The 72,089-nt window shown below is 45.0% G+C and overlaps 1 protein-coding gene across 1 annotated transcript; it reads left to right on the top strand.

Annotated features, from left to right (window-relative positions):
- The first annotated feature begins 27,797 nt into the window (after positions 1-27,797).
- Positions 27,798-38,173, top strand: LOC140207561 (uncharacterized). The gene is made up of 2 exons (XM_072276109.1): positions 27,798-29,819; positions 36,341-38,173. The coding sequence occupies exon 1, from the start codon at positions 27,868-27,870 to the stop codon at positions 29,071-29,073; it is 1,206 nt and encodes a 401-aa protein (XP_072132210.1). The 5' UTR covers positions 27,798-27,867; the 3' UTR covers positions 29,074-29,819; positions 36,341-38,173.
- The last annotated feature ends 33,916 nt before the right edge of the window (positions 38,174-72,089 follow it).

Raw genomic sequence — 72,089 nt, 5'->3', positions numbered from 1 at the left:
ACTCTTATCAGATTCATTCTTTCGACTACTTTCTTAACGTGGAGAAAATCCCGGAATCTGAGATGCAGAGGGACCTAGGAGCCCTTGTTCAGTACATCCTGAAGGTTAACTTGCAGGTTGAGTCAGTGGTGAGGAAGGCAAATGCGATGTTAGCATTCATTTCAAGAAAACTTTAATTTTAGTGCAAGGATGTGATTGTGAGGGATTATAAGGCACTGGTGAGGCCTCACCCTCAGCGTTGTTAATAGTTTGGGTGGCCATCTTAGAAAATATTTTCTGGCATAAAAGAGAGTCCAGAACAGTTTCGCAAGGATGATTGCAGGAATTAAATGCTTATCATACGTGGAACGTTTGACAGCTCTCGGTCTGGACTCGCTAAAGTTCTGAAGGATGAAGTGGGGAATCTCGTTGAAACCTTTCGAAGGCTGAAAGGCCTAGACAGAGTAGATGTGGAAACGTCGTTTCCCATGGCGGGAGAGTCTAGGACAAGAGAGTATAGCGACAGGACAGAGGGTCGCCCTTTTTAACAGAGATGCGGAGACAATTCTTTAGCTAAAGGGTGATGAATTTGTGGAGTTTGTTGCCACATGCAGCTGTGGAGACCAGGTCGCTGGGCGTATTTAAGGCATGGATTAATAGCTTCTTGATTGGACATGATATCAATGGATATGACCAGGAACTGTGGTTGAGAAGAAGATCAAGAAAAAGGATCAACAGTGATTGAATGATGGAACAGATTTATAGACAATAGACAATAGACGATAGGTGCAGAAGTAGACCATTCGGTCTTTCGAGCTTGAACCGCCATTCTGAGATCATGGCTGATCATCTACTATCAATACCCGGTTCCTGCCTTGTCCCCATAACCCTTGATTCCCCTATCCATAAGATACCTATCTAGCTCCCTCTTGAAAGCATCCAGAGAATTGGCCTCCACTGCCTTCTGAGGCAGTGCATTCCACACCTCCGCAACTCTCTGGGAGAAGAAGTTTCTCCTCAACTCTGTCCTAAATGACCCACCCCTTATTCTTAATCCATGCCCTCTGGTACTGGACTCCCCCAGCATCTGGAACATATTTTCTGTCTCTATCTTGTCCAATCCCTTTATAATCTTATATGTCTCAATCAGATCCCCCCTCAATCTCCTTAATTCCAGCGTGTACAAGCCCAGTCTCTCTAACCTCTCTGCGTAAGACAGTCCGGACATCCCAGGAATTAACCTAGTGAACCCACGCTGCACCTCCTCCACAGCCAGGATGTCCTTCCTTAACCCCGGAGACCAAAACTGCACACAATACTCCAGGTATGGTCTCACCAGGGCCCTGTACAAACGCAAAAGGATTCCCTTGCTCTTGTACTCAATTCCCTTTGTAATAAAGGCTAACATTCCATTAGCCTTCTTCACTGCCTGCTGCACTTGCTCATTCACCTTCAGAGACTGATGAACAAGTACTCCTAGATCTCTTTGTATTTCTCCCTTACCTAACTCCACACCGTTCAGATAATAATCTGCCTTCCTGTTCTTGCTCCCAAAGTGAATAACCTCACATTTATTCACATTAAACGCCATCTGCCAAGTTTCTGCCCACTCACCCAGCCTATCCAAGTCACCTTGAAATCTCCTAACATACTCATCACATGTCACACTGCCACCCAGCTTAGTATCATCAGCAAACTTGCTGATGTTATTCACAATGCCTTCCTCCAAATTACTGACGTAAATCGTAAACAGCTGTGGTCCCAATACTGAGCCCTGTGGCACCCCACTAGTCACCACCTGCCATTCCGAGAAACACCCATTCACTGCTACCCTTTGCTTTCTATCTGCCAACCAGATTTCTATCTATATCAATATCCTCCCCCCAATGCCATGAGCTCTGATTTTACCCACCAATCTCCTATGTGGTACCTTATCAAATGCCTTCAAAAAGTGAAGGTACACCACATGCACTGTATCTCCCGCGTCTATCTTCCTAGTTGCATCCTCGAAAAACTCCAATAGATTAGTCAAGCATGATTTGCCCTTGGTAAATCCATGCTGGCTCGGCCCAATCCTATCACTGCTATCAAGATATGCCGCTATTTCATCTTTAATAATGGACTCTAGCATCTTCCCCACTACTGATGTTAGGCTAACAGGGTGATAGTTCTCTGTTTTTTCCCTCCCTTCTTTCTTAAAAAGTAGGATAACATTAGCCATTCGCCAATCCTCAGGAACTGATCCTGAATCTAAGGAACATTGGAAAATGGTCACCAATGCATCCGCAATTTCCAGAGCCACGTCCTTTAGTACCCTAGGATGCAGACCATCTGGAGCTGGAGATTTGTTAGCCTTCAGTCCCATCAGTCTACGCATCACAGTTTCCGTCCTAATGCCAATCTGTTTCAGTTTCTCTGTTACCTTATGTCTTTGGCCCATCCATACATCTGGGAGATTGCTTGTGTCTTCCCTAGTGAAGACAGATCCAAAGTACTTATTAAATTCGCCTGCCATTTCTCTGTTTCCCATAACAATTTCTCCCAATTCATTCTTCAAGGGCCTAACATTGTTTCTAACTATTTTCCTTCTCTTCACATACCTAAAAAAAAAACTTTTGCTATCCTCCTTTATATTCTTAGCTAGCTTGCGGTCATACCTCATTTTTTTTCTCCTCGTATTGCCTTTTTAGTTAAGTTCTGTTGCTCCTTAAAAATTTCCCAATCATCCGTCTTCCCACTCAGCTTAGCTCTGTTATACTTCTTATTTTTTAATACTACGCTACCTCTTACTTCCTTTGTCAACCACTGTGGTCTCTCCCCCCCCCCCCCTTTGAATCCTTCCTTTTCCGGGGGATGAACTGATTTTGCACCTTGTGCATTATTCCTAAGAATACCTGCCATTGCTGTTCCACTGTCTTTTCTGCTAGGATATCCGACCAGTCAACTTTGGCCAGCTCCTCTCTCATGGCTCCATAGTCTCCTTTGTTCAACTGCAATACTGACACTTCTGATCTGCCCTTATCCCTCTCAACTTGCAGATAAAAACTTATCATATTATGGTCACTACCTCTTAATGGCTCCTTTACTTCAAGATCACTTATCAAATCCTGTTCATTGCACAACACTAAATCCAGAATAGCCTTATCCCTGGTCAGCTCTCGTACAAGTTGCTCCAAAAATGCATCCCGTAGGCACTCTACAAACTCCCTATCCTGGGGTCCAGAACCAACCTGATTTTACCAGTTCACCTGCATGTTGAAATCCCCCAGAACTACTGCAACATTTCCTTTGCCACATGGCATTGTTAACTCCCTGATCAATTTGCACCCAATATCCATGCTACTGTTTGAGGCCTGTAGATAACACCTATTAGGGTCCTTTTTTTCCCCTTACTGTTCCTCAGTTCTATCCGCACTGACTCTACTTCTCCTGATTCTATGCCCCCCTTGCAAGGGACTGAATCTCATTCCTCACCAACAGGGCCACCCCATTCCCTCTGCCCACCTTTCTGTCCCTTCGATAGCACGTATACCCTTGTACATTCAATTCCCATGTCTGATCCCCCTGCAGCCATGTCTCCGTTATCCCAACAACATCATAGTTACCCATTTGCACCTGAGCTTCAAGCTCATCCGCCTTATTTCTGACACTTCGCGCATTCAGATATAGAATGCTTAACCCTTTGTTCCTCTCTCTGTTTAAATCGCTACCTATTGTGCATAACCCAGCTCCCCAAACTTTCAACGGGCTATACGCCCCTTGAATTTTGCTGTCCTTCTTAAATTTACTTACTCTCTCTGCACATTTAACTCCATGCTCCGTCAGACCATTCCTCTGCACATGTATCCTCCTTATCACTCGTTCCGCCTCACCTTTCTCTACTTCACACTTAATATTCCGGAACCGTGTAGTCCTCACCTGTCCTTTATACTTCATCTCGCTATCCTCTCTCACATTCTGGATCCCTGCCCCCTGCAAATTTAGTTTAAAACCCCCCAAGCAGCACTAGCAAACTTTCCTGCAAGAATGTTAGTACGCCTCCAGTTCAGGTGTAACCGGTCCCGTCGGAACAGATCCCACCTTCCCTGGAACAAAGCCCAAATATCTAAAACCCTGAAGCCCTCCCTCCTGCACCATCCTCTCAGTCACGTATTGATCTGTATAATCATTCTGTTCCACGCCTCACTCGCACGTGGCACAGGTAGCAATCCTGAGATTGTTACCCTGGAGGTCCTGCCCTTCAGCCTCGCACCTACCTCCTTGAACTCACTACGCAGGACCTCCTCACTCTTCCTACCCACGTCGTTGGTCCCTACATGGACCACAACATCTGGATTCTTGCCCTCCCTCTCGAGAATAACCTGCACCCGATGTGAAATGTCCAGGACCCCGGCACCAGGGAGGTAACATACCATCCGAGACTCCCGATCTCCCCCACATAATCTCCTATCTGCCCCGCTGACTATAGAATCCCCTATCACTACCGCTGTCCTCTCTTCCCTCCTCCCCTTCTGAGTCGAGGGTCCAACCTCAGTGCCAGAGACAGTACCACTGCAACTTGTTCCTGGTAGGTCATCCCCACCAACAGTATCCAAAACGGTATATTCCTCCAGTCACAGGTCTCCAATCAGAGAGGCAACCATCTGCTACCACTATCTGCCTTCCCCCACAACGTCAATGTCTACTCCCATTTACTACCTCGTCTTGAATGCTAAGAGAATGACCAACATATTATGCGGGACCTTGTCAAATACCTTGCTAAAGTCCATGTAGACGATATACAGTGTTTTGCTTTCATCAACTTTCTTCGTAACATTTCTTGTAACTTCTTCGAAAAACTCTACACAGTTGTCCAAAATACACAAAGTCATGTTGAATATCCCTATTCAGTCCTGTTGATTCAAATACTCATTATTCCGGTCCTTCCAATGCATTTCCACTTCTGATGTCGGACGCACCGGCCTACAATTTTCTGGTTTAATATTGGAGATTTTTTTTTTTTTAAACAGCGGAACAAAATTAGCTATCCTTCAATGCTCTGGTACCTCTCCTATCGCTGAACATTTTCAACATATCGGTTACACTCCTACAATTTCCACACTCGCCTCCTTCAGGGTCCGAAGGGTGAACTTGTCAGTCGCTGGGATTTATCAACTCGAATTTGTCCAAATTACTGAACACTTACTCATCCGTAATATAACATTTATGGCCTCACTTCTAGAGATTCTGTGTCTTTTTCCCGAGTGAACACAGCTGCAAACATCCACTGAAGAACTCCTCTAGCTTTTTTGCTCTATGCATGCATTACCATTCTGATAATCCAGACGATCACTTTTGTCCACTGCAATCCTTTTGCTTTTAAAATACCTCTATAATCCCTCACCCTGTCTGCCAGGAGAACCTTATGCCACCCGATAGCCTTCCTGGTTTCTCTTTCCTGTGTCATTTTGCATTTCCTCGACTCCATTAGCACCTCACTTTTTTCCTACCTGCTTACACCAGCTATGCACCTCCTATTTTCTTTTCTTTTCCAGGTCCTCAATATCTGTTGAAAACCAAGGTTCCCAAGAACTGGTATTTATGAATCTGATAGACTCATAAATACTTTGAACTCTAAAAATTCTATCTTTCAAGGTCTTCCACTTACCAAGTTCGCATTTGCCAGAATATAGCCCGACCCAATCCACACGAGTCAGATCCTTTCTGATACCATCAAAATTGATATTTCTCAAATTTGGAATTTCAACCCATGGAGCAGAGGTATCGTTGTCCGTACTTCCTTTGAATCTGATGGCACTGTGATTACCAAATGCAAAGGGTTCTCCCACACAGACTTCTGTAACTTGTGTCCTGTCTCATTCCCTACTAGGACAACAAGTATCACACACTCTCTCTTTGGGAATTCAATGTACTGATTAAGGAAGCTTTCCTGAACATATGAATCAAAGTCATCAGTATATCTGCTCGATATGCAGTATGAGAGTTCCAGTCCATATGTGGAAGGATAAAATCTAATGATAACATATAATGTTTCTTGCAATATTCAGTGACTTCTACTAACTTTTTCCTCTAAATCCCGCGGACTCTTGGGTGGTTTATCCCTCATGCTATGTCACGTCGAAACAACGAAACTTCAGAATATTGATCTGCTACTGCTCTGCAAGTCAATAATGGCATCGATATTATAATTCCATCTGTTGATCCACGACCTGAGCTCATCTCCCTTTCCTTCAATACTTCTTGCACTGAAATATACGCAGCTCAGAACATTAGTCACAAATTGGTTACCTTTCGATTCCTGACTTTGCCTGAGATCTTAACAACATCTGTTTGAGAAAGTTGGATAGGTACATGGATGGGAGGGGATGGAGGTCAGGTCAATGGGACTCGACGGATTAACAGTTCGATACGGAGACCGGAAACCGTTCACAGTAAAACTCCGGGCGTGGGAAAGGGAGAATGACAATCATGCACCGTAAAAAAGCCGGCGTGATAGGATCCAGAGACCGTGCATCGTTTGCGGAAAAATACCCATGTGAGATTGGCGACCGGGAAACGTGCATGGTAAAATCCCCGACTGTGGGATACCAAGACTGGGAACGGCAGTCTCACGCAGGATTAGTTCAGTGACTAGTGATAAGCCTTGACGAACATCTTGCCACTGTGAAAGAATAAATATTTAGTCCATAATTCTGGCATCTTTCACTTGTCCATACCTCCTGACCGCCGCTCTTCAGCCTGCTCTCTTCACCAACCTTCTCCCTCACCCCTCCGAAATCACTCCACTCTACTCGCCACCCGTCAACCTCACCCTCCTTTCTCATCATCGGATTAGCGCTCACCCTCCTACCCGTCCGCAAACCACACCTTCACTTCTTCTGCCCCAATCCCGGCTCCCACACTGTTCCGTCATTGATGTTATTCTCAGTCTCCCGTCTTTTCTCGTCGCCCAACTCGGTCACACATCCTCCTCACTGTACAGGCCACCACCCCTCCCTCCTCACCTTCCTCCTCGTTCATCCTTCTCTCCTTACCATTCTAGATGCACTCCTTCCTTGCTGCTCCCCTCGCTCACCTAGTCCTCCTCGACGCCTCATGCACTCCCCTTCTTCCACATCCCATTCACTCATCCTGTCCGCCACACCATTTATACCACATTCCCCTCCACTCTCCCTAATTCCCTCTGTCATTCCCTCACTACTCAAGTCATTCACTCTCCCTAACATTTACTCCTTCAACGCTCTCGCTCCTCTCTCTCCGCTTTCCTTCGTCTTCTGCCCTATCCCACGCCCCTCACTCTACGCCTCCCATTACGTTCTCACTTCTTGTCTCTCAGTCACTCCATCACTCTACCAGCTTTTTCCCCCGTCTTTGTCCCTCCCTCTCTCTTCCCCTTCTTTCCGTCTCCGTATCTCTCCCATTCTCTCCGTCCTTCTCTCACTCCTCTTTCTAGATCTCTCTCACTCTGCTACCCCTCTCTCCACAAACCTTCTCCTCTCTGTCCCTCCTCCTTTCCCTTCCCACGTCTCACTCTTTCTTCCCTTCTCTCCGTCCATCGCTCTTCCTCCTCTCTCTATCGCCCTCTGCCCTCACTCTCCCCATCCTTCACTCCTGCAGTCTCCCCCCACACTCTCTACCTGCCCCCACACAATTTCAGCTTCACCGTCTCCACCTTCTACACACTCACCCTGCCGTTCCCCCTAACCTGCTCTCCCCATCATTCTCCTCCTTACTCTCACAGTCACCTCCCCCCCCCCCCCCCCAACATTCGCCCTTACATCAACAGTATTGAAAGGTTTAGTGGGAACAGTAACTGGGAATCATGCAGGATCATACCCTATATCCTATATCTTATCGTCGCATTATACTGCTGCCGCCAAGACAAACATGTTTACGATATATGCCTGCAATATGACATCTAGTTCTGATAGCTTTTCCGGGATTGAATCCGATTTATCCATCGGGTTGAGGGCCACTTCCTGTGGTCTTCCTTGTTCCCCAATGACAAACTGACGGACAGAGAGGGACAGACGAACCCAATAACAGACGGAGGCCGTCGTGGGCCAGTCATGCCGCTGTCCCGCTCGTTAATGGTGGAAACCCACCTTTTTCGTTTCACTTTCCGGAAAGCCGGACTCTGGTCGCTGCCGATTTGGAGCTGTGCTCACAGGGACATCCGAGGCTTTTTGAAGCAGACGCGCTCCCACCAACCTGAGATGGCACTTGTAGTGCGGACGGTGCTGTCGCAGCCCCGGGAATATCAGCTCATGGACTCAGACACTGGAAACTGGGCGACAGCACGACTACACAATTTCTTCCCCCATGTCATAACTTCCCTGCTTAGTTTCTCCCCAGAGCAGTGAAAGTAAAATCGCTGTTGGTGGTCTGTTGTTTTATTTTTAATGTATTTGCATTTAACTTAAGCTGTTAACAAACTACTCGCAGATTAATGTTGTGACAGAAGGCAAAGCTCAGGACTTGACCATCAGTGCAACTTCTGAGAGCAAATGGGAAGTGAACCAAGATGAACTCGTCGAACCACATCCGCACATCACGCCTTCCCCCGGCCCGGGAATTCCTCGACCACCGGCCGCTGGCCACTGCCCCAGTGACACAATCCCCTCTCTGGGAAGAATGGCGGTGGATCTCAGGTGTGGAGCTTGATAACGGTCTCTTTCCCTTTTGTGTCCACAGGCTGGAAGTATCTAACTAAGCTGAGGATCCTCCCGTCCTTCCTGATGCCCCAGGAAACCCGGCGCCAATGGGAAGGTGAGATAAACCCCGCTCGGTGGCCTCCCCCTGGATACGGAGCATGCGCCTGGCGTACAGGGGGATTTGTACCCAGGCATGGACTGAGTCATTCCGCTCCTACCCGAGAGTGCAAAGCATAGAGAGAGGAACTGAACGGTCCCAGTCCTGCTTCCTGACACGGGCAGCTGTTTGGAAAGGTAACGTGACAGGAGGAGCGGGGATAAGTCGTTACTGAGGAAGAGATAGATACAGACAAACTTACAGACGGCGAAAAAGCTCATTGAGCCAAGTCGCACATTACCCGTTCTACAGGTGCCCGTCCTTCCCAGTAACGCAGTGTCTAATCCCGCATTACTCTGGTATTAAAGCCCATGTCAGGACACTCCGAAATCTGCGCACAGCATCCCCGCCAGTCCTGTTTCACAACCATACTGTCGCTGCAGATCCAGCTAATGCCGTGACGGGGCTGCAGATCGCTGGAGGCCCGTTGACTCAGCCACACTGGGAGGAGCCTGATCCCTCACCCAGCAGCATAGAGACATTCACAATATTTCTTATTTGTTTCACAGGGCGAAGCAAACGCAAACAACCTTTTTCCTGGTAGGTTAGCAACATACACACTGAGAAGCGATAAACCAGACTCTATAAGCAGTGAAACCTTTGGCAATTGCTCGTTTGTCAATATAAAATGTATACCCTCAAATTCAATTTACGTTCGTCCAATCGAGAGATCTGAGTTTGGGTTCTCTGATACTGTTCCCATAACAACCACAAAATGCCGGAGGAAATTAGCAGGGCAGGCAGCATCTACGGAGAAGTATAAACAGTCGATGTTTCGGGTCGAGAAATTCCTTCCCATAGATGGTGTCTGAACTTCTGGATTTTTCCGGCAAATAGCATGTGTTACTCTAAATTTCCAGAACCTGCAGACTCTCTTGTGTTTACTATTTCGATAGTCTGATTTTAAAATCACGCCCATTCTGAATTACCGCTACATCTATATCAAGACTGAAGAATATTCGGATTCCTTCCTTAACATCTGCGCTGCCCTTTGAGCTTCTGTTCTTTCACAGCATCCTGCAATTTGTAATAATGAGCACCCAGACCCAGTCATCTGTAAGCGCTATTTGGCCGGACTCAGACATGACGCTTTCTGAATAGTAAAGAAAACTATTGAGGCTTCTAGAAGGATACCCTCGAGTCTTGGTCCGACCTCATTAAATTGGTTTGCAATCACTCTGTAGTCAGAGCTTTTCTTGTAAAATAACAGGATTAAATTTGCCACCAGTCCACTGAGCCTTCTGCCCCAAGCTTTCGTTCCGCAACACACATCAAAGTTGCTGGTGAACGCAGCAGGCCAGGCAGCATCGGTAGGAAGAGGTACAGTCGACGTTTCAGGCCGAGACCCTTCGAATGCCGCCCGCCGCTTTCTGTAACTGGTCACCCCCCACTGTTTGCTATGTATCGAGGCCTTGAACAGACAAAGTCTTTGCTTCGACAGGACTTTCAGGACATCAGCTCAGAAACACCCACAATAAACACAGTCTCAAACAAAAACCAACATCATTCATCTGAAACGGCAAGTTTTGCTAAAAGGGAACTCATGTTGTCTGAACAGCTCTTCGCACGCTTGCTTTGCAATTGTAACACCTGGTTAGAGAACTGTTCCTAATCTCATCCACCTCTTGCAGACTCTCTGGTGTTCACTATTTTCGTAGCACAATTTCCCTGCTAACATTGATTTACAATCGCACCCTCTTTGCATTACTTGTAACTTATATCAAAATTGAAAAAAAAACATTCGGAATCCTCACTTAACGTCGACGTCGCCTCTTTGCTTTTGAGCTGCTGTTCACACACATCATTCTTGTGATCTGTAACAATGAGCACCCACCCGGTCATCTTACAGCCGTAATAAATTGAAACAAAGATCGGAAATAAATATCAGAAACTGAATTATTCTCAACTTAATTCACCAAGATAATTGCCAGGTTTACTCTTAATTCACTAAGAGAAAACATAGCAATTATCGGCCCGTGAGGTTGACGTCAGTGGTGGGTAAATTGGTGAAAAGTATTCTTAGAGATGGTATATATAATTATCCGGATAGTCAGGTTCTGATCAGGAACTGTCAACATGGATTAGGTGCGTGGAAGGTCATGTTTGACAAATCTTATTGAATTTCTTGAAGCGGTTACTAGGAACGTTGACGAGGGTAAAGCGATGGATGTTGTCTACATGGACTTCAGTAAGGCCTTTGACAAGGTCCCACACGGAAGGTTGCTTAGGAAGGTTCAATCGTTAGGTATTAATATCGAAGTAGTAAAATAGATTCAGTAGTGGCTAGATAGGAGACGCCAGAGAGTAGTGGTGGATAACTGTGTGTCAGATTGGAGGACGGTGACTAGAGGTGTGCCTCAGGGATCTGTTCTGGGTCCAATATTATTTGTCATATACTTTAATGATCTGGATGATAGGGTTGTAAATTGGATGAGTAAGCATGCAGATGATACTAAGATAGGTGGAGTTGTGGATAATGAAGTAGGTTTTCAAAGCTTGCAGAGAGATTTAGGCCATTTAGAAGAGTTGGTTGAAAGATGGCAGATGGAGTTTAATGCTGATAAATGTGAGGTGCTACATTCTCGTAGCAGTAATCAAAATAGGACATATTTGGCAAATGGTAGGGCATTGAAGAATGCAGTAGAACAGAGGGATCTAGGAATAATGGTGCATAGTTACCCGAAGGTGGAATCTCATGTGGATAGGGTGGTGAAGAAAGCTTTTGGCACGTTGGCCTTTATAAATCAGAGCATTGAGTATAGGAGTTGGCATGTAATGTTGAAATTGTACAAGGCATTGGTGAGGTCAAATTTGGAGGATTGTGTACAGTTCTGGTCACCGAATTGTAGGAAAGATGTTAACAAAATAGAGAGAGTACAGAGAAGATTTACTAGAATGTTACCTGGGTTTCATCACCTAAGTTACAGAGAAAGGTTGAACCAGTTAGGTCTTTATTCTTTGGAACGTAGAAGGTTGAGGGTGGACTTAAGGGCGGTATGTAAAATTATGAGGGGGATAGATAGAGTTGACGTGGATAGTTTTTTTTTCCCCATTGAGAGTGGGGGAGATTCAAACAAGAGGACATGAGTTGAGAGTTAAAGCAGAAAAGTTTAGGGGTAGCTTGAGGGGGAACTTCTTTACTCCGGGAGTGGTGGCTGTGTGGAAAGAGCTTCCAGCAGAAGTGGTTGAGGCAGGTTCGATGTCTTTGTTTAAAGTTAAATTGGACAGCTATATGGACAGAAAAGGAATGAAGGGTTATTGGCTGAGTGCAGGTCGGTGGGATAGGTGAGAGTAAGAGTTCGGCACGGACTAGAAGGGCCGACATGGCCTGTTTCCGAGCTGTAATTATTATATGGTTATATGGAATGTTCAGTTTCCTTGTGGATATATTTACAAGTCGTTTTCTTCCAAATTCATAGCAGACAATCAGGTGAAGTTCAGCTAGTAGCTGTGGGGAGGGGCCGGTGTTGCTGTTCTGTGAGACTCACAGCGCGATTTTCTGTGTGCAAGCGGCTGCCTGTCAACCGGGCGGACTCCGACACGCAGACATTCCTCAGAGCAGGGAGCGGCCTGACGGCTGAAGACAAGCAAGCCAGTTCGACATTCCGCCCTTACATACAACTGTGAACAAAGCTAATTTAAAGCTGTATTTAAATATTTCTGTTACACAAGAAAAAACTATTGGTGCAGGATAATATATAAAAAAGTTCCCTAGTGTCTGCAGTCTGCAGGTTTCCTTGTTACAATTGCTATCAGACTTTGTGAGTTTCCAGTATTTTAATTTACCTCAACATCCGATCATCTGTGGCTTTAGTATTATTATTTTTAATGTAATTTCATAAAGCGATCTGCGGCATTCTGAAATGAGACAATTCGCACAGTAAAATTTCACGGATCTCTGTTATTTTGAGAAGTTAGTTTTACTGTGTGTGTGTGTGTGTGTGAGAGAGAGAGAGAGAGAGAGAGAGAGAGAGAGAGAGAGAGAGAGAGAGAGACAGAGAGAGAGAGACAGAGAGAGAGAGAGACAGAGAGATCGGAGATCGGAGACGGCACCCTGCCCTATGGTACATTTCGGATATCACTATCGGTGTGAAAGTTTCTTCTACACTGACTCAGTAGAAACCGACTGGACTATGTTTGTGATTGAAAGTAACGACATCGTTTCCCCTAACCCATTTGGTAAATAATTCATTCGTTAACTTAAGCATTTCAGAGCTTCTTTCTCTCACTGAATTCCTTCCCGGTCCGGAAAACAGCCGAGCCCCTCTGTAAACGCCCCTTAACTCTGAAGAGTCGGAGACAACACTTACTGTGATGTTGAAACCGGACGGAGTTCAGTGCCGTCCCGGGTGAGCGGTGTGCTTACCATGCACAGAGATTTCAGTCCAAGCTGCTACCCCCGAGCTTATTCGGTTATATAGTCTCCGTCGTTCATTACAGATACACTGATCTGATTGAGCCGGTATACGCGCACACGGCCGCAGTTCTGGTCTGCACACCCTCGGCGGCCAGGGACATGTCCGACCGCGAGAGGAGAGAGGACTGCGGCAAGTGGAGCAAACACAGACAGGAATATCAAAGGCTGCCGTATGGTACTGTCTGGATTTCCGTGTAAATCTCACGATTTCCCTCCTTGCTCTTCAATCACAACCAAAGGGACGGAGATTCTTTATTTAATTCAGCGAATCACAGGCTGTGGATTTGATCCATCCTGGGTTCTGGAAGGTTCTGAGCTCCACCCTGTGTGAGAACAGAGCTTCCCAGTGCAGGACGAGTTTCAGCTGGAACATCCCTCACCTACCCCGGTACAGGGAGTCGCCTTTCTGCTGAAATCAAAACCAAACACGTTCGACAATTTGCCCCCAGAGGAAATCAGAACAACTTCTGTCATAGATTTTCAGTGAGCTTCTCGATTTAGGACAATTTATTAATATTATTTTGTTAACACTAACATTCAGAGATTTTTGCTTTTCCACCCGGGTAGCTGTTGCCACCTGAATCCCCTCGCCCACGCTGAAAAACGAGTTTCATTTCACGAGCAATGGTTGCTGATCCACATCCCGCCAGAAACATTTGTGGTGTCTGTCGCTGCTAAAAGCCGCCTATTCCAACTGGACCGAAGTTTTACTGAGGGAGGAAGTGATAACTGACGGGATGGGGAGGTTGTGTGCGACTCACGCCATGGTGTACTCAAATTGTGGAACGCGCGTGGAAGAAGTTTGCTATGAGGAGGAGCTGCCCCCTCCCTATCTCGTCTCCAAACCCCGTCCCGAGATTTCCCGCCCTCTCAGAGGATAGGCCCGGACAGTTCCAGGCTGTGGAGCGGGAAGGGTGTTGTCAAATTGGCCAGCAAAGGCGGCAGTGGGATTCAGAATTTGCTGGACTAATAGAGACGAGGTGTCGATTGCGAGATGAACAGCATGGAGCCCCATTATCTTTTGTAGGGACACAGGTGTGGGGAGAGAGTGGTAGTGTTCAGAGATAAGTGAGGGATTTTGCCAACAAAAGGGAGGAGAGAGGTAAAGAAGATAATAAACCGTCCTTCAAGCTCTGTGTCTTCCCTCTCTCCCTCGCCGTACCGCTCAATGCCACTCTCTCTATCTCTCTCTCAGCACCCTCGGTCTATGCCTTCGCGATAATCCTTGCTCTCTCATCTGTAGATCGTCTCTCCCCTTCCTTTTTTCTCGCCTCTCTCCTTCCTTTTTCTTTCCTTTCATATTCTCTCTGTTAAACCGCTCGCCCTTTCTCCTCCCTCCACCTCCCCACCTCTCTATCTGTCTCATACCACTCCTCCAACCTTCTCATTCTCCCTCCCCCCTCTCCTCCACCCACTCTTTCTCCGTCCCTTTCTCCCCATACTCTTTTATGCAATACTTCTTGGAATGGAATGCACGCAGCTCAGAATATTAGTCGTACCAAACTTACCCTTTTCATTCCCGACAGGTCAGAGATATTAACATCTGTTTGAGAAATTTGGATATGTAGTGGGATGGGAGGAGTAGGGAGACCAAGTAATCAGAAAATAGTCATAATAGCTTTCACACACAAAACAGACTGAAGTTGTCCTATCTCTACGCATGCTTGCCCAAGGAGTTAAGCATCCTGAAAACCTAGCTAGCGGCCCGCAAGAAGAAATATGGCTCAGCATGGCTTAGCACATCTAGAAACATAGAAAATAGGTGCAGAAGTGGGCCATTTGGCCCTTCAAGCCTGCACCGCCATTCAGTACGATCATGGCTGCTCATCCAACTCAGAACCCTGTACCTGCCTTCCCTCCATAACCCCTGATCCCTCTAGCCACAAGGGCCATATCTAAATCCCTCTTAAGTATAGCCAATGAACTGGCCTCAACTGTTTCCTGTGGCAGAGAATTCCACAGATTCACCACTCTCTGTGTGAAGAAGTTTTTCCTCATCTCGGTCCAAAAAGGCTTCCCCTTCATCCTTAAACTCTGACCTCTCATTCTGGACTTCCCCAACATCGGGAGCAATCTTCCTGCATCTAGCCTGTCCAATCCCTTTATAATTTTATATGTTTCAATAAGGTCCCCCTCAATCTTCTAAATTCCAACGAGTATAAGCCTAGTCAATCCAGTCTTTCATCATATGAAAGTCCTGCTATGCCAGGAATCAATCTGGTGAACCTTCCTTGTACTCCCTCTATGGCAAGAATGTCTTTCCTCAGATTAGGGGACCAAAACTGCACACAATACTCCACGTGTGGTCTCACCAAGGCCTTGTACAACTGCAGTAGTACCTCCCTGCTCCTGTACTCGAATCCTCTTGCTATGAATGCCAGCACACCATTTGCCTTTTTCACCGCCTGCTGTACCTGCATGCCCACTTTCAATTACTGGTGTATAATGACACCCAGGTCTCGTTGCACCTCCCCTTTTCCTAATCAGCCACCAGTCAGACAATAATCTGTTTTCCTGTTCTTGCCACCAAACTGGATATCCTCACATTTATCCATATTAAATTGCATCTGCCATGAATTTGCCCACTCACCTAACCTATCCAAGTCACCCTGCATCCTCTTAGCATCTTCCTCACATCTAACACTGCCGCCCAGCTTCGTGTCATCTGCAAACTTGGAGATGCTGCATTTAATTCCCTCGTCCAAGTCATTAATATATATTGTAAACAACTGGGGTCCCAGCACTGAGCCTTGCGGTACCCCACTAGTCACTGCCTGCCATTCTGAAAAGGTCCCGTTTATTCCCACTCTCTGCTTCCTGTCTGCCAACCAATTCTCTATTCACATCAAAACCATACCCCCAATACCGTGTGCTTTAAGTTTGCACACTAATCTCTTGTGTGGGACCTAGTCAAAAGCCTTTTGAAAATCCAAATATACCACATCCACTGGTTCTCCCCTGTCCACTCTACTAGTTACATCCTCAAAAGATTCTATGAGATTCGTCAGACATGATTTTCCTTTCACAAATCTATGCTGACTTTGTCCGATCATTTCACCACTTTCCAAATGTGCTGCTATCACATCTTTGATAACTGTCTCTAGCATTTTCCCCACCACCGATGTCAGGCTAACCGGTCTATAATTCCCCGGTTTCTCTCTCCCTCCTTTTTTTAAAAGCAGGGTTACATTAGACACCCTCCAATCCTCAGGAACTAGTCCAGAAACTAAAGAGTTTTGAAAAATTATCACTATTTCACCCACTATTTCTTGGGCTACTTCCTTTAGCATTCTGGGATGCAGACCATCTGGCCCTGGGGATTTATCTGTCTTTAATCCCTTCAATTTACCAAACACCTCTTCCCTACTAACATGTATTTCCCTCAGATCCTCCATCTCCCTAGACCCTCTGTCCCCTGCTATTTCCGGAAGATTATTTATGTCCTCCTTAGTGAAGACAGAACCAAAGTAGTTATTCAGTTGGTCTGTCGTGTTCATCATCTGTTCACCACCAGCAGTTTCTTTCATGAAGACAGGCTGCTATTGTTAACCCTTTTACATACTTTATCATTCCCTCCTTTTCATCATTAAATGATCAAAAAAGCAGTCATTTTTACAGAGAAAGCAACCGAGTACAGCACTGACTCATCAGTGGGTAAAAACAGCAGACATCAGTAATTATAACAATAATATGTGCAACTATTAGGCCATAATGCAATATCTCGCCCCACATATTACCGAACAGGCCTTCGAAGACCACCATTTCGACCCTTCGGTGAACCCGTGTAAATCCTGCTCTACTCTCTTGATACTGTCAGTCTCCTTGGCAGTGTGCTCGGAGAGGGATGTAATGTTAGTAGACTCATCAGGGATATAGGTGCAGCATTCTGTGTCAATAATAGCACAGGTTTCCCCTTTCTCAGCCAGGATAAAACCTAAAGCCTTACGATTCTGTCAGACTGTCTGCCGGATTGCAATCATTTCAGTGGATATTTCTGTTACTTGGGCCTGTGTTTCTGTCAGGGCCCCTGCAGTATTGTGGCCAGCTCCTCAAGTGCTGTAGCCAAACTGATTATCTGAATTCCTGGCTACTCCATAGGAGAGAAAAGCAATCATCCAAAATCGCTCAGTCTCAACTTCTCCGCTGCTGGGCACCTGCAAGTATGGCCAGGATGCATGTTTCCCAGTATAGGAAGTTCTGTTTGGTGGGGGCCTGAGATACCATCCCTCAAAACACTGACATCCACAGTCATCTCTGACTGGACCACAGTTCCTCACCTCACTTCCCTGGGTATTATTTGAGAAAGCCCAGGCTGAGAGTTCCTCACTGTAGTTCAGCGGGATTACTGACATTGGAATCATAGTTTTACCATGCTGGGGAATTTTGGTACAAACTCAGCAGGCCCCCAGTTTAATCCCTTACTCACTCTTCCTTCAGATAGTCCTGACGAAGGGTCTCGGCCTGAAACGTCGACTGCACCTCTTCCTAGAGATGCTGCCTGGCCTGCTGCGTTCACCAGCAACTTTGATGTGTGTTGCTTGAATTTCCAGCATCTGCAGAATTCCTGTTGTAGGACCCCAGTTCTATCTGTTTGGCGTAGGTGTGACAGAGAGACAAAAAGGTGTTAACATGGGATCCCCCGGATGCTGGGGTGCGCCCTCTCAAAGTCATAAACACAAACACCACTATCAACCAATACATTTTTCTTTAGTCCGAGAGAGTCATTCTACTCAGTTCCTTCAGTAACACATTTGTTGTCTGTTTGATGTATCCACCGAGATTGCCCCTTCAGTTTCACAGCCGTGGGAGTGGTCAGTAACACCTGATGTGGTCCTCTCCACCGAGGTCTGAGTTTCCCTCAATCCCAGTTCGTGATCAGGACAAAATTCCCAGGTTCTATGGTGGGATAGTCACTCCTCTCTGTGGGGTAGTTCTCCTCCTTGTAAGCCTGTTGTACCTGTGAATGTGATGCTTGGAGAATTTTGGTTAGTTGGCATATGTATTTCCCCATCTCTTCTCCAGGGGTATGCATATCCAACTTTGCTGGTAGACTTTCTGGGAGCAATGGTACACAAGGTCTTGGTCCCCAGGGTGTCCTCATGGGCCATCCATAAATGATTTCAGCTGGTGACAACCCTGTTTTCCCCTGTGGGGTAACCCTCATGTGGAATAGGGGTGACGGTGGGACCTTCAACCAAGTGAGTCCAGTCTCCGCCGTTAGTTCGGCCAATTTACTTGCCTTTGGTTCTCTCCACTATGCCAGCAGCCTGTGGGTGGTGTACACGCTGGAACTGGTGTTTGGTAACTAGTTTGTTACATACCTCTTTGTTTACTTTCGCCACAAAGTGTGGGCCATTGTCAGAGCTCAGCATCTCTGGCAGGCCGTACCTGGGATTTATTTCCTGTAATAATACCTTCACAACAGTCATAGCAGCATTACTGGTAGTTGGAATAGCTTCAATCCATCTACTAAACACGTCTATAATAACTAAGCAATATCTATAGCAATGTACTCTGGGCAATTCAATAAAATCAACTTATAGACATGAAAAATGTTCACTTGGCAAGGGAGTAGTACCCAGTGTCCAGGGTGAAATCCTGGCCACTGGGAGATCCTGCTTTCTCTGGCAGACAGAGCGTAGGTGTTCAGCAAAACGATCACACATTCAGCCACACATTTTAATTCCACATCCCATTCCCATTCTGATATGTCTATCCACGGCCTCCTCTACTGTAAAGATGAAGCCACACTCAGATGAGAGGAACAACACCTTGTATTCCGTCTGGGTAGCCTCCAACCTGATGGCATGAACATTGACTTGTTTAACTTCCGCTAATGCCCCACCTCCCCCTCGTACCCCATCCGTTATTTATTTATATACACACGTTCTTTCTCTCACTCTCCTTTTTCTCCCTCTGTCCCTCTGACTATACCCCTTGCCCATCCTCTGGGTTCCCCCCCACAGCGTTGTCTTTCTCCCCGGACCTCCTGTCCCATGATCCTCTCATATCCCTTTTGCCAATCACCTGTCCAGCTCTTGGCTCCATCCCTCCCCCTCCTGTCTTCTCCTATCATTTTGGATCTCCTTCTCCCCCTCCCACTTTCAAATCTCTTACTAGCTCTTCCTTCAGTTAGTCCTGACGAAGGGTCTCGGTCCGAAACGTTGACTGTACCTCTTCCTAGAGATGCTGCCTGGCCTGCTGCATTCACCAGCAACTTTGATGTGTGTTGCTTGAATTCCTCGTGTTTACAATATATAATGTTATCATCTAACAAGGGTCCAATGAAAAATGCTTTCAGCTCTCAGTGTGTCTGTCTACAAGCCGCAGAGAAATGCTAATGAGCCTGCCTTAGCTAACCGCTGAAGACAGAGATTACTTCAGTTCAAAAAATCCTATTCAGTCCCAATTATTCGTTTAGCCAGTGGTTACGTAGGTTCAAAATGAATTTTTTATATATCCTCAATTCCTCTGGAGGATTCAGGGGAAATATTTATGTCCAGTACAGAAACTGGTGTTACCTGTGTGTATTGTGGCAATGCAAAAGTTGCTGGAGAATTTACAAGTGGGAAGAAGTGGAGTGATATTTGGAAATCTGACTTTTTAAAGCATAATTTAGCAAGCAAACCACATATGGACAATGTGCAAAAGCTCTGGTGAGAAAATCCTTCACTACCTGTTACAGGCCTGCTGCATAGTTTGTGTGAGAGAGCAGGTGAACTTGATCGAACGCAGAGGAGATCAAAGTTCTTATCGACAGTGATTTGCCAGCTGTTAAAATGAATACCTCTCTATATAAAATTCACTGTGCACATGTTGTCACTGGGTATAAAAATGCACAGTACAAGATTTATGTGCACACTGGTCATTACAAATTATAGGGGACATTGGTGGGAAGGTGGGGAGACTCCAGTGTCCCTGATGCCCTCACCCACAAGATGTGCATCCAGCTGCAGCTTGTAACCCTGCACGTTAGGGAGTTGGAACTGGAAATGGATGAATTCCAGATCATTTGGGAATCGGAGGGGGTGATAGATATGACATGAAGAGAGGTGAGTTGCAGCCAAGGTGCAGGACACAGGAAACTGGGTGAGAGTCCGGAAGGGGAATGAGGTTAAATAGCCATCGCAGAGTACTCGTGTGGCCATTACACACAACAGCAGGTAGACCACTTTAGAAACTGTTAGGGGGGATTACCAAGCAGAGGAATGTCAAAGGGCTGATAGGGGATGTGTTAGTTCGGGAATTAAAACTAGCAGAGATCAAATATCCTAGTGGTAAGGCTAGTGTGTGGTGGTGGGGGGAGGATAAATTAAGGTTTCAGAAGGGATTGGAGTCAGAATGCCAGAACAGATAGTGGAGAGGGTGAATTGAAATGACTTGTATCCTTAATATACATGAGGAGTAGAAATCTTTACATTACTTCTCCATCTAAATGTGCAATGTGTAATTTATAATAAATCGTTTGTACATGGGACAGTCATTATAACACAGAAATACAATTGCATCAGTATGAATTAATCAGTCTGATGGCCTGGTGGAAGAAACTGTCCCAGAGCCTGTTGGGCCTGGCTTTTATGCTGTGGTACCGTTTCCTGGATGATAGCAGCCGGAACAGTTTGTGGTTGGGGTGCCTCGGGTCCCCAATGATCCTTCGGGCCTTTTTACGCACCTGTCTTTGTAATTGTCCTGAATAGTGGGAAGTTCACATCTACAGATGCGCTGGGCTGTCCGCACCACTCTCTGCAGGCTCCGGCGATTGAGGGAAGTTCAGTTCCCATACCAGGCAGTGATGCAATCGGTCAGGATGCTCTTAGTTCTTAGGATTTGGGACCGATACTAGACTTGCCCAAACATCTGAGGTGAATGGGGTGCACAGCCACATACGACACAGCCGGTATGTACAGACCACATGAGATCATCGGTGGTGTTTATGCCGAGGAATTTAAAGCTGTTCACCCTCTCAACCCCAGATCCATTGATGTCAATAGTGATCAGCCTGTCTACATTCCTTCTGCTGTACAGCCGTCCCCAACCACCGGGCCACAAAGCATGTGCTACCGGGCCGCGAGGAAACGATATGAGTCAGCTGCACCTTTCCTCATTCCCTGTCACGCACTGTTGAACTTGAACATAGGGTTGTTAACTGTCCCTTATTTTCTGGGACATCCCGTATATTGGGCTGAATTGGTTTGTCCCATATGGATTGTCCCGTATTTCCCCCGCTAAGGTAGAGTGTTCCTATGAAACCATTCATGCCGGAATGGCGTGAAGCGAAGAAGCAATTACCATTAATGGGAAAAATTTTTGAGCATTCCCAGACCCAAAAAATAACCTACCAAATCATACCAAGTAACATATAAAACCTAAAATAACACTAACATATACAAACGTAGTAAAAGCAGGAATGATATGATAAATACACAGCCTATATAAGGTAGAAATAATGTATGTACAGTGCAGTCAGGAAGATTAAGCCAAAGCCGTTTTGTGGTAAAAAAAAATCGGCACGTACGCACATGCACACACAGTGTCCGTGCAAGGCTTCATGGTCATTGTAGTCTTTCTCGGGGTAAACACAAGTGACCCATATTTGACTGCTACTTTTGTCCCTTATTTGGGAGTGAGAGAGTCAGCAACCCTAACTGTAAAAGACATGTTGAGGTGAGTTTAACCCTACTTGAACACTGCCCACCGCCCTCAGGTCGGCCGGTCCGCAAGAATATTGTCAATTTTTCACCGGTCCGCGGTGCAAAAAAGGTTGGGGAACCCTGCTGTAGTGCACAACCAGTTCCTTTGTTTTTGTGACATTGAGGGAGAGGTTGCTTTCTTGACACCCAGACAGATGTTGCTCAGACAAAGTCATCAATCAAAAGGTTGAGCATGGTGTGATGAATGTGCTGAGCTGTGTATATCACAATGCAGGAAGCATCATAGGAAAGCCAGATGAGCTCAGGGCATGGAAACATGATATTATAGCCATTTCTGGGACTTGGTTGCACCCAACAGTCTGAGGGATTTTGAGGAACGAATTTGTAGAGAGATCGCAGACCATGCCAAGAAACAAAGGTTGATTCAGTCAGTGATTATAACTTTCCATATATTGACTGGGACTCCCATACTTAAAAAGGACTAGATGGGGTAGAGTTTGTCAAATGTGCCCTTAATCAGTACATAGAACTCCTGAGATCGAAGTATGCAATAGGCTGTTAGGGAATGATCCAGGGCTGGTGACAGAAATTAGTGATCATAATACTATGAGATTCAAAGTATATATGGAAAAAGAGAGGTTTGGACCATGAGTTGTGATTCTAAATTGGAGAAAGATTAATTTTGATGGTATCGGAAAGGATCTAGAGGAACAGATTTGTAGAGAGATTGCAGACTATGCTAAGAAACAAATGTTGATGTAGTAAGTGATTATAACTTTCCAAGTATTGACTGTGTCTCCCATACTGTAAAAGGTCTAGCTGGGGTAGAGTTTTTCAAATGTGTCCTTAATCAACATGTAGAATTCCCAATGTAGAAGTGTGCAATAAGATATTGGGAAATGATCCAGGGCTAGTGATGGAAATTACTGTATGGGAACACCTTGTATCTACTGATCATAATGCCATGAGATTCCAAGTAAATATGGAAAAGAGAGATCTGGACCACGGGTTGAGATTCTAAATTGGAGAAAGGTCAATTTTGATGGTATCAGAAAGGATCTGACAAGTGTGGATTGGGACAGGCTGTTTTCTGGCAAAGGAGTACTTGGTAAGTGGGCATCCTTCAGAAGTGGAATTTTGATGTGTAGAGTTTGTATGAGCCTGCCAAATTAAAAGTTGAAAGGTAACTGGTTCAGGGAACCTTGGCTTTCCAGAGATATTGAGGCCCCAGATATCTTGTTCCTCTGAATGCCTCAGACTGTTGGATGCTACCAAGTCTCATTAATGACTGCAAATCATAATTCAATGCCCTGAGCATATCTGATTTTTTTTGTAGTTGTCTTCTGTTAGTTTTAAAAACTTTCCAATAGTTTTTGTTCTATTATTTGCCATCTCTTTGGCTTTTATGTTGGCTTTGGCTTCTCATTTCAGCCACGGTTGTATCCTCCTGCCTTTCCAATGCTTCCACTTCTTTGGAATGTATCTATCACTCACCTCCTGAAATTCTCCCAGAATCTCCAGAAATTGCTGCTCCATCATTAATCCTACCAGTCTCCCCTTCCAATCAAGTTCAGCCGGCTCCTCTGTCATAGGGAGATGGAGAAGTTCTGTTAGACAGGCCATTCAGCCCATCGAGACAATGCCTAAAATATTTAAACTCTCTGATGCAACGTCCCACACTGGGACCACAGCCCTCCATACCCCTACCATCCAGGTACCCATCCAAACTTCTCTTAAATAGTCAAATTCCACTGGCACGAGCCACTTGTGCTGGCATCTCATTCCACACTGTCACAACCATTTCAGTGAAGAGTTTTTCTACATGTTCCTCTTAAATTTTCACCTTCCCCATTTGCCCATGACCTCTGGTTGTCATCGCACCCAACCTCAGTGGAAAAATCCTGCTTGCATTTACCCTATCTAAACCCTCATAATTGCGTATACTTCCTACAGTTTCTATCTTTAACTTTTATTCTGACAAGCACATATCCAAGATTTTTCAAAATTTTTCTTTGAAGGCCTCCCATTTACCATAAAGCAGCCTGTCCCAGTCCACAGTTGTCAGATCTGAGTGTCATAATTCCAGCTGTTGATCCATGCCCTGAACACATCTGCCTTTCCTACGATGCTCCTGGTATTGAAATATACAGGGTTCAGCATATTCACTGCACCATGCTCAACTTTTTCATTCCTGACTTTGTCTGAGATCTGAACAACATCAGTCTCCACAACCCTTCCACTCTCTGCTCTGTTGTTCAGGCTCCCATTCCACCTTCAAAATTAGTTTAACACCCCCGCCACATCCCACCTCCCACCATGCAGCTCTATCACCCCTTTGGCTTTCATCTCCCAGATCAATAAAAAGCAGGTGCATACCAGGTACAGACAGATAGGAACAAATGGGGTACTTATGAAGTACAAGAAATTCAAGTGAACACTTATGAAAGAAATAAAAGAAGGCATGAGGTTGCCCCAGCAGACAAGGTGAAGGAGAATCTTCATGGATTCTGCAGATATGTTAAGAGCAAAAAGATTGCAAGGGAAAAAATTAATCTTCAGCAAGATCAAAATGATAATCCATATGAGGAGACAAAATAGATGTGAGAGATATTTTTTGCATCCGTATTTACTCAGGAGATGGACACAGAGTCTATGGAAGTGAGGCAAAGCAGCATCAACTTCATGGACCTGTACAGATTACAGAGGTGGAGGTGTTTGCTGTCTTATGGCAAATTAGCGTTGATAAATCCCCAGGGCTTGACAAGTTGTTCCCTGGGACCCTGCAGAAGACAGGTGCAGAAATTGTCGAGGCCCAAGCACAGATATATAATTCACCCTTCGTGACAGGTGACAGACTGGAGGATTGGAGGACAGCCAATGTTGTTCTGCTGTTCAAGAAAGTCTCTAAAAATAAATGAGGAAATCTTATGTTGGTGAGCTTGACATCAGTAGGGGGAAAGTTATTGCAACACATGTGCAGGAACCAGATGTATAAGTATTTGGATAGATGTGGACTGATTAAGGATAGGCAGCATGGCTTTGTGCATGGCAGGTCACGTCTAGCCAATCTTACAGATTTTCTCGAGGAAGTTATAAGGAAAGTGGATGAAGGCAAAGCAGTGGATGTAGTCTACATGGACTTTTGCAAAGCACTTGACTAGGTCTCATATGGGTGATTGGTCAAGAAGGTTCAGTCACTCAGCACTTAAGATTAGACATTAAATTGGATGACGCACTGAAGCCAGAGTGTGTTGCAGATGTTTGTCTCTCTGACTGCAACCTGTGACTGGTGGTGTGCCATAGAGATCAGTGCTGGGTCTGTTATTGTTTGTCATCTATATCAGTAATCTGCAGTGAGGAAGGTTTTCAAAGCTTGCAGAGGGATTTGGACCAGCTGGAAAAATGGGCTGAAAAATGGCAGATGGAGTTTAATACAGACAAGTGTGAGGTATTGCATTTTGGAAGGACAAACCAAGGTAGAACATACAAGGTAAATGATAAGGCACTAAAGAGTGCAGTAGAACAGAGTGATCTGTGAATGCAGATACAAAATTCCCTAAAAGTGTCATCACAGGTAGATAGGGTCATAAAGAGAGCTTTTGGTACATTGGCTTTTATAAATCAAAGTATTGAGTATAAGAGTTGGAATGTTATGGTGAGGTTGTATAAGGCATTGACAAGGCTGAATTTGGAGTATCATGTACAGTTTTGGTCACCTAATTACAGAAAGGATATTAATAAGGTTGAAAGAGTGCAGAGAAGGTTTACAAGGATGTTGCCAGGACTTGAGAAACTGAGTTACAGAGAAAGGTTGAATAGGTTAGGACTTTATTCCCTGAAGCGTAGAAGGATGAGGGGAGACATGATAGAGGTATGTACAATTATGATTGATATAGATAGAGTGAATGCAATCAGGCATTTTCCACTGAGGGTAGGGGAGAAAAAAAAGAGGACATGGGTTAAAAGTGAAGGGGAAAAAGTTTAAAGGGAACATTAGGGGGGCTTCTTCACACAGAGAGTGGTGGGAGTATGGAATGAGCTGCCAGACGAGGTGGTAAAAGCGGGTTATTTTTTTAACATTTAAGAATAAATTGGACAGATACATGGATGAGAGGTGTATGGAGGGATATGGTCCAGGTGCAGGTCAGTGGGACTAGGCAGAAAATGGTTCGGCACAGCCAAGAAGGGCCAAAAGGCCTGTTTCTGTGCTCTAATGTTCTATGATAACATGGTTAGCTGGAGCAGCAAATTTGTGGATGAAACCGAGACTGGGGGTTTAGCAGACTGTGCGAGGACTATCATGGCTTGCAGTGCAAACTGGAGCAGCTGGAAAAATGGCCTGAGAGTTGGAAAATAGAATTTAATGCAGACAAATGTGAGGTGTTGAACTTTGGTAGGACCTACAAATGTAGGTCTTTCTCAGTGGCTGGTAGGGCATGGAGGAGTGTTGTTGAAGAAAGGGATCTGGGAATACAGGTGTATATTTTAGTGGAAGTGGTGTCACAGTTCGATAGGGATGGAGAGAAAGATTTTGGCATATTGGTCTTCATAAATCAAAGTACTGAGTACAGGAGGTGGATGTTATGTTGACTTTGTACAAGACATTGGTGAGGCCTAATTTGGAGTATTGTGTGCAGTTTTGGTGACCTACTTACAGGAAAGATGTTAAAGAGGTTGAAAGAGTTCAGAGAAAATTTGCAAGGATGTTGCCAGGTCTGGAGGACTTAGGTTATGAGGAGAGATTGAACAGGCCAGGGCTTTATTCCTTGGAATGTAGAAGATTAAGGGGAGATTTGATGGAGGTGTACCAAAATTATGAGGGTTATAGATAGGATAAATGCAAGCTGGGATTGGGTGGGACTACAACCAGAGGCCATGGGTTAAGGGTGAAAGGTGAAATGTTAAGGGGAACATGAGGGGAAACTTCCTCACACAGAGGGTCATCTAGGTGTGGAATGAGCATCCAGCACAACTGGTGTATGTGAGCTCAATTTCAACATTTATGAAGTTTGTATAGGTACCGGGATTGTAGGGGTATGGGAGTGGAAAGTTTAAATAGTTCAACACCAAATACTACAACACCAACTGTTTCTGTGTTGTACTTTTCTATGACTGTGACAAGAACCTTCAGTAATACTAATATTCACTCGAATTCCTTTTAACAGCTGTGCAGACCAACCATACATCTGAGTAGGAGATATTTACATGGCATTAAAACTGTGGCACTTTCAGTTAACAGTACATAAAGAAAATCCGAGCTGCACATTAACAAAGGCTATATGTGTGAGAGTGCTTCAGTTACTGTGAGGACAGGCAATGCCGCTCAGGCAGAACAGGGAATAACACCAATGGACAGAGTCAAACCGAGCCAGGTCACAGATTGGAGTTGGCAGAAATGCCCCATTCTTATAGAGACAGGAAGAGCATCAGAGAATTTGATGGTCATTCCAGTCACCAGCACTGTGACCAGCTAGAAGATGATTTCTCTCTCCAACTTGGGATGAACTTCACATTAATAGTGCGATGTCACACCTTGGCAACTAAAGTGATCTTATCTGAAATGTTATCCTTCACCCATTGATGGATTTTGTAAATCTTTTTTCAGGTTTAAAAAGGACAGGGAATTTGTCTTTGGGAATCTCGAACATGGCACGCCAATTTTGCTGTCTCTGTCTCGATATTTAAGAAGTGGAGCAAGGGATTCACTCGATCATCTTTCCTGCTCAGTCTGTGGGGAGGGATTCACTCGATCATCTGACTGACTGGCATGCCCGTCATTTTACACAGGGAGGAACCCATTCGTCTGCTCAGACAGTGGGAATGGATTCAGTCATCTGAACTGAAGGTACATTAGCAAGTTTACACTGGGCAAGGCCATTCATCTGTTCTGTGTGTGAGAAGGGATTCAGTTGGTCTTCCCACCTGTGGACCCACCGGTCAGTTCACACTGGGCAGAGGCTGGTCATCTGCTGAATTTGTGGGGAAGGATTCACTCGGTCATCTGACCTGATGGCTCACCAGTCAGTTCACACCGGGGAGTGGACGTTCTCTTGCTCGGATTGTGGGAAGAGATTCACTTGCTCATCTAAACTGAAGGTACATCAGAGAGTTCACGCTGGAGAGAGGCCGTTCACCTGCTTGGTCTGTGGGGAGGGATTCACTCAGTCATCCAACCTACAGAGTCACCAACGAGTTCACACTGGGGAGAAGTCATTCACCTGCAAAGACTGTGGAAAGGGATTCGCTAAGTCATCCACCCTATTGGCACACCAGTCAGTTCACACTGGGGAGTGGCCATTCACCTGCTCAGAATGTGGGAAAGGATGCACTCAGTCATCTGATCTGCTGGTACACCAGCGAGTTCATACTGGGGAGAGGCCATTCACCTGCTCAGACTGTGGGAAAAGATTCAGTCATTCATCCAACCTAATGGCGCACCAGCGAGTTCACACTGGGGAGAGGCTGTTTACCTGCTCAGTCTGTGGGAAGAGATTCACTCGGTCATCCAACCTAATGGTGCACCAGCGAGTTCACACTGGAGACAGGCCGTTCACCTGCTCAGACTGTGGAAAGGGATTCACTCGGGCATCTCACTTACTGACACACCAGTCAGTTCACACTGGGGAGAGGCCATTCACCTGCTCGGTCTGTGGGAAGAGATTCCGTCGGTCATCCAACCTCAAGACACACCAGTCAGTTCACACTGGGGAGAGGCCAATCACCCGCTCAGACTGTGGGAAGAGATTCACTCGGGCATCTCACCTACTGACACACCAGTCAATTCACACTGGAGAGAGGCCGTTCACCTGCTCAGAATGTGGGAGAGGATTCATTCAGTCATCCGAACTATTGGCACACAAGTCAGCTCACAGTGGGGAGTGGCCATTCACTTGCTCAGAATGTGGCAAGGGATTCACTCGGTCATCTAATCTGCTGGCACACCAGCGAGTTCACACTGGAGAGAGGCCATTCACTTGCTCAGACTGTGGGAAGGCATTCACACATTCATCCAACCTACAGAGACACCAGCGAGTTCACACTGGAGAGAGGCCATTCACCTGCTCAGACTGTGGGAAGGGATTCACTCGGGCATCTCACCTACTGAGACACCAGTCAGTTCACACTGGGGAGAGGCCATTCACCCGCTCAGAATGTGGGAGAGGATTCATTCAGTCATCCGAACTATTGGCACACCAGTCAGTTCACACTGGGTAGAGGCTGTTCACCTGCTCAGACTTTGGGAAGAGATTCTCTCAGTCACCTCAACTGTATGTGCATCATTCAGTTCACACTGGGGAGAAGCCGGTCAAGTGCTGTGAATGTGGGAAGAGATTCACTTAGTAATCTAACCTTGTGACATACTACCGGGTTCACACTTGGGAGAAAGTTTCAATAAGCTGTATGCTGGATATTTGTCTATCACTGTTGCTGATGCAATTTCGAGAGTGACTGTCAGTGCCGAACTCTGCAATTATTGCTGCTGCTCACCACACCCAGTTCTGCACCCTGGTCACTGGGCATGGGAGGAGTTTCTTCTGCTGCATATTCACCTTTAATGGGACTGGAGTTTAATATTCTGTGTAGTGTTCTTAGTAATATTAGTTGGACTGTTAACTGTTAATTGCTAATTACAAAATGGCTTCTCTGAAGTGTTATACTAAAACGGCTTCCCGTACTGTTTGCTGCTGAGTAAGGGGTTCTCTGTAACAGCATGTTTGGGTTATAATTAGTGATAATGGAAATTGTATTCATTTGCCAGCCAATGGAAGTCATGTTATGCTATCTTGCATGTGTGTGCTGAGCTGAGGATCGGGGGCTTTTTCAGGAGGCAAGCGGAGAGGACGGATGTGTGGGGAACGGACAGCGGTTCCAGGGCGGCAGATACCAGACCTCGGGGGTTCGGATGGTGGCCGGAGTCTTGAAAGGACATTGTGGATGGAATTGGAGGCGTGAGCTCCAACGTATGAAAATATTATGTGCACAAGACTGATAAGTTACTTATGTGGCGCCTTTTCTTTTAGTTGTTTCTACTAACCCATCATTACGAATTGCTATAAAGTATGTTCCGGTGGGATGAAAGATGTTACATTGTGGGGGCTCGTCCAGGATTTGAATTCTGTCAGATACAGAGTAAGTCACCGGGTTTAAATTAGGGGAGATGGACTCGGATAAGATTGAACTTTGGTGTGAGATCGATGATGTCCCAGTTAATCATGCCTGCGTACTAAGGGGGTGGACATACGTACTCCGGACGATGTGTTAATTCGATGTTTGACTATGGTCAGAGCTATCGGTAAGGTTGAGGTTGTAAGCAGAAATATTGGTAAAATGTGGGACTCAGCCTTTGTGCTGTTACAGACGGGCGCTGACGTCAAGGAATTGGGACTGCAGCCGTGTATCAGTGACGTAGGTGAGGCGGGTCTATGGGGTGTGCACACTGTCATGGAGGAAGGGTTTGAAGGGACACCAGTAGCGTTGCCCGCAGCTTGGGGCGCAGATTTTAGAGAGTGGGTCTGTCGTTTTTGAAGGATGAAGGAAGGGAGTGGTCAGATTTTGAGAATGTAATTGATTCTCATTCCCCACGGAAGGGGGAAGGCTCTGAGTTGGCTTCAGCCATTATCTCCCTGGTGACCAGGGCGGGGGATCCACGTCAGAAGTTAAGGATTTTCTCAGGGAGGACTCCCATTCCCGAAGGGAAAGATGATGATGAAACCTGGGCAGAACATACTTCTCAGCTGCTCGGTGAGTAGCAGTGTTCTGAGGAGGAGAAGCGGCAAAGATTGGGAGAAAGTTTGAGAAGGGTGGCAGCTGAGGTGGTAAAAGGCGTGGAAGTTAACCAGCCCTTGGCTTCCTGGAAGGAGTATCTGGAAGCATTCGTTGTCTGAACCCTCAGTGCCTAGGTGGCACATGGGGCCTCCACAAGGGTCTAGAAGCATTAGAGGAGGCTTTTGGGCTAACTGGGGGCAGGGCGGAGCTTTTACGGGGAATTCAGAATTTGTGTCAGGATAAAGGGGAAAAGCTTTCTGAGTATCTTTTCCGGCTGGAGCGAAGGCTAAATTGCTTGAGACTCCGGGGATCATTTCAGGGAATGAGGTGGATTAGATAAGGATCGACCAGTAAGCCAGGGGCATGCAGAGACATGATGCAGTCGCTATGAGCCTCCAGCAGCCCCGTAGAACGCGTCTTTTGTTCGGTTGCTCAGAGAGGTAGGGGAGGAGGAGAACACATTGGAAGTGGAAGAGGGCCTCGTTAGTACGGTGCCGTCCTCGGTAGCAGCTCCTTGTGGTGAAATGGCCGGGGCCAGATCCATGCGGGAGATAGCAAAAGAGATTGTGGCAGGCGGAGTCTCTCCGCATGGGGGGACTAGTGGGAAAAGCCCCTCCCTGAAGGGACAGACAGCACTGGGGCCAGGCAGAGGCTGGGGTCTCGCGAGACGAGGCGTGTTCCATAACTGTGGGGAAGAGGGGAACTTCAGGTGGGAATGTGAATGGCAGAGAGCCCCTTGGTGGGAGAGCCCGTGGGTGTCCCAGCCGGAGAGGAGGGGGGTGTTGGGAAACTTAGAAGAGACTCAGTGAGAGTACGGACTGGAGTCTTCGGGAAAAATATGTTCCCAACAATGTGCCACGGGGCCCTCGAGAGGAAAAGACCCTATCCCAGAAGTATTGGTGGGACCCCGAGAGAGGGGACAGATGCAAAAGCCATACTCGACACGGGGTCGCAGGTCACATTACTGTACCGGTCATTGTACAATCAGTATCTGGCGCATTTACCCCTGACACCTTTCAGTGCACTGGAAATGTGGGGTATCAGTGATGGTGATTACCCGTACGATGGCTATTTGTCTGTGAAACTGGAGTTCCTGGAAGCTGAGGTGAGGGTGTCTGAGGCTCATGAGACCCTGGTACTGGTTTACCCCGACACCGGTGAGACTGGGGGTGTGTCCATTCTGGTGGGGACCAACACCCCTATTGTGCAGAGACTCTTCGGAACCTGTAAGGAGAAGTTGAGAAAGACTTTGGAGACCCTGTCAGTGCACCCAGTGTTCTGAGCTGCTTTTGAGGAAGCGTGGGGTCACCCGGGGCTGGATGCGGCGTGTGAATGAGTCACTGTGTTGTGTGCCCAGTCGAAGCCCAGGGTGGTACGGCCCGGTGAAGTAGCAAGTGTGATAGGGATCCCTAGATCCCCGGGAGTGCCTGAGGGTGAAGCCCTTTTAGTGGACACCTCGGAAGACCTTGAGGGGGCGTCGAGATTCCCTGCTGGGGTGCTGGTGAGACCCGAGTTGCAGAAGCCCTCGGTGGTGCAGGCACGCAGGCTGGTGGTGACCGTCAGGAACACGACTGCGCGAGAGGTCACCTTTAGGCGGGGAATGCCTCTGACGCATTTGTTTCTGCTGATGGTGATGCATAGCGCCCCCGTGAGGCCAGCTGGGGAGAGCTGTCGGGAAAACGGCCTAAGGTGACAGCTGAAGCTTTTAACTTTGAGGCATCCCCTGTGCCGGAGGGTTGGAAGCGGAGGCTGGTGGAGAAGATGTTGACGATGACAGATATTTTTTCCATTGACGAATTTAATGTGGGTTGTTCCAGGAGCACTCGCCTCACCATACGGGTGACTGAGAGTTATCTGTTTAGAGAACGATCACGGAGACTGGCCCCTGCAGATGTGGAAGACGTGCGGCAGCATTTGTGTAAGTTGAAGGAGGCTGGGATCATCACAGAGTCCTGAAGCCCTTATGCGTCTCCTATCGTAGTGGCCTGGAAGAAGAATGGGAAGGTTCGTATGTGTGTGGACTATAGAACACTGAACAGGCGCACGGTCCCTGATCAGTACACAGTTCCCCGGGTCGAAGACGCGCTGGCCTGTCTGAGTGGGGTGGAGTGGTTTGGCGTGTTGGATTTGAGGAGTGGATATCACCAGATCCCGATGAGTAAGACCGATAAGGAGAAGATGGCCTTCATGTGCCCTCTGGGATTTTACCAGTTCGGAAGGATGCCCCATGGCATATCGGTGGCCCCTGCCACTTTCCGTAGGGTCATGGTGAAGACAGTGGGGGATATGAACCTGCTCGAAGTGCTCGTGTATTTGGACGACCTCATAGTATTTGGATTCACCTTGGAAGAACACGAAGTGAGACTAATGAAGGTGCTCAGCCGTCTGAAGCAGGAAGGGTTAAAACTTTCCCTGGACAGGTGTCAGTTCTGTCAGACGACTGTTAGCTATGTTGGACACGTTGTCTCGCGGAATGGTGTAGCGACTCACGGCTAAGATCGAAGCGGTGACCACCTGGCCAAGGCCCCAGACCATGAGTGCTCTGCGCTCGTGCCTAGGCTTCTGTGGGTGCTATCGGAGATTCGTGAAAGGTTACACCGGGATGAGTCATCCCTTGAACCAGTTCCTGCGTGGCTACCCTCCCCTGGGACAGGGGGGGAAGGGGAGGAAAGGACGGGAGGTGGGAGAATATTTGAACCCGTCAGATCCCTTCGGACAGAGATGGGATGATAAATGTGAAGCGGCTTTCCATTCGCTGAAGGAGATGCTGACTCAGGCGCTGGTGCTTGCCTCTGCGGACCCCCGATTGCCCGACGTGCTACACACTGACGCTAGTCGTGAGGGGTTTGGGGCTATTCTATATCAGGATCAGAGCGCTGGCCTGAGGCCTGTGGCATTTGTCAGCCGGAGTTTGTCACCTTCGGAAAGGAACTATCCCACTCACAATTTGGAGCTCCAGGCGTTGAAATGGGCGGTGGTGGATAAGCTGAGTGACTATCTCTATGGGGCCAAGTTTGAGGTGCGGACAGGCAACAACCCGCTCACTTACATCCTGACCTCAGCGAAACTGGATGCCACAGGCCATCGGTGGCTGGCAGCTTTGTCTTAATATGATTTCAGCCTGAAGTACCGGCCGGGGAGCCAGAATGTCGACGCAGATGCGCTGTCCCGACGGGGCCATGAGGAGCTGGGGAAGGACGAGGAGTGGGAGAGGGTTCCTGCATCCGGGGTGAAGGTGATGTGCGAGTTTGCTATCATCGTGCAGGATGAGGAGAAGGAGAGGCCGTATCGAGCAGTCGACTCATTGGGGACATCCAGTGATGCTCTGCCTCCAGTGTACTGTGACATGACTGCTCTGAAGACCACGCAGTTGCCGGGGTTAAGCCCTGGGGAAGTGGCCACTGTTCAGCAAGATGACCCAGACATAGGCCCGGTCTGGCATGCCGTGGAAGAGGGGGATGTTGCACGGACGGAGAAGGCCAAGCACGGTCCCGCATCCCTGTTACTGAAAGAATGGCTTTGGTTGAGGTTGAAGAACCAAATGTTATACCGGGTAACGTCAGTCCCGACCGACCGCGGTGTTGGCAGCTGGTCCTGCCAGAGAAGTATCGGGAGGTTGTGTTGAAGTCTCTCCATGATGGCTCTGGGCATTTGGGGGTTGAAAAGACCTATGGATTGCTCAAGGATCGGTTTTACTGCCCTGGATTAGGACGGAGGTTGAAGAGTACACCAAGTTCTACATTCGTTTCACACGGCGGAAGACGCTGCCCGGGCAGGCTGCCCCTTTGTCCCACTAGCAGAGTGCGGGGCCTTTGGACCTGGTGTGTATGGATTTCCTGTCCATAGAACCCGATGCCACCAACACAGCAAATGTCCCGGTCACCACTGACCCCTACACCAGGTATGCTTAAGCTTTCCCTACCAAGGATCAGAGGGCGACTACCATGGCGAAAGTGCCATGGGAGAAGTATTTTGTGCATTCTGGTCTTCCCCGCTGGATCCATACTGACCAGGGACGAGACTTTGAGAGCAAACTCATTTATGAGTTTCTGGGCATGCTGGGGGTTGAGAAATCGAGAACCACGCCCTATCATCCGCAGGGTGATGCCCGGCTGGAAAGCTTCAATCGGACACTACTAGACATGCTCGGGACTCTGGAGATCAGCAAAAAGAATTGTTGGAGTCGACATATTGGGCATCTTGTTCACTGTTGCAACTGCACACGCAATGAAGCTACTGGTTACTCGCCCTATTATGTCGTGTTTGAGCGCGAAGCAAGGTTGCCCTTTGACCTTTGTTTCGAGGCTGATACGGGTGAGGTGTCACCGAAGCCTTACTTGAAGTATGTGTCTGATATGAGGCAAGAACCGAAAAGAGCTTACGAGTTGGCCGGGGAGGCAGCCGCCCAACAGAATCAGGGAAATAAGAGGAGGAACGACCAGAAAGTAAAGTTCACTCAACTCCTGCCATGAGACCGAGTCCTCATCAGGAATCTGGGATTACCGGGAAAACACAAACTGGCTGATCGCTGGGCAGCCACGCCCTATGTGATGGAGAGTTAAATCCCAAACCTGCCGGTTTTCCGGGTATGGCCTGAGGATGGAAAGGGGTCTGTCAAGATTCTCCATCGGAATCACCTGTTGCCGCTGGGGCAAGATGTGCAGGTAGAGCAGGAGCCTGAAGAGGTGGCTGCACACCGTGCCAGGACTCTGTGCCCCCGCAGGGTGGAGAACGTGCCCACCCCTGGAGAGATGGGCCCAGGCCCAGCCCCTGTGAGGGATGCTGATTTGGAAGTTGATGACTGGGATGGTTGGTACATTCTGCCGTTCGCTGATGGTCCCCGGACGGAGAAAGAGATCCTGGCCTTTCCCCCACTGGGTTAGAGTGGGCTAGTGAGGGGCAGTCCGTGGTACCACAGGGCCCTGGAGGAGAGAATGTAGGGCCTGGACAAGAGATAGACGGTTCCGAGGTGCAGAGGGGCTTTGGTGACCGCTCGGGGGAGGATTTGCCTCGTAGTTTAAAAGGGTCCCCTGTAGTGTCCGAGGCAGAAGGGGTAGACAAGGGGGTGCGTAGGCCTTAGAGGAGTCGGAAACCCCCAGAGAGGTTGGCCTACGTAGCACCTGGGGAACAAGGTCTGATCTCCACTGTGTTGGGGAGTCAGATCACTGCTTTCTGCACGTGGATTGGGCTGTGCGTTCTGCAGGAAGGGATGGTGAATTATCTGAATGTGATGAGGGCATGACTTATTTCGGTGGGGCAGGGTGGAAGGTTGGGCTCTCAAGATGCTAGGTGGACGGTTAACTGTTGATCGCTTATTACCAAAATGGCTTCTCTGAAGTGTCATATCAAAATGGTTTCTCGTAATGTTAACTGCTGAGCAAGGGGTTCTCTGTAACAGCAATGTTTGGGTTATACAGGGAGATAATGGAAATTGTATTCATTTGTTAGCCAATGGAAGTCATGTTCTGTTATCTTATATATGTGTGCTGAATTAAGGAGCGCGGGCTTTTCGAGAGGCGAGCGGAGAGAGCGGATGTGTGTGGAACGGACAGCGGTTCCAGGGCGGCGGACACCAGACCTTGGGGCTTTGGAGGGTGGCCGAAGTCTCGGAAGGACGTGTGGAGGGGATCGGCGGCGTGAGCTCCAACATATTAAAATCCTATGTGCACAAGACTGATAAGTTACTTATGTGGCGCCTATTCTTTTTTTTTTGTAGTTATTTCTACACAGAGGAGCTGAAAGACACCAAGAGGGTTCAAGAGACAGGAGAACAGGTCAGCAGAGGTCTGATGTCTGTTGACAAGTGTGGTTTGCCTGGCAAGTTGAAGTTGTGGTGCTTGCAGTACGGACTGATGCCACGGATAATGTGGCCACTAACTGTCTATGAAGTGGCAATGTCACACGTTGAGGCAATGGAACAGAAGATCAACAAGTATGTGAAGAAGTGGCTTGGAGTACCGAGCAGCCTCACCAATGTTGCAATCCACAGTAGCCAGACAAAGCTTACCATCCCAGTGCAATCCCTTGTTGAGGAGGTCAAGGTAGTCAAGGTAAGATCATTCTTGATGCTTCGAGACTCAAAAGACCCTGTCATCAGGAACACCCAGCTGGACGTGCGATCAGGCAGGAAGTGGTCAGCCCGTGTAGCAGTTGATGAGGTAGAGTCTAGACTGAAGCACAAGGAGACGGTTGGGGCTACCCAGCTAGGCCGCCAGGAATTTGGATGGACAACCCACAAGTGGTGGTCATCTTCTACAGGTAAGGAGCGCCATGAGCTTGTAACACAAGAAATACGAGAGGTAGAAGAGGAGAAGAGGTTAGCTAAAACAGCTGGCCTGGCCAAACAAGGGGCTTGGACCTGGTGGGAAAGTTTTGAACAACGACATCTATCTTGGAATGTTCTGTGGCAGATGGAACCGCTCCGCATTTCTGTTCTATGCAGAGCAGCGTACGATCTGCTCCCAGTACCTGCCAACCTCAGCACCTGGTTTGAAGATAAGACAGACAGGTGTGCTGTTTTTTTAAAATATGATTTTTATTGAATTTTCGAAGTGATTGCATAGAATGATAATATATACCCTCCCCCATCCCCTTAACCCTTCCCCCCGATACATACCCCTACCTGAAAAAGAAAGAAAAAAAAAGAAAGAAGAACTGCCTGGATAGTGGAAGGTTTCCACATGCTCCATGGGATTCAAAATAAATTTAGTATATTTGTTTATTACTTTCCCCAAGGGACCAACATCTTTATCATCGGAGCAACTAAATATGCCATCCTATCGTTTGTAAATAAGGGCGCCAAATATCCAAAAATGTATCATATTTATCTCTTAAAAGTAATTTTTTTCGAGTAGAATACAACTAGAAGTTTCAGTATTCCAACGATTCATACTTAAATACGAATCCGATTTCCAAGTAACTGCTATAGCCTTCTTGGCTACTGCCAATGCAATTTTTATAAATTCTTTCTGATATTTATTCAGTTTAAGTTTCGGTTTTATCCCTTCAGTATTACCTAATAGAAACAATATAGGGTTATGTGGAAGTTGAGTTCCAGTAATTTGTTCCAATAAAAATCTTAAATTTATCCAGAAAGGTTGAATTTTGGAACAAGACCAAGTAGAATGTAAGAAGGTACCAATTTCTTGATTACACCGAAAGCATTGATCAGATAAGTTTGAATTTAATCTACTTATTCACCCGAAAATACACCCGAAGATTTTATATATAAATGGGAATCTAAATGGATACGGGAAAAGAAAGAATCTCCTATATTAAAACATTTGATTGATCTATGGAATAAGATAAACGTTGATAATGAAATAAAGAAATCGTTATTAGGAAGGAGACTTTTGATCCAAAACAGACTTATTCTTTCTACAATGGATAATCAACTTTTACATAATTGGTACCAAAAAGGGCTTAGATCTATAGGAGACTGCTATGAACGAGGTATATTGATGGCATTTGAACAACTAAAGAATACATATAAAATATCAAATAACACTTTATTTTGCTACCTTCAATTAAGGGCTTATTTAAAAGACAAACTGGGTCAAACAATGTTTTTGCCAAAACCCAATTAAATTGAAATTTTAATTCAAAAAGGAAAGATTTAAAAAATGTATTTCTTTTATGTATAATTTGATTCAAAAACAGACAATTAAACAAGGAATCCACAAGTCAATACAAAAATGGGAAAGGATCTGAATATCAATATTGATGAAACAAATTGGTCAAGACTATGTCTTGACAATATGACAAATACAATAAACGTTCGACAATATTATTTTACACCAATTATATATTACACCGCAAAAAAAAATAGATTACAGGTGTGCTGCTTGTGGCGAGAAGGGAACACTTCAACATATTTTGAGTGCATGCAGAGTCAATCTCTCCAGCACTTGGAGACATGACAACATTCTCAAAGTCGTAACAGAAGCGGTTGAGCAGAGAGTACTGCAGCACAACTTATCTCATTGCCCCATGCTGCACAGAACATCGCATATCATTTGTGAAAGAAGGCTCCAAGTCCAGGGTGTGCAGCGCAGGCTCACGATCAAGCATACTTTCTTCAGCCAATGACTGGTGTGTCAATGCCGACCTGGATGGGAAAGGCAGTTTCCCGGAGCAAATAGCTTTCACCACATTGCACCCAGATATAATAGTATGGTCTGACACCAGTAGAGAAGTGGTTATTGGTGAACTCACAGCCCCCTGGGAAGACAATATCGATGAAGCCCATGAGCGCAAGTTAACCAAGCATGCAGAATTAAGATCAGAGTGCAGAGGCAGATGGTGGAAGGTCTCACGCTATCCATTTGAAGTAGGTTGCAGTGTGTTGATTGCGTTCACTCCACAGAAGTGGCTGCGTGACCTCGGCTTCACTAGAAGAGAGATCAAGTCAACCAGCAGGGCTGTAGCTGAGGAGGCAGAGAAAGGATCAGCATGGGTGTGGACCAAATATGTCCAGAGGGGCAGATAGTCAGACAGTGTATACATATCTTGCAAACCCTTCAGTAGTTGCTTAGACACCTGAAGAGCAGACTATCTGTTGGATGGAAGTGACCAACAACTCTGATAGAGGCAGATGCCAAGTTTTTTAAGCTCACCAGTGGGAGGTGGTGCTTTAGCACTGCTGGCCCACCACCTCGAGGGAGTCTTGATCATAAGCGGGCCGAAACTTCTGAAGACGGGTGGCAGATCAACTGATGAACCCACTGGTGACAGCACAGGACAGTTAACATCTTCGTCCACGTGGATTGCTAACTCTACTAACCCATCACCAAATATTTGCTAGAATGTATAATTCTTTACTCGCACTTGGTATATTGTTTCATATTTGTGTTCTGGCTCTTCATTGGGCGACTCACACCTTACCCGCACCAAAGCAATTGCACTGTTTGGCAGGGTCGACGGCTATTCACCCTAGTCAACGGTGGGTCGGTGGGGCAAAGACCGTTACATGTGAAAAACTTACCCCTGGTTTACCCTCTGTACCTATTTCTCAGCACTTTAAAAACTATGCCGCTTGTGTTAGCCATTTCGGTCCTGGGAGGCAAAATCTCTGACTATCAACACGATCAATGACTCTCTTCATCTTATAAACAAGTCATGTCAGTAAGATCTTTTTTAACGCAGAGAGTGGTGAGTGCGTGGAATGGGCTGCAGGCGGCGGTGCCGGAGGCGGATACAATAGGGTCTTTTAAGAGACTCCTGGGTGGGTACATGGAGCTTAGAAAAATAGAGGGCTATGGGTAAGCCTAGGTAGTTCGATAGTAAGGAGGTGTTCGGCACAGCTTTGTGGGCCGAAGGGCCTGTATTGTGCTGTAGGTTTTCGATGTTTTTATGTCATCCTCCGTCACTACAAAGGAAAAAGCACAAGTCCACTCAAGCTGTTCTCCTAAGGTACGGCCTCCATTCCAGGCAACACCCTTGTAAATCTCCTCCGCACTCTCTCTCTAGTATCCACGCACCCTCTCTATAGTCTCTACAGTATAGAGATGGGGAAAATCTGCGTGCATTCGCCCTGTTCATTTCCCCAACTCTTCCTTTCAAATTATCGCTGGATATTTTGAAGCTTATTGATATTTCAAAACTGTAAGTATGTGGCCAGAACCGATAAACGATATTCTATCTAAGCGTGTTGTACAGCTTCAACAAAACGTCCCAACTCCTGTACTCCGTGATCTGATTGTGAAGGTCAATGTGATCAGAGCTCAATACGAGCCGATCTGCCCGTGACGCCACTTTCCCGGAATTATCGATCTGTATCGCCAGGTCTCTTTTTAAGTACTGCGCACTGAAGTCCACATATTCAATATGTGCACAGAAACCTGCTGTATCTTTTCTCCAAACGCAGACCATCTCACACTTCCCTGTATTAAATGCCATCTACCATGTTTCAGCCCATTTCCTAGCCAGTCAACAGCAAGCTACAAGCTTGGATAGAGTTTCTGGCTGGAACAACGCCCCTAACTTCGGAGTCGTCCGCAATTCTTCGAATTCTGTTATCTACATCGACATCTGATTCATTAACTACGTGATAAATAGCAACGGGCCTAACACTAATCCCTGAACTAGACTTGTCTGAATCATGTTACTGCTCATCCTGCAGAGACCAGTTCATTCTGTTCCTTGCAATGTTTTATCTTATTCGAGCAATATTTTCAAATTATTTCAAAATCTTTAAAAAACTGTCTCAATTTTACTGTACACAAGCATATCTCGTAATTCTGCAATTGACGAACTATAATGGGTTAACTACTTCTCACCTTGACTGTAATTAATCTGACTAGTGATGTAGAATAATTCTCTCGTGTTGTTTATTCTACACCATCTGCTTGAAACTACAGAAAGTTTACACATTTATTCGCAGCGAACAGCACAATTTTTTTCAAAGGTTAAGAATACCTCACATATGCTTATACGTACACAGGGTATTTTAACAATTATATTCACTATTTTATTGCTGGTATGAGACATCAGAGAACATCATATCGGTTGTATAAAGGTGATGAGTACTCGGCATTGTCATGTTCCCCCGTGATTTCCATTATCTGAACCTACTGAACACAAGCTGCACCTATTTTCGTCATTCATAGTCATAGTCATAGTCATACCTTATTGATCCCAGGGGGAAATTGGTTTTCGCTACAGTTGCACCATAAACAATAAATAGTAATAGAGCCATAAATAGTTAAATAATAATATGTAAATTATGCCAGTAAATTATGAAATAAATCTAGGACTAGCCTATCGGCACAGGGTGTCCGACCCTCTAAGGGAGGAGTTGTAAAGTTTGACGGCCACAGGAAGGAATGACTTCCTATGACGCGCTGTGCTGCATCTTGGAGGAATGAGTCTCTGGCTGAATGTACTCCTGTGCCCACCCAGTACATTATGTAGTGGATGGGAGACATTGACCAAGATGCCATGCAAATTAGACAGCATCCTCTTTTCAGACACCACTGTGAGAGAGTCCAGTTCCATCCCCACAACATCACTGGCCTTACGGATGAGTTTGTTGATCCTGTTGGTGTTTACTACCCACAGCCTGCTGCCCCAGCACACAACAACAAACATGATAGCACTGGCCACCACAGACTCGTAGAACATCCTCAGCATCGTCCGGCAGATGTTAAAGAACCTCAGTCTCCTCAGGAAATAGAGACGGCTCTGACCCTTCTTGTAGACAGCCTCAGTGTTCTTTCACCAGTGCAGTTTATTGTCAATTCATATCCCCAGGTATTTGCATTCCTCCACCATGTCCACACTGACCCCCTGGATGGAAACAGGGGTCACCGGTACCTTAGCTCTCCTCAGGTCTACCACCAGCTCCTTAGTCTTTTTCACATTAAGCTGCAGATAATTCTGCTCACACCATGTGACAAAGTTTCGGACCGTAGCCCTGTACTCAGCCTCATCTCCCTTGCTGATGCATCCAACTATGGCAGAGTCATCTGAAAACTGCTGAAGATGACAAGACTCTGTGCAGTAGTTGAAGTGCGAGGTGTAAATGGTGAAGAGAAGAAAGGGAGACAAGACAGTCCGGTTGTTTATCCGCCAACCCACTGAATATAAGCATGTAACAGAACTTGCAAATAAATAACATTGAATTTCTTTTAGCTATACGAAAATAAAAATGTGCGAGTGCCCGGCAATATAAACACGGCCCCATGTGATGATAGATCAAAAAAGAGTGAATATTTTTCCTCAACCGCTGGGCCACAACTGAAATGAGTTCGAAACTAGCAATAAAAGACCGGGTTGAATGTCTTTCTGTCCACTGATGTTTCGGTCACTGGTTGGTACATTAACGGTACAACTCTCTCCTCTGAACGACAAGTTGCAAGGAGATTCTGTCCACATCACATAGCCATCTCCTGCTGTGCAGGGTACTATGAATGCCATTAATGATTACACATCTGAGGTGTTGGTTCTGCAGATTGTAATTCGTGTTTTTATTTGCTGCAAGGGATCGGGCATTGACAATCATATGCATAAACAATATGTTCTGATATCCAGCGACAGTCTGATCATTGATTGCAGGACATCATTGCTAATTGTGTGATTCTTCTGAACAGCAATTTTTATATAAATAGAGATGGTGTTAAGGTTTATTGGTCATACATCTTGTTTTCGCTGTGTCCATCTTGAGGTTGGACAATCAATGAATTTACCAGCATACTTGGAGATGGTTCTGAATAAGCAGTGATACACTTTGTGTGGAGAGATCCAGGGACCAAATGAGATGTGATAATAACATTGCAGAATTGAGGGATCTGGCCAAGCAGAGACATTGTCCACGTGGTCACTGGCATGTCAGAATAACCATTGATAACACGGCGAGGGGCAGTTATGTTTCTGTAGACCTGTGACAGTCCTATTCATTGCAGTAATGGATCCTTTGGAAGGTGGAAAATAACCCCAGTTTCTCCTCACTGCCCAGAAACGGAATCAGATTTTTTGTCTCATAAATGTAATCCTTCTCAATCTATCTATACACCTATTTACCTACTGTATTTATATGCGTCCATTGACGATAAAATGAAAACGTCTTTCTTTGAAATAGCCGTGGTGACAATTTCTATGCAATATGCAGAATCATAGCTAGCAAACAAATGTATACCCGAAATAATTGTGAAAAGCGTGCTAGGTAAAAACCTGGAAGAATATCAATGGGTTATGTCCTATATGATTTGGTTTGTTGTTTTACTTCTAGTTCCCTTTTAATTATTGTTTGTTAGTGTTGATTACCCGTGGTGGCTTAGCCTGTGAAGGAAGAATTTCACGGTGAAAAATCCGTTGCACCGGGGCAGTTCCACTCTCTCGGCCTCTAAAGTCCTCGTCCAATAGCAGGAAAGAACGTCAAGATTGGAGACTTCCTCGGCCGCGGTGATGCCGTGACGCCTTCTGTGCCTTGTTTTGCCCTTCGTTGAATTGGACGAGCTGCCTCTGGGTAGAGTACGGCAAGCCCGCCACCAGAGGTACAAATAAGTTACTGTTTATAACATTTTAAAATGAAGGGTTTTGGAGATTTTATTTTGGCACGAAACTTGAGCTGCTAGTTTGATAAATATTAGTAATTAGTCACTTTCATAGCATGCAATGAAATCTGAGGTATCAAATCTGAGCTTTGGAAGAGAACAATGTTTTCCTGTTAACGACAGGGAGATTTTAAACTGGTAAAATGAAGGATATGTATAAGTGTTCCTGAAGGGGAAAGACCCACGTTTCACTGAGCCGTTAGTATTTCATTGCTGGTGGTAGTTGATGATAATTAGCATAATAAATGTTTACGATATTTATTTGACCAGTACAAAATCAACATTTTCAGGATGACAATGAAAGTAGTTGTTTTCACCGGAGAGACACCATCTGGAATTTTGTTGCAGAGTTGGCAGAACAACGCTTTCTAGCAGGTAAATATACCGTCGGTCCGTGTCCTTAGATACCTCTCATTGATGATCCTGAAAAACCATCCTCACACGCTTGACAACAGAAAGCTTACACGTTTATTCGCAGAATACAGATTTTTTTTTTCAAAGGTTAAGCATACCTAACGTATGTTTACACGTATATAGGGTATTTTAATAATTATATTCTCTATTTTATTGCTGGTAAGAGACATCGGAGAAAATCATATCGGTTGTGTAAAGGTGATGAAAGCTCGGCGTTCTCATGTTCCCCGGTGGTTTCCATTATCTGAACCTACTGAACACAAGATGCATCTATTTTTGTCATCGCGGTTCTTTATCCACGAACCCACTATATATAATTCTGTAACAGGACTTGAAAATAAACAACACTGAATTTCCTTTAGATATACGAAAATAAAAATATGCGGGTGGCCGGAAATATAAACACGGCCCAATGTGATGAATAAAAAACAATGAGTGAATGTTTCTCCTTATTCTCTGGGTGACACCTGATGCGAGTACGAAACTAACAACACATGTCTTTATGTTCACTGATGTTTCTGTTACTCGTTGGTACATTGACCGTACAACCCTCTCCTCTGAACGATAAGTTGCACGAAGATTCTGTCCAAATCACATAACCATCTCCTGCTGTGAAGGTACTGTAAATGTTATTAATGATTACACATGTGAAGTATTTATTCTGCAGTATGTTAGGTATGTTATATAGGACAAGATGTCATTAGACGTGAGAAGCACGGAGGAACATCTGGAGAAACTTCTGAAATGCCTGTTCTTAAAGGTGAATCACACGGAGAGACTAGCCCAGTCAGCCTCACAAATCGTGTACAAAGTGTGAAAGTGAAAAGCGTTTTATCAGCACTGTGATATTTTCAAATAAGAAGGCGGCCACGGACCATTAAGAGTTCCACGATGGATACAGAGAGGTAAGTCATCCTCCAGTGAGCTGTGGGCCGCACATCGATACCAGTTCCACGACAGATACAGACGTGAGACCTTCTCCAGGCAACCGAGGGCCACACATTGGTACAAGTTCCACAGTGGATGCAGAGTGGTGAGACTCTGTTTTCACTATAAGCCCAGGAGCCGCTCATCGGTACGAATTCCACAATAGGCACGGAGTAGTTTGTACTACAAAAGCAGAAGGAAATGAGCTTGAAAGGTGCGCTTGAACACACCCTCTGTTCTGCACATGCTGATATTGGTGACGATGTGGAAAATGAGAAGACACTGACTTGGGAAATGGGACAGAGGTAACCATGAAGTCACAGAATATTACGACAGAGGAATAGGCTCCATCTAGGTCATCCCTCTGTGATCTTCCGCCCCGCCCCATTTATCTCCACTCTTTGTCCCTCTCTCATCCACGTACCTACACAACCCCCACTGAAATGATACAATTGAATCTACATTTGCCAGTTACGCTTTCAGTTCCTTTTACACTCGCTCAACCCTCTAGGTGAATATCTTCTTCTACATACACTTCTTGCATATTCCAACTTTCTCCCCGAGCCTAAGAGCTGTAGTTGTAAATTCATTCAAAGGATAGAACATAAGAGATAGAAATCTACAGCATATTTCAGACACTTCAGTCCACAATGCTGTGCCAAATATGTAACCTACTCTCGATATTCCCCAGACTTTCCCGACGCCATAGCCCTGTATTTTTCTGAACTCCATGTACCTGTCCAAAAGGCTGTTAAAACACCGTACTGTATCCGCTTTCACCACCGCCGCTGGCTGTGCATTCCACGTACCACTCTCTGTGTGAAAAACGCACGTCTGATATGCTCTCTGTACCTAGTTCCAAGCACCTTCAAACTATGCCATCTTGTGTTCGCCATTTCACCCCTGGGGGAATAAAAGAACCATTTACTATCCACACGATCAATGACTCTCATCATCTTAAACTGTACACCTCTATCAGGTCACCTCTCATCCTCCGTCACTACAGGGAGAGAAGGCCAAGTACACACAACCTGTTTTCCTCAGGTACGCTCTCCAATCCAGGAAACATCCTTGTAAATCTCTTCTGCACTCTCTCTCTAGTATCTACGCACCCTCTCTATAGTGTTTATAATATAGACGCTGGGTGGGGAAAATCTGCATGCATTCATCCTGTTCATTTCCTGAACTCTTCCTTTCTAGTTATCGCTGCACTCTTTGAAGCTTATTGGTATTTCAAAACTCTGAGTAGGAAGCCAGAACAGCCCACGATATTCTACCTATGACCTCACCAACGTGTTGTACAGCTTCAACATAACGTCCCAACTCGTGTCCTCCGTGATCTGATTGTGAAGGCCAATGTGACCAGAGCTCAAAACGAGCCGATCTGCCCTTGACGCCGCTTTCCCGTATCTCCAGTTTTTTTTTTTAAAACATACTGTACACTAAAGACCAAATATTCAATATATGCGACTTAACCTGTTGTATCTTTCTTCACAACGCATATTTGTCTGTATTAAATTAAATCTGCCATATTTCAACCCATTTCCCAGCCAGTCAACATCAAACTACAAGCTTGGATAGAGTTCCTGGCTGGAACAACGCCCCTAACCTAGGATTCGTCTGCAATTCTTCTGATTCAGTTATCTACATTGACATCTGAGTCATTAACTACATGATAAATAACAACGGGCCTAACACCAGTCCCTGCACTACACTTGTCGCAGTCAAAGAATTAACTATCCACTCTCTGCTAATCCAGAAAAGAACGTACATCAATCCATCCACAAGACGCTTCTAAATTCGCGTTTTTATTATCACAGCTCCCTTAATATTGCTCTCGATCTCTTTTATATGCTCAGAACATAAGTATAACGTGTTTTATTGTGATACATGTCATCAGGTGATACTGTGACATTCATCATTCAAGTGACTCGAACTGACTGGAACAAGCGACAGAAAAAAATGAACCTATCTTCCCCCTCCATAAACTGTACTCTATTTCACCTGTCGAGCCAATGTCCCGCCATCAATGTCAGAAGCGAACGTGCTCTTCTGAATGGGACAAAATACATCTGTTTGAAGTTGATTGTCCATATTAATTGCTCAGGACGATTGTCTATGTCAGAAAGAACGTTGATCAGAAAATGTCCCACTTCAGCAGCTGACGTCAGATGTCTTGGAAAGTACAATGGCAACGTTCATATTATCTTCTGTTTAAAAGTTAATAACTTGTGACATCCCTTCAGGAGACGAATTCATGGCACGGTGATAGAGTAAGAAAAACACCTTAATGTAAGTGTTTGTGTCGCTGGTCGTCCCTAATGCGAAGATGTGATAGCCACACGAATTGCCTCAGTGGAATTGCTCTCCCTTGTATATAACTCTGTAAAACCAGTCACCAGTTCATATGAGCAGTTGGATCGTTCTGTGCAACTGAACGCTGCCTCTGACGGAATATGGGCTATGCAGCGATTTACTACATCGCGGGCGTTTTCTATCCTGCCATTGTAGCGATCGGTATCCCTGGTAAGATACTGAAGATGGTCACTTTATGTACGGTGCCGTCGTCATCTTGCTTTCGTTCCGCTGCACTGTTTAGACTTTTACTAAGCACAGATGCGACCTTCGTCTGAAATCTGCTTCCAAAATCGAAGATTCAAGCAGATGATAGTTTCTTTATTCAGAATCCATATCTTTTCTATGTATTTTTTTTATTTCTTTTGTCAATTGCGTTGGTGCCGATATTGCCATAGTTCCGTAGTTTCTCCTTGCTCGGCTTTCTGAGCCGACAGTGGTCGCTTTTCCAGATGGGAAACTGTTTCAACTGCCCTGGCAGTCGAATATCGACGCTCAGGTCTGCTCTTCCATAAAACGTTAAATTATAACTTATGCATTAAATCTCATGATGTCACCACAAATAAACCCTTCAGCTATTTCACCTCAACAATGGAAATGGTGTTTACTGAGCCATCGACCGTCACCGGGACGTGACGTGGAAATCAGATTCCCGGCTCTAATCTGCCAGAAAGTCGCCACCCCACTGCAAATTCTGTCCGTTATTGTCCAGTCGGAGTGCACGGACAGAGTCCGCACAAATTGAATTTCTGCTTTTCACTTCCATTGGAAAAATGGTGGGACTTCGGACATTTGCAGCTAACGGTAATTCTGTGTTTTTTTTTCATTCTCCAAATTTCCTGTAGTTAACTTAACAGCGATTGTGATCCTACCACGGGGAAGGTGCGGACTCTCCAAATGCATCACCCGTTACCTGGTTGGAATGGCAACAGCGGATCTGATGGTGGTTATCGTTCATGCTTTAGTGGAACAGACCAACAATATCCACATTTATTCCAGATCACTGCTCATCACTCCTGTGTGCGCTCTGACACTTGTATTATTTGTTGTGACGAGGGACTGTTCTGTTTGGTTTACGGTCAGTTTTACCTTCGATCGTTTCGTCGCCGTGTTGTCGAAAGCTCGGAGAACGATACTGCACTGACAGAACAGCAACGGTGGTTATGGTGACGGTGGTTATAGTGAGTTGCGGGAGAAGTGTCCCGTTTTACTTTGCCTTTGAACCTTACGTCATTATTGACAACATACCGTGGCGTTGCGCCTTCTCACAGGAATACGCTACTTTACCCGTGTGGAAAGGATTCGAATTACTGGATAGCATTTTAACACCGTTGCTACCAATCGGCTTAATTCTAGTGGTCAATGGGTTAACAGTAAGACTTATCATTGTGGCAAACAGAGTCCGCAGAGGGCTTCGGAAGAACAACGATAATCTGAAAGATACCGAAGCAGAAAACCGCAGAAAATCGATGATATTACTGTTTGCAATTTCTGCTAATTTCGTATTACTTTGGATGCCCTATGTAGCTCATTCCCTGAAATGGCAATTGGAAAATTACTTTTATCAGGACAGATATTTGAGTTCCCCGGTATATATACTACAGCAATTTGGGTTCATGTTGCAGACTCTCAGTGTGTGTACCAATACTTGTATCTATACACTGACACAGAGGAAATTCAGGCAAGAGCTTAAGGGTGGAATGAAGTATGTGTTTACGTTAAATGGCCGTCTGTGTAGATAATACCCACTCCAATTGGTATTCAGCGCAGTCTTAGATTACATGATTAGGTTTGGCATAATGTCATAAATTCAAACAGTCATGTGCCTGGTTATCCTGAAGTGAATGATTTCCAAACTATCGCAGAGACTTGACAGTCATCCGCGAAAAGGTACCGCAGAATAAAAGCCAGGACTGGCAGACTCCTGGATAACATCATCAACCAGGCCATCAAACTGATTAACTCACGCTGATTTGAGTGTTTTTCTATGTTACATTGACTGTTCTATTCACTATAAATTACTGTGATTGCACATTACACATTTAGACAGAGACGTAACCTAAAGATTTTATTCCTCATGTATGTGAAGGACGTAGGAAATAAAGTCAATTCAATCACTAGGGGAGGGATGACTTCCGGACTCTTCGGGGTGAGATGTTTCATAGTCAGGTAAAAGAGAATAAAGAGAACGTGTTTTAAATACAGGAAGAGTGCGATAGTGTCCCAGCTGTGGAAACGGAAGACACTGTGATGGGATTGTTTGGTAATAGACTGTGAGTAGAACTCAGAAGTAGGAAGGGAACAAACACTCGTTTGAGATTATTCCGTACAGAGCTCCCATCACCAAAACGAAAACAACACACAGAGACAGTGACAGATCGGGAGGTAGATTTTGCACAGGTGCCATATTAACGCGCAGTTGGCACAGGCAACTTCACTAATATTCATGTGTACTTTCTCTGGTTAAAAGTTTAGACGTGACAGATTTTCTCAGTTGTATCCAGGAAAGAGTGCTGGCACAATAAACGGAGAGGCGGTCTAGCGAACAATCCAGCCTAGAACTAGTACTGGATAAAGAAATGGATCAGTTAACAGATCTCTCCGCAGGTCAGCATTTCACGACAATAGAGCACAGCTGTTTGACATTGACTATTACCTTATGCTAGGATAGGAGAAGATAGTATGGAATGTGTGTAATTGATGCTATCAGGTAGGAACTTAGTAGCCGAATTTGGGAAGTGATTTCTTCCCTCAAATGCACAGTAGAATCGTGGAGATTGTTAATGGAGAACCAGACTAGAGTTCAGTTGAGGACTGACGAAGAGTCTCGGCCTGAAACGTCGACTGTGCCTCTTTCTAGAGATGCTGCCTGGCCTGCTGCGTTCACCAGCAACTTTGATGTGTGTCGCCGTGTACAGTAACCCTGGTTGATAAGAGATATTGAACACCTCTTCAAGAAGAAGAAATAAACATACTTAAGGCTTTGGAAGAAAGGATCAGGCAGGGCTGTGGAAAGTCACAATGTAGCCAGAAGGGAATTAACAATGGATTTAGAAGAATTAAAAGGGGACCTGAGAAGTCCTTGTGGAGCCACATGAAGGTAGGTGAGAAACAGAAGGATGACGAACGAGAGAGAGGGAGAGATCAGTGATAAAAAAGCGAGTGTGTGTCTGGAGAGCAAGGAGGCATTGCAGCCCCTTAATGATACTCTGATTCGATATTCACCAGTGAGTTTGACATTGATCAACGTGGATACAGCGAAAAAAGGGCAGTTGTACTGGGACATGCCGACGCTTAGAATTACGAGCTAGAAACTGGCAAAACATTAAAATAAATCTTTCCCCGGTGCTAGATGGGATATTCTCCTGGTAATTAGTGAAAACGAACGAAGGTATTGCTGGGCTTTTGGACATGACACTTGCGTCATCGCTGGGCACAGAGAATGACAAATATTATTTATTTATTCAAGACATGTAAAGTAGTCCTGAGAATTACAGGCCAGTGAGTCTTTGGTCAGTAGTGGGCAAGCCATTGAAAAGGTTTGTTAGAGACAGAATTTATGAGTATCTGGAGATACCTATCCTGATTGGGGCGAGTCAGCGTAGCTTTCAGAGGGAGACCGTCCCTTGTGAACCAGAATGAATTCCATGAAAAAGTGAAAGGTAGGCGGATGAATTCAGAACAGTCGATCTGAGGTATATTAATTGTTATGGTGTTTGACTGGTTTCCGTATGGTGCAGGCATCCAGAACGTCATTTGGCCTGGGTTCCAGTGAAACATAGATTCGGAACTGGCTAACCAAGGGAAGGCCGATTTGGCAGTGGTTAACGTTCCGCAAGGAAGGTATAATCTTTAGTCCACCCTACAACTATATCTAGGCTCTGCTATTATAGTTTTCCGACAGACCGACATTAATTTGACCGTCCTGCAGCACTTGGATAACTTATTGAGTTAGGGCTGATGATAAAAGCAAAATACTGACTCCGGACTGAAACTGCACGCTATCTAAACTGAAATCCCATTTATTTATTGCGGGGTCGATGCTACCATTTCATCAAAACAGTCGTTTCCAGTGGAACCCTGCAACTCATAATCGTCATTTCAAATAGTTCAGCAGCATCCTTTTCTGCTCCCGAAGTGAACCAGCCTCCCAGAATGCGAATTTCAAATTCCCAATTCAAGTACACACGAATTTGTCTTAATATGAATTTACCATTTAACAGAGGGTTTGTCGTACCCGGAATAGATACACTCATATCTCGATCCCTTTAACCTCGATTTCACATAGCCAGTGTTGAATAGGTCTCCCTCTGAAATCAATACCAAAGCAAACAAACGTAAGAACACAATCTAAATACGCCGGTAAGGCAAAACAAAAATCTAAGCTCCAACGTTTCTCCCTTCAAAACTGTCGCCAGTAGCTTGCGTGTATAGAATAAACAGTTAATTCTTAGAGTGAAAATCCTTATAAAATATGATAAAGAACAAAGGGAAACCAGATGTGTGTGATCGCGGCCCCTATACACCAAGACTCTATACAATTTCGGAAAAAGAAGCAGTCTGGTAGTCACATTTCGTGCAAAATTATTTCAACCAATGAAGCAAACATTTGTAGGCAGTGAGATCTTATTGTCAAAGAAAGGATTAATTTAAACATCTTTTCAATGCAATCCTAAAAATCACACGACTCGTTTTCCCTTGATTTAGAGACACATTACCTCTGTTTCTCTTTCAACTGAACTCACAAATGTCCAGTGCTTGTGCAATATTTTACATTCTCAATGCGTTCACGCTTAAAACTATCGCAGAGTATGACATACTCTTAAGCGTTGAACAGTTAACAAATGATCTATAATTAGTGTCATACAAGATTTAGGAAATACTTTTCAGTCGAAAGCAGACGGGCGCTGACAGTTATGTATCGTACTCAAATTAATATTGAACATATAGAAATCATGACGTCACCACGTGATCAACTCTCCAACGAATTAAGCGGGCTCTCACCTCCAATCACTGACGGAAGATAGGATTGAGGTTAAGTGACCGATTTGTTGTATAGTATCAGGTTTAATAATCCCCATTACCACCGCTGAAGTAAGAAATTTGGACTCCTTACTGGGACCTTTGCCACACAGACCTCCAATCCGGAAGTATGGTCTTTAACGCCTTAGTGATGGAGTGAATGTATATTTCTTATAATCAGAGGGAACAGTTTAAGATGATGGCGCCTTATGGAGACTGCTTTGCTCGCATCTTCGGAAACAGCTCTATTTCTATCTTTAATATTTTTTTCTTCTGTTTTCAGGGTTCCTTGGAAGACCCTGCCCTGGAGCTACACGCTTTAGAAACATATAATATGGAAGGGATAGATAAGATAGAGGCAGCAAAGTTGTTTCCACTGGTGGATGAGACTTGAAATTGGGGACATAGCCTTAGGATTCGGCAATGTAGAATTTGAACAGAGATAAAGAGGACCTGTTTTTAGAGAGTCTAAAATCTGCGGATTTCTCTGTCCAATGAAGCAGTAGAGGCTACCCCGTAATATATTTAAGTCAATGTTGGATAGTATTTTTTCCAGAGTAGGGGAGGGTTATGGGGAAAAGACAAGTAGGTGGAGATGAGTCCATGGTCAGATTGGCCATTATTTTATTAAATGGCGGAGAAGGCTTGTTGGGTCAAGTGGCCCACCCCTGCTCCTATGCCTTACGTTATTCTGTTTGTAAGCTTTTCACTCATATGATTGCATTTTGTTAGCACGTCTAGCGGTATCCGCTTCGAATACCCAAAAGTAACTTACCAGAATCTTTAATTCTTCACTTGGTTCTTGTATTTTCGGAAAAAGTTGAATGTTAATAATGTAATTCTGAGGCTTCATAAACCTGCTATGTGTTATGGCATTTTGATACGTTCGCATAGGAACACATTCCAATTAATTTCCGTTCCTCTGCAGTATCTAGACATAACACTGCTCTCGGCTGATCAGTTGCCTGTAACAGCTCACTATGGTTAGCCGCGGCCAGTAATTCATCAATATCATTATCAATATCTCTCTGAAGCTGAGGCAGAAGGATGCAGTGCAAGTAATATTGTTCTTTTTCCTTCCATTGCGACCTTCTCGCTGTTCGTAAATGGGGAATGGGATCAGACTTGTGACGACGTACTGGGTTCTTTGGTTGTATGCAACATAGTCCCTGCGTTACAGACCGGATTCTCTGCTTCTATTGTCGCACTTACTCCCAAAAACAGAGTAACAGAAAATATATTGTGCCTACGTTGGTTTTAAAGCAAAACCACACTGTCAATAATATTAAACATGTTGCAGAGTCACCAGCTTATGCTGAAAGTCGGACCAGAAAATAATTGATTGAGCGAAGATGATAAAATGTGTATTAAGCTGCTAAATAAAGATGTACTGCGCAGTGGGGCATAAATACACGTGCACAGGAAGTCATGAGGATATGGTTGTTGACTTCAGGAGGACACGGAACGACCACTCTCCACTGAACATCGACGACTCCTCCGTAGAGATCGTTAAGAACACCAAATTTCTTGGTGTTCAACTGGAGGAGAATCTCACCTGGTCCCTCAACACCAGCTCCATAGCAAAGAAAACCCAGCAGCGTCTCTACTTTCTGCGAAGGCTGAGAAAAGTCCATCTTTCACCCCCCCATCCTCACTACATTCTACTGAGCTTGTATTGAGAGCATCCTGAGCAGCTGCATCACGGCCTCGTTCGGGAACTGCACCGTCTCGGATCGCAAGACCCTGCAGCCGATAGTGAGGTCAGCTGAGAAGATCATCGGGGTCTCGCTTCCCGCCATAGAACATAGAACATAGAATAATACAGCACAGTACAGACCATTCGGCCCACATTGTTGTGCCGACCCTCAAACCCTGCCTCCTATATAACCCCCCGCCTTAAATTCCTCCATATACCTGTCTAGTAGTCTCTTAAATTTCACGAGTGTATCTGCCTCCCCCACTGACTCAGGCAGTTTATTCCACGCACCAGCCACCCTCTGAGTAAAAGAACGTCCTCTAATATCCCCCTTGAACTTTCCATCCCTTACCTTAAAGTCATGTTCGTTTGTTTTGAGCAGTGGTGCCCTGGGGAAGAATTATAGACATGTACACCACACGCTGCATCCGTAAAGTAAACAGCATTATGAAGTTCTCCACGCACCCCTCGTACAAACCCTTCTCCTTCCTGCCATCTAGCAAAAGGCACCGAAGCATTCGGGCTCTCACGACCAGACTATGCAACAATTTCTTCCCCCAAGCCATCAGACTCCTCGATACCCAGGGCCTGGACTGACACCAAGCTACTGCACTTTACTGTGCCTATTGCCTTGTTTATTAGTTATTCTAATGCCTGCACTGTTTTGTGCACTTTATGCAGTCTTGTGTAGGTCTGTAGCCTAGTGTAGTTTTGTGTTGTTTTACGTAGTTCAATGTAGTTTTTTGTATTGTTCATGCAGCACCATGGTCCTGAAAAACGTTGTCTCGTTTTTACTATGTACTGTACCAGCAGTTATGGTCGAAATGACAATAAGAAATGACTAGACTTGACTTGACTTGGAAGCTGTTCCTGAAGCACGCTGTTACCGTGTTCAGACAGAGAAGTTTATAGAAGAGGGGGCGGGGATCTTTGACAATCCATGAAACAAGAGGCTACAGAAGGAATACTGCATCAGTTCAGCTACTGTACACTAGGAACAAAGTGAAGGTCCAGGTAAAGACGGAGACGGAAGAATTCAGCATTCAGAAACCGGTATCTATATCTGAGCTTCGGCTGTGCAGTGGTTTGTAAATGCAGTTGCTGCAATATCTGTGGTTCGTGGATTTGGGATTAATGATATATCAGGGAGCATTCTGAAACTAATTCTGAAACCGTTTGTATGTGCATGAGAATAAAATGTTCAATTCCACGCAGCGATCTCCTCCTCGAGGATCTGTGTATCAGGGATTGTATGAAGTGTCCACATAAGGTGTCTGCACCCGCACGGTCAGCTGTTCATAGTCCTCCACAGATACTGACTGACATGTTAAATGCCGTGCTGGTTGTTCATGGGTTCAAACACAGGAGATTCTGTGTTTAAATAAGGTCAAGTCAGGAGCGGCCAAATTCAAAAGGTAATTCCGAGTTTCTTTTTGGAAAACAACATTTTGTTTTGCCAATTTGTATCCTAACTTGCTGACAACATTTGCACAGAAAATGCGGTGTATATTTCAACCTACAACAGGCTATGAGAGGAACGATAAGAGGCCCCATATTGATGCCACACGACACCCAGCCTGTCGGAAGTACATTTAACCCTTTGTAGACCATCCCGCAGTTCCATTCGGTAACAGACTTATAGAACAGAGAATCATAGGGAGTACGGCACTGAAACAAACTCTTCTGCTCATCCGTCAGTGCAGAACTGATGTCATCCTGGACCGTGTCATCTGTAAACCCGACATTCATGTTGTTATGCTATTTTATTTTAAATGTTGAAATCAATTGAGGATATTGCACCGATTCTGAACCGTCTCAAACTTTCCCTCTGCCTCCGGTCCTCAACTCCCGCCATCGTCCTCGCAATATATCCCTGTACTCTTTCAAAATCATTGATATCGTTCATGGAAGTAGATGACCCGAACAATATTCCATATTAGGTATTGCCATCGCTTTCTACAACATAAACATAGCATCATAACTCCTTTACTCATTACGTTGATATATGAAGGCCGAAGCGTCATAAGTTTTCTTTACCACCCTATCTAACTGTGACTCCACTTTTAAGGCATTGTCGATCTGTATTCTCTGATTCCTCTGTTATACCGCACTACTCCATGTCCAACCCTTCACTGTGTACGCCCTAGCACGGATTGTCGTGTCAAAGTACTACATAGCCCACTCATCTGTATAAAATACCATCAACCACAGCGGCTGTCTACTACGTATCGTTTGGTGTAATTTACAGTCTCAGTTTATCATATTATCAATCAATCGTGGATATAGATGATAAACACCAGTGGCCGATTATAAGCAAGCAGTCGCGAAACGGCACGATACTGCCTATAAACAAGAAACGGCCCATCTCGACACTTTTCAAATTATACTTGGCGACTTTAACCAGGCTTGTCTGAAGAAAACCCTGCGCCCAACTATCTCCAGCACGTAACATTTTGGACCAGAGATCCCAACACACGAGACCACTGCTACTACGGTATGGAATGCCCATCGTTCCTTCCCGAGTCCGCACACCTAAGGAGGGAGGAGAAGATGGCGGCGCGACGGAGCGCGGCGGCCGTTCCGACTGATATCGATATGTGTTAAGTAGGGGGCCGTGCACAATCCGGATTTGATGGAGACAGCCGTGAGAAGCACACAGGAACACCTGGAGTAACTTCTGAAATGTCTGCTTCGCTACCGCTGCTACTGTGCGATCGAGAATCTCCGGAGGGGAAGGCCCCAAATCCTCCGCTTTGCCTGTTGCCTGTTGCCGGGGCCGGGAACGAGGTACTCGGCAGAGATTGTACTCGGTGCTCGTTGTCGGAGAGCTAGTCGGAGGCTCGGAGTTTTCGGACGGAATTGGAGTCAGACTGTGGTCGGATGCTTCCAGTATACTGCATCGGCAAGTTGGCGGCGCTGGAGGTTCACCGTCTGTTTGAGATGATGGGACTTGCGAAAGACTTTGAGACTTTTACCGTGCCATGTTCTGTTCTTATCAAATTACGGTATGGCTTTGCACTGTTGTAACCATATAGTATAATTACGTGTTTTCTGTTTTTTTTTTAAGTCGGGTTGTCATGTGTTTCTGTGATATCATTCTGGAAAAAAAACATCGTATCATTTCTTAATGCATGCATTACTAAATGACAATAAAAGAGGACTGCGTGTCCTCATAATCTAATCTAATCTAATTTTGGCAAATCGAAACATTGGACTGTATTCCTGCTACCTACATAAAGACAGCGCCCAAAGATCAATGATTCATAGGACAACTAATCGCTGAAGGTCGCTGAAGGGAAATGAATGGTTACAGTATTGCCTGAGTCAGAGGATTTGGCTCTGTTCAATAACTTATAACTGGACCAGAATGACTACACCGGGGAGTTGCATACTTTATTAAAACGGCACTGGATGGGTGTGCCCGGGTTGAACAGTGAAATCTGGAACCTGCTAAAAGCCAGATCAGAAGCATTCAAGTCTGAAGATCAGGAATGCAACACGAGGTGCAGATATCATCTCCAGAAAGCTATCTCTCGGGCAAGGTGGAGATTCCGGACTGGGCTGTAATCACCGAGGGATCCTCGACAGCTCTGCCAGGGTTTGAATGCCATAACCTCCTACAAAACTAAACCTTGCGTCATGGGGAACAGCAGTGCCTCGCTTCCAGATGAACTCAATGTCCTCTATGCTCGCTTTGACCACCTACACAGGAAGGAATCATCGCGCTCCACATGTCTCCCGATGATCCCTTTGTCTCAGTATCTGACGATTACATACGGGCTGCCATCAAGAGAGTGAAACCAAGGAAAGCAACCTGTCCGGGCGGAGTATCTCGCCGAGTACTAAAGACCAGGGCCGACCAGCTGGCTGGTGTGTTCACGGGTATCTGCAACCTCACGCTCCAGCAGTGTGTGGTACTCAAATTCTTCAAGCAGTGCGGCGTACTGATGGGCAAGAAGAGCGTAGAAAGCTGTCTAATTGATTATCGCCCAGTAGCTTATATATCCATAGTGAAGAAGTGCTCGGTAGGCGAATTGGAGTCTATCCAAGCGACCACTCAGACAGGTGCTAATATGCTTCAAAACCTGCCCTTTGACACGCTACAACAGATGCTATTTTCTGTTGTATTATTTTTAGCTTCAGCTACTTAAATTGAAGAACTTTAAGAAATGTTAATTTTTATAATATGGACATACAGCTCAAACATTTGTCAGCTCTTATACTCGGCAGAGCACAATTATCCTCTGTTAAAGATCTGGAGATTGAAGCAGGTTAAGTGAATTCTAGGTATCGGTTTTCCTGCAGGTGGAAGACCTCGTTTCCTTGAGATGATGGTAATTTAAAGCTAAATCACCTGGATTTTATGGAGAGTTGACAGAACAACACTTTCTAGCACATAAATATACCGTTCGGACCGATTCCCGTGGACATCTCCCTTTGATAGACCTGACAAATATCCACACACGCTTGAAGTGTGACGCGGTTTCCTGCATTTTCATTGACATCAGATAGTAATCACCAGCATTTTGTAGGTACCAATGTTTTGCTTTTATCACAAATTGTGCCTGGCCTTGGCTTCACTGAACGAAATTGTAATCGGGAAGAGTTGAGAATTTATCGATATGTATGTCTCACTTTCCAGAAAATGTGGTCTCATGTTATCCTCTCGCATCACAGCTGAGGAAAAAGGTTCTCAATGTCGTGAGGTACCACCCCACGAACATACCATCCTCCATAACTTCTCCGTGTCCAACGGGATCTTACGACGATGCGTATACCCTACCCCACCCCCACCACCTTCTCCGCTCTTTGCAGGTATCTCTTTCCACGTCATTCCCTTTCCCACTATCCCTCCGTACTGATCTCCTTCTGGGAATTTATCCCTGCAAACGTTATTAGTGCCACACCTGCCTCTGCATCTCCTCCTTCACCAACCAGCATTCAGGAAAATCTGTCCTTCCAGGCCAGACGGTTACATCCGGCTCTCCTGGAGCGGCAGCCTCCACATTGGTGAGATCCAGCGGAGACTGGAGTACCGCATTGTGGAACGCCATCACTTCGCAGTCACCCAGTAAATCCCAAGGATTTACATCCGCGAATGATCGTGTAGCACCCAGCGTGAGTTCTCGAACTGTGCGCGGCACAGCTGTCTTGTGTGTGCACAGACATTTTCATTCTTTCCCTCTCCCAGTGTGTAGTGCCCTCCTGCTTCAAAACATCCACCACTGTCCCTGTACCAAGAAAACCAATGTAGCATGCCTGAACGATTGGCGTCCGGTCGCACTCAACTCAATCATAAATGAATGCTTTTAGAGGCTGTTTAAGGACTACGTCTTCAGCAAGCTACCACCTACAGTGGACACTCTACAATTTGCCTACCGATCATAAGACTATGCCGAAGAGTAGCACTCACCTGGAAAAGAGTGATGCATACGTTAGAATGTTGTTATTGGACTACAGTTCAGCATCCAACAACATAATTACCCCCAGACTCAACAAGAAGTTCAGAGACCTCGGCCTGCATCCTGCCTCGTGCAGCTGGATCTGCGATTTCCTTTTGGATCGCCGGAATGTGGTCAGGAAAGGCTCCCTCTGTCTCTGGGCATCTGATACTCAAAACAGGAGCCCCAAGAGATGTGTTCTGAGACCTCACATCTACTCCCGATACAGCAACGACCGTGTTGCCACGCACAGCTCCAGCCTGCTGATCAAATTTGCAGATGTCACGGCATTGATAGGTCTTATTTCTAACGATAATGCGACAACTCACAGAGGAGCAGTCAACGCCCTGACGGTATTAAGAAAACAACATCTCCCTGAATATTGAAAAAAAAACGAACGAGCTGATCGTAGATTACAGGAGGAACAGAGACAGACCTGCCCCTATTGATATCAATAGGACTATAGTTGTGGGGAAGAGTAATTTCAAGTCCCTCGATTTGCATATCACTACGGATCTCACTGGACTCTATATACTGTCTGTATGGTGAAAAAATACATCAGCGCCCCTTTCACCTCAGACGCCTGAGAGATTTGCCATGAGTCCCCCAATTCTCAGGACTTTCTACAGGGGCACCATCGACAGCACCCTGACTGGCTGTGTCACCGCCTAGTACATAGACTGTATTACCCACAGTCGTAGAGTATTGCAGAGAATGGGACTGACTGCCCAGCGCATCTGAGGATGTGAACCTTCCTCTCTGCAAGATATGTACAGCAGCAGATGCTTAAAAAGGGCCGGAAAGATCAACAGGGACTCCAGCCACGCCAACCATAAACTGTTTCATGTATTTCCGTCTGGCAAGCGATACCGCAGCATGGAGGCCAGGACCAACAGGCTCCTGGAAAGCCTCTTTCACCAGGCCATTTGATTTATCAATGTACATTGATCTGATTGCATAGATGATTGTACATTGTATGTGACTGTGCATACATGCTCACAAAACAGTCCTGTATACAGTCTTAGTGTTTGGGCAATACCCTACCACATGGATGATAAATAACAGCGAACTTCTCATCAATCCCTACAGCAGAATCGTTACAGTCAAAGAGCCTGGCCTCTTACACGAACACTGCATTGGATCCACGTTGTTTCAGTTTGATGTGTCTGGAATGAAATTGGAATAAAACATACAATTTTTAACTGAAGAAATAAAAATGTGCTGACTCAGCTGTGTTTCTTGGGGACATAATCGGCAATTTGGAGTTTCAGCACACAATTTCAGTACGAATATAATGTATTGTATTTTATGGTCTTCGGACCAGTTTTCGTTGCATATAATAGCCACGAAAATAATTTCCAACTTGGGAAATTGCTCATAGATCACAGTCTTTAGTTTCTACTTCTGTTCAAACCGAATAAGGATGGGGAAATGGTGGTAGAATTTTGGCAGCTCTGGCTAATCTCTTTAAAGTTAAATAGACTGCACCACACGTCACGGTTATGGGGTAAGGTGGTCAAGTAGATAATGATGTAGATTTTCTGTGCTCATATCGAACGGCCAATGTGTTTGTTGAAAAGGAACGTTCAGCAATCAGACCACAAACCGCAGCTAATGTCATCAGGGTGTGAATCATTTTATTATCAAAAGTCCTTGGAATATTGTTCTCGAGCTCTTTTATATGCTTAGAAGAACATGCGTACAGCGTGTTTTATTGTGGGACATGGTATCAACTGTTACTGTGACTTTCAGCACTCCAAATGAATAGAACGAAGGAATGAAAAGAATCAAACTGTCTTCCCCTTCAATTAGGACTTGTACTCTACTTCAACTCCTGAGCTGAACTCCCGCCCTTAATGTCAGAAGTGAATGTGTTCCGCCGATGTGACAAAATAAATCTGTTGGAAGGTATTTGTCCGTGTTGATTGTTCAGGATAATTGTCTGTGTTAGAAAGAACACTGATCCAACAAAGTCCCATTTCAGCAGCTGAAGCCAGGTGTGCTGGAAATTACATTCTTAACGTTCATATTATCTTTTACTTTAAAGTTAATAACCTGTAACATCCCGTGGGGAGACGAATTTATGGCACGGTTTCGGAGTGAGAAAAACACTTTAATGTCAGTGGTTTGTAGTTAGATGTCCCTGATGTGACAGATGTCGTAACCACAGTAATTGCTTCAGAGGAGTTACTCTGAATTGCATATAACTCTGTAAATCCAGTCACCGGTCCATGTGAGCAGTTGGAATGTTCCGTACAACTGAACGCTGCCTCTGACTGAGTATGGGATATTCAGTGATTTACTACATCGCGAGCATTTTCTATCCTGCAATTGTAGCGATTGGTGTCCCTGGTAAGATACTGGAGCTGGTCACTATATGTATGTTGCCGTCGTCTTACTTTTGTTCCGTTGCACCGTTTGGAATTTTACTCAGCGCAAATGCTACCCTCATCTGAAAAGAGTTTCCAGAATTAACGATTCAAACATCTGACAGTTTTTTTTTAAAATTCTGTTTCCATATTTTTTCGCTGCTGTTTTTTTTTTTCTCTTCTGTTTTGTCAAATACGTTGTTGCCGATATTGCCATACCTTCATAGTTTGATCTTGCTTTGCTTTCTGGTGCGAAAGTCGTCGTTTTTGCAGATCAGCAGCTTTTTCAAATGACTGTCCAGTCCAATATCGACAGGCAGGCCAGTTCTTCCATAACCATTAAAATATAACTTATGCTTTGAACCTCATTAATTCACTGTAATTAAGCCCTTCAGCTGTTTCACCTCTAATAATGGAAATGATGTTGTTTACTGGAGCGACCGACTGCTCACCGGTAAGTGAGTCGTGGAAACCAGATGCCTCGCTCTAAACTTTTGGAAGGTGGCCAGCCCACTGACACTCCAGTTCATTATTGTCCCCCAGCCAGAGTGCACCAACGTTGTCCGCACACATTGAATTTCTGTTTTCTACTTCCAAAATACTATATACCCTGCATAGCATTGGAAAAATGGTAGGCTTTCAGACAGTTTCAGCTTACGATCATTCTGTGTTGTTTTTTTCTCTCTCTCAAAATTTATTATAGTCAATTTAACGGCGATTGTGATCCTCTCTCGGGGAAAATGTGGACTCTCCAAATGCATCACCTGTTACCTGGTTGGAATGGCAACAGCGGATCTGATGGTGATTATCGTTATTGCTTTAGTGGAACAGACCAACAATATCTACATTTATTCCCGATCCCTGCTCATCACACCTGCATGTGCTCTGACAATTGTATTTAGGGGTGTAACCCGGGACTGTTCTGTTTGGTTTACGGTCAGTTTTACCTTCGATCGTTGTATCGCAATATGTTGTCGAAAGCTGCGGGAACGATACTGCACTGAGAGAACAGCAACTGTGGTTATGGTGACGGTGGTTATAGTGAGCTGCGGGAGATGGGCCCCGTTTTACTTTGCCGTTGAACTTTACGTCATCATTGACAACAAACCGTGGCGTTGTGCCTTTACTCATGAACATGCTACTTTACCCGTGTGGAAAGTATTCGAATTACTCGATAGCACTTTAACACCGTTGCTGCCAATGGGCTTAATTCTAGTGTTCAATGGGTTAACAGTAAGACATATCGTTGCCGCAAATAGAGTCCGCAGAGGGCTTCGGAACAGCAATGATACTCAGAAGGACACCGAGATGGAAAACCGCAGAAAATCGATGGTTTTGTTGTTTGCAATTTCAGCTAATTTCATATTATTTTGGATACCCTATGTAGCTCATTCCCTGAAATGGCAACCGGAAAACTATTTGTATCAGGACAGATATATGAGTTCCCCGGTATATATACTACAACAACTTGGGTACATGTTGCAAATTCTGAGTATTTGCACCAATACTTGTATCTATACACTGACACAGAGGAAATTCAGAAAAGAGCTGAGGAATGGAATGAAGTATGTGTTTATGTTAAATGGCCATCTGTGTCGATAACGCCCAGGTGTAATTGCAGTTCAGCGGTGTATTCAAATAAAACAGTTTGGAAAATGAGTAGGCTTGTCATAAATTCAAACAATCATTTACCTGGTCATCCCGAAATTGCAAAACTCACGGAAGGTTGCATACTTGATACATTTAAAGTAGGAAACCCGGCAAACATTCAATGGGCTGGCATGATTGCTACATTGGTTGAATTACTCCAAACTATCGCAGTGACTTGACAAACACATGGGCAGGAATGGCTTCTGGAGTTCCCGGGTTCAGTTCTTTCAACATGAACAGAATCGGGTAAAAGAGAGTAAAGTGAGTGCGATGGAAACACAGGGAGAGTATGACAGTAACACAGCAGCAGAAAGAGAAGAAACCGTGGAGAGATTGTCTATTGATAGACTGCGAGAAGCACTCAGAAGCAGGAAGGGAAATACCACTCGTTTCGGAATATTCTGTACAGAACACTGGACCCCCTCCCACCCACATCAGTAAAAAGAAAACCTGGAGAAAGCGAGGAACTGATCGGGAGATAGATTTTGGACAGGTGCCATATTGACACAGTTGTTGTTACAGGCAACTTAAACTTCAGGAATATTCATTGTCACTTCCTCAGGTTAAAAGGTTTAGATATGACATAACTTCTCAGCTCTTTTAAAGTACGTGAAGAAGAGAGGATGACTAGAGAGAGGGTGGTACAGATCAGCGATAAAAGAGGAAACATGTATCTAGGGTGCACGGAGGGAGTGAAGGTCCTTACTGATACTTTGTTTCTCTATTCACCAGTGAGCGCGACATTTATGAATGTGGATACAGTGTAAAAAAGATAGGTATGCTAAGACATGCCGACGATAACAATTATGCACTGGAAACTTGTAAATCATTAAAAAAGCACATTTCCCGCGTTTAGAGGCATATGCTTCCTGGTATTTAGAGAAAACGAGCGAAGATATTACTCCGCTTTGGTAGAGGACATTTGCGTCCTCACTGACCATAGGAGTAGTACGAGATGATTGGAGAATGGCAAATGTTACTTCTTTCTTCAAGAGATGTAATAGGGACGGTCCTGATAATTACAGCCCAGTGAGTCTGTCGTCAGTAGTGGACAAGCAATTCGCAAGGATTCTGAGAGATGGAATTTATGAGTATCTGGGGAAATGTATCCTGGTTGGGGATAGTCAGCATGGTTTTCTGAAGGACAGATTGAATTCTTCGAAAAAGTGAAAAAGGAAATAGCCGGGTGCAGTCAGAACAGCCGACCCGAGGTATATTAATTTCGGAACGTGTTTGACCTCGTTCCCCATTGAGAATATCAGGTGGCATGGGATCAAGTGAAACCTGACTAAATAGATTCAGAGTTTGCTGACCTACAGAAGGCAGATGAGCTAGTAGATGGAGTCTATTCTTCCTGGAGGACAGTGGTCAGTGATGTTCCGCGAGGAAGATATAAATTTCAGTGCAGCTTATAACAGTATGTCGTCTCTGCTGTTACCGCGTCAGGGAGACAGACTTCAATTTGGCCATCCGGCAGCACTTCCGTAATTTATTGAATTAGAGCTGATGATGGAAGCAAAATGTTGAATTCGGACGGGAACTACAGTCTATCTAAATTGAACTCTCGTTTATATATTACAGGGTTTATAGCACAATCATTCAAAACAACCCTTCCCAATGGACGCTGCAGTTCAAACTCAGTATTTCAAAGTCTGAGCGGCATTTTTTGGTGCTCCCGAAATGAACCAGACTCCCAAAATGCGAATTTAAGTTCCATTTCAAGAACACACCAATTTGTCCTAATATAAATACTGGTTCCCTCATTTGTATGCTGGAGGGAAATGTTTGGAAGGAGGCTGCCTATCGTCGTCCTAACATTATGGAGCTGCGTCAGTACGTCCATCACTAACCTCCCCTCCTATTTCAGATCCAATAATGCATATTATTTCACTCGGAATGAGAAGGTTCGCCCTGTAGATTTTCTATCTGCTTTAGACACTTCATGTGATGTGATGTGTAGTGTTAGGTTTCTTTTCAAAGGTTTCAAAGGTACATTTAACGTCAGAAAAAAATGTATACAATATGCATCCTGAAATGCTTTTTGCTTCGCAAACATCCACATAAACAGAGGAGGGTCCCACAGAATGAACGACAGTGAAAAGTTAAAACCACAAAGTCCGCCCCCCAATGTTTATATAAAATCCATTTGAACATATAGGTACTAAGTAGTTGAGTCTGCTTACGTTAGAACAGCTTTAGTCACTTTGTCGCCGAAAACGTACGTCGTGAATTTGATATTACGTTTCCATGGTGTATTTTGTTTTCACGCTGAACACGATTTTTTTTTTTTGCTCTTTTTTGCAGGCCAGGGAGGAAAGCATGTTCCCATAGTCTGAGTGACCTTTGTGGTTTCGCCACATGTTAAGTAACCGGGGAAAGTCGAGGCATTTGTGCGTGTTTTCCCCGATTTTTACTGAGACCGATGCAAGCATCCTGCTACATCAACTGTAGGCATAGTATCCTTCCAGATGCGGCCAGATAACTTCAGAGTTAAAGTCTTGTCTATTGTATTAAAAACGGTTCTTGCTGTCAGCTCTACCTTTGCCTCTTAAAATCATTTTCAAGCAGATATATTTATGTTCCGCACACGAAATTCTTGCTAACTTGCCCATAATTTACTGTTACTTTGCAAAATATTTCTCTGCAGCATTCCCTGCTGGAAAACGCTCCCTTATTTTCATTCCCAAGATAGAATTTTTAAATCGCAAAGTGCCTCCTCTTAGCAGTGGAACAGGAATAAATGAGCAAGATTCAATTGTGTTTGCATGTTTCCATCGAGATTCTCAGAATCTATAGCTATAGAAATCTACATTTTAAGGTGGCACAATTTTAAATTTGGCGAAAAGCAAATTCCGAAGCGGAGATAGGAGCCTCCAGATGATAATTGAGGAGGCTATTTTCGGCAAGGCTTTTAGCGGGAGATGAAGGACTCTATATTTCTGTTGGGGAGAAGGGCAAGGCTGACAGGAGTATTGGACATTAGTTGGCCCGAGTAATTGAGTTCAAAGCTAGGAAATAAATCATGCGGATCCCAAGGTCAGTTTCGGGCAGCTGAGATGAAGGGAAACGCTGAAGGCGTATATTGGATGCTGTTACCTTCTCCAGTTGGAAATATGAACTGCCAAATTGATTATGAGATTTTTACCTTTGAAGATTAAGGATACTCGAACAAATCATTTGTGTGTTGTGGAAATATTGCTTGACAGGGAATAGGCACTCACGCTGTATGTGTGGCGCCACCGCGGGTGCTCATGGTCTTCAGTGTGAATATTTTTCTTATGTTTTAAGCATCGAGAAATAATCACGGTACATAGAAAACGGATTCAGGTTGAGTCAACGGGGTATTGAGGGGTTTCTCCGTCGAAAGCAGAAGTGCTTGAACTATTAAAATAAAGGACCCTAATCTGCAGAGCCTGACCAGGTGCATAGAGTGTCCACTTTAAATAGATATATCTGTTCACTTCTCGTTAATGCAAATAACAATCCAGTCAATGCCGTAGCCACAGCCGAATGCATAAAGGTATGCAGACATGGTGAATTTGTTTTGTTGTGCTTCACAATAAACATCAGAATGTGGAAGTAATGTCATTTAAGTAACCATAGAAACCATAGAAACTACAGCACAGAAACAGGCCTTTTGGCCCTTCTTGGCTGTGCCGAACCATTTTCTGCCTAGTCCCACTGACCTGCACACGGACCATATCCCTCCATACACCTCCCATCCATGTATCTGTCCAATTTACTCTTAAATGTTAAAAAAAAAAACCGCATTTACCACCTCGTCTGGCAGCTCATTCCATACTCCCACCACTCTCTGTGTGAAGAAGCCCCCACTAACGTTCCCTTTAAACTTCCCCCCCTCACCCTTAACCCATGTCTTCTGTTTTTTTTTCTCCACTTGCCTCAGTGAAGAAAGCCTGCTTGCATTCACTCTATCAATACCCATCATAATTTTATATACCTCTATCAAATCTCCCCTCATTCTTCTACGCTCCAGGGAATAAAGTCCTAACCTATTCAACCTTTCACTGTAACTGAGTTTCTCAAGTCCCAGCAATATCCTTGTAAACCTTCTCTGCACTCTTTCAACCTTATTTATATCCTTCCTGTAATTTAGTGACCAAAACTGAACACAATACTCCAGATTCGGCCTCACCAATGCCTTACACAACCTCATCATAACATTCCAGCTCTAACACTCAACTCTTTGATTAATAAAGGCCAATGTACCAAAATCTCTCTTTACGACCCTATCTACCTGTGACGCCACTTTTAGGGAATTTTGTATCTGTATTCCCAGATCCCTCTGTTCCACTGCACTCCTCAGTGCCTTACCATTAACCCTGTACGTTCTACCTTGGTTTGTCCTTCCAACATGCAATACCTCACAGTCGTCTGTATTAAACTCCATCTGCCATTTTCCAGCCCATTTTTCCAGCTGGTCCAAGTCCCTCTGCAGGCTCTGAAAACCTTCCTCACTGCCTACTACACCTCCAATCTTTGTATCATCAGCAAATTTGCTGATCCAATTCACCACATTATCATCCAGATTATTGATATAGATGACAAATAACAATGGACCCAGCACTGATCCCTGTGGCACACCACTAGTCACAGGCCTCCACTCGGAGAAGCAATTCTCTACTACCACTCTTTGGCTTCTTCCATTGAGTTAATCTCTAATCCAGTTTACCACCTCTCCATGTATACCTCGCGACTGAATTTTCCTAACTAACCTCCCATGCGGGACCTTGTCAAAGGCCTTACTGAAGTCCATGTAGACAATATCCTCTGCCTTTCCTTCATCTACTTTCCTGGTAACCTCCTCGAAAAACTCCAATAGATTGGTCAAACATGACCTACCACGCACAAAGCCATGTTGACTCTCCCTAATAAGACCCTGTCTATCCAAATACTTGTAGATTCTTTCTCTTAGTACTCCCTCCAATAACTTACCTACTACCGACGTTAAACTTACTGGCCGATAATTTCACGGATTACTTTTCGATCCTTTTTTAAACAACGGAACAACATGAGCCATTCTGCAATCCTCCGGCACCTCATCTGTAGACAGCGACATTTTAAATATTTCTGCCAGGGCCCCTGCAATTTCAACACTTGTCTCGTTCAAGGTCCGAGGGAACACCCTTCAGGCCCCGGGGATGTATCCATTTTAATTTTTCTCAAGACAGCAAGGACCTCCTCCTTTTCGATCTGTACAGTTTCCATGATCTCACTACTTGTTTCCCTTAATTCCATAGACTTCATGCCAGTTTCCTTAGTAAATGCAGACGTAAAAAAACTATTTAAGATCTCCCCCATTTCCTTTGGTTCCGCACATAGTCGACCACTCTGATCTTCAAGAGGACCAATTTTATCCCTTACAATCCTTTTACTCTTAATATACCTGCAAAAGCTCTTTGGATTATCCTTCACTTTGACTGCCAAGGCAACCTCATGTCTACTTTTAGCCCTCCTGATTTCTTTCTTAAGTATTTTCTAGCACTTCTTATACTCCTCAAGCACCTTATTTACTCCCTGCTTCTTATACGTGTCATACAACTCTCTCTTCTTCTTTATCAGAGTTGCAATATCCCTTGAGAACGTTGACTTTAAGTGCTGTTTTTGAAGATCTCAGCAACAGCTGACCTCCTGCGAGTTTCACTCACAACAGTCTCTGGGTACGAAAAGCAAACAACAACCTAGTGAGTGGCAGTTCTTGTTAATGAGGCAGATCAAAAGAGAACGAACAGGGTGTTTGAAGCGGACAGCAAGGAAACAGTAACTAAAATAACCACATTTTACAATGGTGTTGGGAAGGAGAACATCGCTGAAAGCATAACATATCTAAAATTAAGGAGGTTGTGCTACAACAGAAGAATACCATGAACGTTTAGTATAATCAGTCGTCACCCTATTGACAACGTGATTTACCTCATAAGGTCGCCACACTGAGTGTCTATAAATGACTTAGAGTGAAATCTGGACAAACTGGTTAGTAAGTTTGTAGATGATAGAAAAAATGGAGGAGTTGTGAATTGCAAAGAAAAAAAAAACAATTGAATCAGAATCAGAATCATGTTTATTACCACGGGCATGTGTCGTGAAACTTAGCAGCAGAAGTTCAATGGAGTACAAAATCTAAAAGGAAAAAAAGAAAGAAAATAAAACAAAAATAATAACAATAATAAAAATAAATAAGCATTACAGCATACTTATTTTGAATAGATTATAAACGGTGCAAAAACAGAAATAACATATTTTAAAAAGTGAGGTCGTGTCCGTTCAGGAATCGGTTGGCAGTGTATGCCTTCAGGCTTCTGTACGTCCAGCCTGAAGGTAACAGTGAGAAAAGGGTATGGCTATGCGTGCGGGAGGTCCTTAATAATGGACGCTGCCTTCCTGAGCCATTGCTCCTTGGAGATGTCATGGGTACTTTGTAGCCTGGTACCCAAGATGGAGCCGATTACATTTACAACCCTCTGCAGCTTCATTCGGTCCTGTGCAGTAGCCACTCCCACGCCCACCCATACCAGACAGAACAGTTGATGATACACAGACCACTGCGCACCCTCAATTCAAGTGCACCAAAATCCGCAAGCAAGCAACGCCCACATCAGCGTGCACACCCACAGCCCCAGGCAGCTCAAATCGGCGTGCGTTCACAAACCGACATGCGTCCACATACTTGTCCGCCCAGATTCTCCGACACTTCCACCTGAGCAAGAACTATTTCAGGGAGCTCACAAAATAGCTGCCTCAACGAAACAGCCCCGAGATTCTTCATACCTCCAAATCTGCAGGTACCCCAAATATGTGTATAAATGATGTTCGTCATAGTGCCAATAACACCAACATCCCAGATCCGCATGCACACCCAAATTCGTGTGCATCCCTAAATCTGCAGTGACACCCCAATCTGTACTCAGATACCAATCCGTGTCCACCCCCATATTTCAGAGCACACCCATAAATCCGCACGCAGGCCCAAATCCGTGTGCACCCACAAATGCATGTTTACAAAGAAATATGTGCCCATCCCAAGTGTTCACCCACAAATTGATGAGCACTCCGAACCCCCTGACGCCCCCAGATGCACAGCAGCGGATCCCAGAGCAAAGATCATTTCAAACTTCACAAATTGGCTGCCGCCACCATAAAGTAACAAGAATATTGTTGGTGTTCGAAGTGCGTCTATTATGAAAGTATCTGTAAATGAAACAAAATTTAGATAAGTCAGAACTACTAATCGACAGACAACAAAACTCTGTGAGATTCCGGAAATCCACCAACAGACACCTAAATCGGAGTGCATCCCATATTTGCCGACACCGCCCTTAATCTGCGCCATCCCCGAACAAGTGCGCAGTGCAAACATGCTGACATCCCCAACTTGCATAATAGATTATTTCAGAGCAGGAATCATTTCAATGAGTTCAGTAAATGACCGTTTCGGAATTAAAATTCCGCAAGACCCCAAAAGTCGGCTTCGACTCCAGATGGTTTGACACACCCTAAATCTGGGTGTAAGTCCAAACCCGTTTGTAACTCTATATTTGACAACGGGCGCCTGAATCTGCGCACATCACCAATCGGAGCGCACACCAAAGTACAAGTGCACCCCAAACCCGCTGACAGCTCCACATACACGCTAGATTTTCCAAAAGCAAGTGTCATGTGAAACGGTTCACAAAATAGCTGCTTCCACCTTCAATAATCAGGAACAATGCTCTAAGTCCTATGTAAATTTATTATTAAAGTACGTACCTATAAACGAAACGACTTTGAGATTCGACACAGCCCCTAATCCACCGACACATCCAAATCGATGTGCACTCAAACTGGCCGTACACATCCCCAAATTTCTGTGCACCCCCAAATCCGAGTGTACATTTTTTTCCCAGAGCAAGGATCGTTTCAATCTTTTCACAAGATAGCTTTATCCACATTGAAAATAGCGAGAGCAAAGCTCAATGTTATTTATTAAAATATCTGTAAACGAAACAACCTTGTTATTTGTCATTAGCCCAAACCAACCAACACCCACAAATCCACGTGTACTCCAATTCCGTGTGCGCACCGTATCGATGCGAATTCCGAACCCAACAATACCCCGTCGTTATCCCAGACGAGGATATTTCAAATAGTTCACCAAGTAGCAACCTCCAGCTTACAGAAATAGCAAGAACAAAATCCAAATTTAAAGTGCTGTTATTATTGGAGGCCTTATAAATGAAAAGACTTTGAGATTCGTCAAAAACCAAGAAACCCAAATCCACTGGCATTCAACAAATCCATGTGCACCCATATGCGCCGATACACACCTAAACCCGTCCACATCCCCACATCCTCACTCACCCCCATATTCGTGTGCACCCAGAATCCGTACGGAACACTAAATCCCTGTGCAACCGTGTTTTCTAATAGATCACCAATCTCGCACAGCCTCCAAATCCGAAAGCACCACCAGATCGGGGAGAGGTCCGAAATCCACACGCAACCCTAAAATCCCTGTGCGCACCTAGTTGCCGAAATTCTC

This window comes from Mobula birostris, chromosome 13 (assembly GCF_030028105.1).
Source record: "Mobula birostris isolate sMobBir1 chromosome 13, sMobBir1.hap1, whole genome shotgun sequence".
In the NCBI taxonomy this organism is placed as follows: Eukaryota; Metazoa; Chordata; class Chondrichthyes; order Myliobatiformes; family Myliobatidae; genus Mobula; species Mobula birostris.
The sequence above is the reverse complement of the archived record's forward strand: the minus strand, read 5'-3'. Positions and strand labels throughout refer to the sequence as shown.

What these genes read in the sequence shown, in the direction of transcription:
- LOC140207561 (XM_072276109.1), top strand. Translation starts at nt 27,868, where the DNA reads ATGGCTCACCAGTCAGTTCACACCGGGGAGTGGACGTTCTCTTGCTCG.